Genomic DNA, 72,089 nt, shown 5'->3' with positions numbered 1-72,089 from the left:
AGAAAGAATAAAAATGTACTGACCCCAAACATTTGAATGGTAGTTTATACTATTACAAAATATTTATATTTTACATAAATGCTGTTCTTTTAACTTTGTATTTATTAAAGAATCCTGAAAAAAAGTATCACAGGTTCCAACAAAATATTAAGCTGTTTTCAACATTGATAACAAATCAGCATATCAGAATGATTTCTGAAGGATCATTGACACTGGACTAATAGCATCACAGGAATAAACTACATTTTAAAATATATTCAGATACAAAACAGTTGTTTTACTATGAAATAATATTGATTATTTTTAATTAAATAAATGTAGCCTTCATGAGCATTTTAAAAAGCATTAAAAATCATACTAAATCCAAACGTTTTGAAGAGCAGTGTTTGTTTATCATGAAATATTATTGTTATGGCTCTGTCTTTTTCCCTTTATTTGTATGTATATTTGATTTGACCTGTACTGAAAGGGGGCTTGGTTTCATCAAGAGAATGTCTTGTGTGTGCTTGCTGTCCTAAGAAAGGAACAGCCGGTACCTTTTTGTTAAAATAAGTGTTTAACTATGATGTAAGTAGTAGTGTTGGTGCCAATATTCATAAAAAGAAATTCTATCTCTAAAATCCCTTGTTAAGTGACCAACACCTTACCTGGCGACAAAGTGACTACACCCGCCAAACATTATACACCACAGTTAAAGCATATTCCATTGTGAAGTAAGTGGAAAACAAATAGTGAGGACAGTTGACTATACGAACTATAGATTTGAAAATACTTATATCTCTTATGTTTCTTTTAAGGCTGTCAAACTATGAATCACGATTAATTGCATGCAAAATAAAAGTTTGAGTTTGCCTAATGTGTACTGTGTGTAATTATTATGTATATATAAATACAAACACATTCATGTATATATTTAAAAAAATAATACTAAGTATTATTAGAATTTTTATATAATTTATATTATAAATATATAAATAAAAATATTTTGTACATAACATATTTCTCTTAAATATATACATTAATTTGTGTGTATTTATATATACATAATAATTACACACAGTACATACACATATATTAGGCAAACGCAAACTTTTATCTAGTATGCAAATAATCGCATACATCCCTAGTATCTTTATATCAAAATCTCTTCTTATTAAATTTTATACCCTTATTTAATTTGTTAAAGAGAGTTCACCCAAAAATGAAAATTTCGTCATTATTTACTATTTTTGTTGTTTCTAACCTGTATAACTTCTTTTTCTGTGGGAACACAAAAGAAGATATATTGAAAATGTTGCTTCTCAAACAGTTTTGGTTTACATGACTTGTATAGGGGAAAAAAAACATACATTTTATTAAAATAATTTCTTTTAAGTTTCACAGAAAATACTGCTTCAGATGAGGGCATACAGGGTTGGGTGGAAAAATAATGCCAGAATTGTCATTTTTGGGTGAGCTGTGTCTTAATAAAAAGCAAATAATTATGTAAATAAATGTATATTAAATTAATTAATTAATTATGATTAATTATTTTTATTATTATTTAATTAATTATTATGAATAAGATTTCTACTTTGTCAAACATTAAAACCGAAATAAATATGTATATATGCACAATGGTGTTACACATATCTATTATTAAGCTTTTGAATGATTTGAGTGAATAGAATCAATTGAAATCTTAAGACCTTAATGAGGACATAGTTCTGGCATACTTTTATTGCCTTGTACCAGTTTCAGGTGTGGTTATAGCAACTATCTGTTCAATCAACAATACTGATGACAAAATTGTTTTGTAAACTTAGTTACCAGGTCTGAATAGATATCAGTGGGAGATCGCTGGAGAGTCTCATGTTGCTCTGTCTTTTGTCACGCCCTTCTCATCTGTATAAATACAGAATCTGGAAGAATCTGCAAGAAAAGAAGGAGAAGTTACTCATCAAGACTTTGTAGATCCAAAAAGGTAACATTTCTTTTATTCTCTAAACTGATTTAGATGGCATAACAAATGTTTGCTTTTTTTCACTGATATGATAATGTTTTTATTTAATGATTTAAATATTTTTAAAAAAAGTATTTGGTGAAAGAAGTTGGTTTTGTAGTTTCTAATAGTTTGTCTTCTTTAGTTTGTCTCAGGATGATCAGAATAGTCCAGCTGTTGTGTCTTGCTGGCCTTCTTCTACAGTGTGAAGGTCAGGGTCTCCAAACATGCCTCACTCACAACACGTACAGACCGGCAGGTTAGTACACTTTCTCTAGGTATACTGCAAAAACAATTTTCTAAATCAGATTTGTCTTATTTTCCAGTAAAAATTATGCAAACATTGTTAAAAAAATGATACATGTACTTGGGAAGCAAAAATGCAGAAGATATAAGGGTGTTTTTTCATTTTATAGATATAAGGGTGTTTTTTAATTTTTTTTTAAACACTGACAAATAAAAAAAAAAGAATAAAAATTAAGAAACAAAATTAAAATGATCTTATACACTTTTGCTCCTCAAATACATGTATCTTGTTTGAATGATATTTTGATTTTTATGCTAGAAAAAAAAAGACAAAAATACTGATTAAAATGGACAGAAAACAAAATCATGCATTCATGTGATTCACATTAATGCAGGAGCAGCTTGAGTAACAGAATATTTAAATATCTTTCAGATAACTCCGATATGACAGTGGTGTGTGGAACCGATTATATGTTTTTAAGAGTTTACATTTGCCCAATGTATTTTGGGGGATACAACGAATCACTAATGGCTCTCAATGCCAAGTTTAACATCCCGGCCTGCCGTGGAGTAGCGGACTGGACCGTCAATCCTCCCGTCTTGCTTTTTAACTTCTCAATCTCTCAGGAGGCGCTCACCCTTTGTGGCAACAATATGAACGTAAGAGCTTTTAACATTAAAACAATCAACTTGTAATCTTTTAATCCTACAGATTTCCATAATGTGTGTGTGGATTGTTTGTCGGTTAGATTACAAGTCAAGTGGGATCAGGAGTATTCTCAGACTTCTCCCAAATCCAGTCGGTTAATGTCTCTGGATTAATCAATTCCTGGGACCCGAGCACCACCACTATCACTTACAGGCAACAACTGATGTACCAGTTTTCATGTCTGTATCCACTGCAGTATTTAGTCAACAACACTGAGCTGAGCGTGTGAGTATAAATGGCAAGAATCTGCTTCTCGTTTGAGGTTTCGGTACTGTAATTTTTGTGACAAAGCATCTCTTCGTGCCAACAGGTCAGGAGTGAGTCTAGCAGTAAAGGACAACAATGGCACATTCATCAGCACTCTAAGCATGGCTCTTTACAGTGTAAGGATCTTTACATTAAATCAATAAATCAGTGAATACAACTATCTTGACATCCTCTCTTTATTTTGAATGTTTTTTAGAGTGCCAACTATACTACCAAACTCCAAATACCAGGATCCGGGCTGCAGCTGAAAACTCGCATATATGTGCAGGTCAAGGCAACAAATCTCACAAACAAGTAAGAATTCAACTCTCCAATAATTTAGTATTATTCATATAATATTTTAATGCCAAGTTCTGTCATGGCACAGGCTGATGTAAGATGTCTATTAAAGATCACTTGATCTGGAAAGCATCTGCTGTGTACAAACATCTGGCAGACGTCTGTAAGATGTCAGTTTTACATGCATTCTAAATCATAAACATCTTAAAGACATCTAATAGACGTTAATTTGACATCTGATAGGAAATGTCGTATTGACGTAATGCAGATGAGCAAACAATCTAAAAATTGTCTTGCAGATGTCAAATAAACGTCTCTGTGATGTATATGTGCTATCAGGGAGAGTTAATCCCCAGATAGCACACGTACGTCTGCAAGAAGTCCGTTAAAGGTCATTTGATCTGGAACGCATCTGCTGTGTACAAACATTGAACCACACGTGTACATTAACATTGTGATATCCATTACCATGCTAAAATCTTCAGAGAGTTGAAAATATTCCAATGTTTATTTCAATAGTCTTGGTTTTAGTTAACAATACCAACACTGCAACTGCTGATTATACATCTTGTTATTGTGTATTGTAAGGTTCAATGTGTTGCTGGACCGTTGCTATGCCACAACAAGCCCATATCCAACCAGCAGCACCTCTTATGATCTTTTTGTTGGGTGAGTCATTCATAAAGAGCAGAATGAAAGCAGTTAAGACACTTTAATTCTCTTGTGAGAATCACATCTATTGTTGTTTATAGATGTATTCGTGATGCCCAGACAAAGATTGATTGGAATGGGATATCCCAGGAAGCTCACTTCTCCTTTGAGGCTTTCCGCTTTGTGGAACACAAAAACTTGACCGTCTCCACTTTCTACCTGCATTGTGCTACCCGACTCTGTGAGAACTCCACTTGCGCCTCCTTGCTTCCGGTAACTAATTGTGCTTATCTGATGAATTGTTTACCTTAGATTAGTTTTAGTTTGGCTCAACTCATGTGTTTGTGTGGATTTCATCAGACCTTTTTTTGTGTGTGTTTTCATAGAAATGCGTTAGGAAAAGAGAAGCAGAATCTCCAGAGTACAACTCTACAACTGATGTTGCCATGGTCTCCTCAGGACCAATCAGAACCAGAGTTGACAACGGTACAAAGAATCATATGATAGTTATATAAAAATAACTAAAGTTACTGATTTGTACTGATTTTGAATTCTTTTCCACTTCTTCTTCAGGTGGCCTTGTGACCACAAGACGTAAGAATTCACTAATTTTAATGAATCCTTATCTGAATAGTTCTATTAATGTTTTGTTATTATGATGTGATTTAATATTGATTTATCTTCCTATAGTTACCTCATCAGCGCCCATCCCTCAGCTGACGTATGTTGGTGTAGCCACTGGCCTGCTGAGCTTCTTTCTGTTTGACTGGTTGTCTACATTTGGACTTGCACAGTGATCTCCATCAGGATTTGGGAATTCCTCATCACTTGATTAGAAGATATCTCACCTGTTCCATAAATGTGAGAAAAAATATTGTATGTCAGTTATTAGCACCTCTATTTTCCAATTTAATGTGGTAGATAGACTATTGTTTTGCAATTTTTATTTTCTTCTGTTCAATGATCTTCTATGAGAACAAGAAAAAAGAAACATATCCAATTTGTAGTTTACATATTTTTGTTCTATAATGCATGTAACACTGCTTTGGGGGAAAATGTATGCACTATGAATGTAACAGTTTTACGTTTAAACAAATAAAAATATTAGAATCTGTCTTTGTTCCCTTGATTTTCACTCACCCAGGTTATCACTGAATATTAGGATTGCAATCATTAGCAGTTTAATGTTCATTTAGAATATTTGTTTGCATAACATCAAACACAAGTGGACAAAAATCATAATATAAACATGCATATGACTGTGTACTTGTCAGTTTCCCTTCCACTTTGCTACGGTTTCACCTCGGGTTTTCAATATCACGATATTTGCCAAAGAAATCCAGTAACAAATCTATCGTAATGTAGGTGCTTTTCAGTGAGTTCATTAAATAGTACAATTAAAGGGCAAATTATATATTAAATTGTAAATATAATCAATAACCTACAAGGAGAAAATATAGTGCTCATGAAATATATCACCATTTAAATATAAACTAAATGGCTTTTTAGCATTTTTTCTGTCAAAAAAATAGAATGGTCTGACTTTAGCTTTGTGAAACTTGAAACTATACTACATATATAACTATACTGCTTAAAACTAAATAAAAACAGTCGCAAACTGAATAAGAGTGTAAATTCACTCTCTGACAGCAGGTGGCACTTATGAAACAGCTTTGATATAGTGTTTCCTTGATCACTGCTGTAAACAAAGCAGCGCTGTGCTTATAAATACTACTTTAAAGCTCCACTGAAGTGTTATTTTGTGTGTTCGCATAAGTTTAACTGAAACAGGAAGACAGGATGGACATATCATGCAGTCCTGCCCCCTTTTTTAAACATCCAATAGCGTTTCGTTGATATCACAGCTTGGGCCAGAGCCACTGAGCTCAGTAAAGTCACATCTGACAGCATATGGCAGCCACAATCTCATCCATATCACTATAAAATATAGCATTCTGTGTAAACCGGGTCCAATATGTTTTATGGTCTATGACGACTTGCGCATATGATGCACCCCATGCTATTGTGTCTCTGGACCGGAGCAGACCGCAGTGCACGCGGGAAACCAGACTTCTTTTACCCCAACATTTACACTGTCTGAATCGTTCCATATCCCCTTATACCAGGGGTCACCAAACTTGTTCCTGGAGGTCCGGTGTCCTGCAGAGTTTACCTCCAACTTTCCTCAACACACCTGCCTGGAAGTTTCAAGTATACCTTGTAAGACCTTGATTAGCTGGTTCAGGTGTGTTTGATTAGGGTTGGAGCTAAACTCCACAGGGACACCAGCCTTCCAGGACCGGGTCTGGTGACCCCTGCCTTACAGTGCGCTACGTGCCATTCACCATACAGAAAATACTAATTCTGTGAACAAGTGACTGATTTCAGTCGCAGCTTGAGCGTCTATTTATAGTGTAGGAGCGGGACGCTTCGGATTCTAGAGAGCATTTGATTGGACAGAAAGTTGGATAACAAGCTGAAGTTCAGGGTGATTGAATGCTTGAGTGCTTTGCATCTTAAATGCACGTTTTTGTCATTGCTTTGAAACACACTAGCTTACAGATAACCTTAAGGCTAACAATTCATACTGAAAGCCAGAAAACGACAATGGTATTTTGTGTGCTAATTAGCAAAGTGGCTAAGTGTTTTTTTAGACCATTGTTTACTTTGTAAAGATGCACACCTTTATGAGACATGCCATTACGTTCTTATGGACAACACATGCTTTTCGAATTTGTGTTCCCACATCATTAGCAAGTTTGGATCGCTAAATCTTGATTAACTGTCAACTAGTGAAATGACATTTGAACCGAGACATCAGAGCTTGTGTTAAAGGGCAGATGAAGCCTCGATTCGAGGCTTGTTAACGTAAAAATCCCTTTCGTAGAAGCCTCACTGTCTGTCCAGTCATGTACGCGATTGTTTCCTAATGTTTGACCCCCAGATCTTACTTTGCGACTACATTTTCATTGGGACCTATTTAATAATTACATTTTTAAATACCCAAGTAATATGAAGAATACAAATTATTTCAGGAAAATTAAATATATGCCATATGCAATTAATATATGTGTACATTATTCTTCTACCATATTGATATTCCTACTGTCATTTAATGGCACTGTTCAATGGGTAAATTAATCAGAGTGAGAAATTCAACAAACACACACACGGTTAGGCTTTTATTTGTGCATATAACATGGACAGATCTATGTAAATTGTGGTGAATGCTCCTGTTACCAGGAGTGAATGACGAGAGGCGAGCGGATCCATATGCGAGCTTTATTAAACAAACAAGACAGATACAAGGTCGAGCAGGCAGGGTCGAGACAGGAGCAGACAGGAGTGTCACAGGCAGACGAAGAGAGCGATCCAATAAACAAGAGCGATAATCCACAAGGCAGGCAGCTAGACAGACGTAAACGAGAAAACCAGGCGCGAGATCAAAAACCAGGAACTAGGAATACACTAGGAATACGATAATAAAATCACAACAATCCATGAAGTGCACTGGGGAGGTCCGGGGCTTTTATACAGTCTCTGATTGGTCACGGGTGACACGAGTGGTGGCTGATGGGTAATGAAGTCAGGAGCAGGAGGCGCAGGAGCCCTCCGAGGTGGAACAGGAGGCGGAGCGGTCCTCCAGGGCAGAACAGGAGGCGGAGCAGCCCTTCAGGGCAAAACAGGAATCTGCGTCACGGTCTGGGACCTGGGGAAAGCAGGGACAGAGGAGGCAGACAGAATAGGGGGAGAAGGCGTAGCGGCCCTCAGGGGCGGAACAGGAGGCGGAGCAGGAGGCGCCGCAGCCCTCCGGGGCGGAACAGGAGGTGCAGCAGCCCTCCGGGTCGGAACAGGAGGCGCAGCAGCTCTCCGGGGAGGAACAGGAGGCGCCGCAGCCCTCCGGGGAGGAACAGGAGGCTGCGTCATAGACTGGGACCTGGGGAGAACAGTGACAGAGGATGCAGACAGAAAAAAGGGAGAAGCAGAGAGTTTAGCGGTTAACGCCCCCTCCATAAGAGGTTCTACGGCAGGCGCCGACACCTCTGGAGGCATTGGCGCAGCTTCTCCGATGGGGAAGGCCTCTGGAGCAGACTTGAGACCAGACGGGACCTCTGGAGCAGGCATGTGATCAAAGGGGAGCTCTGGGTCAGGCTGGAGACCAGACGAGAGCTCTGCAGCAGGCTTGAGATCAGAGAGGGACTCTGGAGCAGGCTTGAGATCAGACGGGAGCTCTGGAGCAGGTTTGAGATCAGACGGGAGCTCTGGAGCAGACTGGTGAACAGACGTAGCCTCAGGGGTTGATTTGTGAACAGACGTGACCCCAGGGGCACAGTGTGCAGCCCACACACACCAGATGGCAACCGCCATTAGGGGAAGAGCAGCAGCGGGAGGTTGTGGTGGGTCCAGTACACTGGCTATCATGATAGGCCGTGATCGTGGGATATCAGACGAGGCATGGCACGGCTCTGGAAGGTCAGACAAAACGTGACTTGGCTCTGGACAAATAGACAAGACATGACGAGGCACTGGGTGGTCTGACGAAACATGGAGAGGCTCTGGGCCGTCAGGCGGGACGTGACTTGACTCAGAGCGGTCAGGCGGGACGTGGCTTGACTCTGGGCGGTCAGACGAGGCGTGACTTGACTCTGAGCGGTCAGACGAGGCGTGACTTGACTCTGGGCGGTCAGACGAGGCGAGGCGTGATGGGGCTCTGAGCCGTCGGGCAGGATGTGACTTGGTTCTCTGGGGGGACCAACTGTGACTTGACCTCGGGCAGGATGTGACTTGGTTCGTGGAAGATCAGTAGATCAGTAGTGAATTGACTTGGCTCATGAAGATCAGCAGTAACTTGACTCGGTTTGTGACGACCAGCTGTAACTTGGCTTGGTTCATGGAGATCCGTTTGTAACGGGACTTGGCTCCTGAACAACAGGGCTTGACTCAGGAACAACAGCTGTAACGTGACTTGACTCAGGAACAACATGGCTTGACTCGTGGGGAACAGCTGTGACTTGGCTCTGGCGTGGCAGCCATCTTGTGCAGTGGCTCTGGCGTGGCTGCCATCTTGTGCAGTGGCTCAGGAAAGATGGCTGTAATTTGACTTGAGACAGAGGCAACAGCTGTAATTTGACTTGACACAGGAACAACAGTTCTGGCTTGATTTGACACAGGAAACACAGTTTTAACTTGCCTTAAGAGAAGTTCTGACTCGCCTTGACGCAGGAACAGCAGCTGTAGCTTGACTTGACTCAGGGGCGGCAGCTGTGACTTTACTCGACTCAGGAAACACAGCTGCAGCTTGACTTGACTTGGAAACTTGATTTGACTCAGGAAATGCAACTGCAACTTTAAATGGCTCTTGTAGGGCGGCTGTGACGTGACGGAGCTCTGTTCTCGCCGCCATCTTGTGAACGGGCTCCAGCGTCGCCGCCATCTTGGGGACTGGCTCCGCCCTCGCCGCCACTGTGTGGACGCGCTCTGACGCGGCCGCGATCTTGTGCGCGGGCTCTGCTGACGCCGTCATAGCTCGAGCACGCTCCGTCACGGCCGCCATTTCACGAGCGATCCAGGCGGAAAACCTGTTTGTGGCGTCGTGATCCTGCGTTACCGTCAATCTGCGGGAGGGGTGCGCGGCTGCTCTGTCTGCGTTGTCGCGCACCTCCTTCGCGACCCCCACAGTACACGGCGAGCCCACACACAACAACGCAAAGTTCAAAAAGGCAGCCAAAGATGAGCGCGGACCCTCGCGTCTGAGTCTATCCTTTAACGGCTCGTTCACGACGTCACAGAATATCTCAATCTTAGAACAGTCCGGTAGGGTGGAATAATTGGAAATAGAAATGAACTCACGGATGAAACGATCCAGTGTGTGTGATCCCTGTTTGATCCTGTAGAGTGTTCTGTCTGTGTCCATATCTGTTGACTGTCCGGGGGTGAAGCTGCTGGATCCTGTTGTGATGGATTGCTCTGTTACCAGGAGTGAATGACCAGAGGCGAGTGGATCCATATGCAAGCTTTATTAAACAAACAAGACAGATACAAGGTCGAGCAGGCAGGGTCGAGACAGGAGCAGACAGGAGTGTCACAGGCAGACGAAGAGAGCGATCCGATAAACAAGAGCGATAATCCACAAGGCAGGCGGCTAGACAGACGTAAACGAGAAAACCAGGCGGGAGATCAAAAACCAGGAACTAGGAATACGATAATACAATCGCAACAATCCATGAAGTGCACTGGGGAGGTCCGGGGCTTTTATACAGTCTCTGATTGGTCACGGGTGACACGAGTGGTGGCTGATGGGTAATGAAGTCCGGGGTGGGATGCAACAGACTGTGTGTGTGTAAGTAGAGTGAGGGTGACATCTGGTGGTGAGCGGTCCACAGAACACCGACCAGATTCGTAACAGCTCCTTAGTCTTTTGGCTGCTTTATTTTTTACTAACCACCAGATAAGCCTATGGGCGAGACTTCCGGTTCATTAGTTGCTGTATTTAAATAATGAGAAGACAACGTGCAGTTAGTGGTAAAACTATTTGCACTACAAACCAGTGTGTTTATAATTAAGATAATATATTAAAAATAATATGGTAAGACACCAATTTGCAATATCAAGCAGCAAAACAAGCTGTTTCGTACAGCTTAAAATGGTTCAAAGCAGATGAGACCAGAAGCCAGACTCAAATGGCCACGCCCACTCTTACAGTAAAAAAAATTGTGCATTGCTTAAATATTTTAATCTCCATACCAAGAACAAAAAGTGAAACTCCATGTATAAAAGAAAATCTTGAGAAAAATATCTTATGTAATGTCAACCTCACGAGAAAGCATTACAAAAAATACTAATAATGCATGGCTTCCGTAGTAAACACCTGCTCCTTGCTACAGACGATATTATACAACTTCACAATCATACTCTGTTGTGTGAAAATATAAATCTGACAAGAACACAGTTTCTGAGGCAGAGATTATTACATATAGACGATACAGGTATGCTAGTGCTTTAATTACTGTGTTGCTAATAATTACTGTTTGCATTTAATTGGAATTATGTAGGCTTACCCGTATGAGCCCTGGTGAAAAAAACAGCATATGCTGGTAGGTATGTTTTGATGCTGGTTTAAGCTGGTCCTTTGCTGGACCTTTGCTGGTTCATGCTGGTCCTTGACCAGCAACATGACCAGCAAAAACCAGCAAAGGACCAGCTTAAACCAGCATTAAAACCTACCTAACCAGCATTCCAGCATCAAAACATACCTACCAGCATATGCTGGTTTATTGTTCAGTTTATAGTTTAGGCTAAATTGTCTTATAACGTTAACTTTTGTTAATTAATGAATACACTTATACTGTGGCTTTGTAATGGAATAACAAACAAACAGTGCATTTGTCTCATTATGGGTAATGTTTGGGTACTAACACAGTAGTCAACAAAGTTGTCCTACAAGAACGGCCATTGTTTTGGTTTGATAAAAGGTTTTCATCCACTTCAAATGTTCACTACTGTATAACTATATAACAATTAGGTTAACTTTTTTAAAGATGACTAAATACCAAAATCAACCCCACTCACACTGATCTCAGAAATGCAATCCGTTTATAAAATCTGTGAATCGCTTACAAAAATCTTTCTCTCCCAAAGGAACACATGTTCTTTGTTTTTTTTTTCCTGAAAGAGTGTGTGGAACTTGATGCTGTTTATCTAGTCCTTTGAGACAGGACAGAGTATGTGGCAGCAGCACAGTGTACACATGTTCAGACAGCTCTGCTCTTCTCTTCGGTCTCACCAGAGCTTTTGTTCTGCGAGCGTGACCCGGTCTCACCTCCTCCTTCAGATCCTTGGCTTTTGCACCAGATTTCAACAGTGGTGCATTGTATTTCTATGCATTGTCAGAATTGCATTGTCATGTAATACAAAGCCGAATACAGCACTGCCTCTAGGAGGTTTAATTGGTTCAGAATGTCTTGAGTTATCTGTTCGTTTAAATGGTTGAAGATTGTGTTGTTTTTTAAAAGCAAGGTGTTTCTGAACTGTAGATGCATGAGGTGTAAACAGTGCTCTTTCCACTAGGTGGTGCTAGTGACCAGGAGTTTCATATACAGTAGTTCCTGACTGAAGTGCTCATCTCAATAGGTAATTGTAGCTATTTTAAAATAACAATTTATTGGCAAAATTATTAATATTTTTTTTTCTGTTGTGGCCGTTGATTCAGAGTGTTTGATCAAAGTAATCTATGATTTATGTGACTGGCTTAAAAACAATCCAGAACTGGGTAGCCAACACAGTAGCAGACTCTAAAGAAATTTCAATGTAGCTCTACACAATCCCAGCCGAGGAATAAGGGTTTTATCTAGTGAAACTTTCAGTCAGTTCCTTACTTTTTAACCACAAATGCTCATCTTGCACTAGTTTAACCTTACACCTTACAAAATCACGCACGCGTGACGTAGGCAGAAGTACTGACCCAGTGTTCACAAAGAGAATATGCAAAGACAGTCAAACACTCTATACAAAAAAAGGTAAAACAATGATGTTGGAGAATATTGAAGTTGGAAGAGTTTTTCACCCTAACCTACCCGTTTAAACCAGAGTGATTTTCCAAGGTGATTACCCAGTGTGTGAAGACGTCACAGAGCTAGTGCAAGACGAGCATTTGTGGTTAAAAAGTATATACATTTTTATCTTTTTAAGAAAATTACCTATCGTTTCACTAGATAAGACATTTATTCATCAGCTGGGATCGTGTAGAGCCCTTTGAAGATGCATTGAAACTGCAGTTTGGACCTTCAACCCGTTAATCCCCATTGAAGTCCACTATATGGTGAAAAATCCTGGAATGATTTCCTCAAAAACCTTAATTTCTTTGCAGCTGAAGAAAGAAAGACATGAACATCTTGGATGACATGTGGGTGAGTAAATTATCAGGAAATTTTCATTCTGGAAGTGAACTTTAAAATTGTATTCTTCTTGGAAGTATTCATTTTTATGGCTATCCAGATGTTCATTAGTGTATTCTGTACATGCAAAAGTGATTTAGTGTACTATATACTACACTAGAAAAAAAATGTCACAATATACAAATACCTTTGATATAGCAAGATTTTAAAAAAAAAAAGCACTTCAGCATGGTGAACCATCTTATAACCAGCTTAAGTTATTTTATTTTTTTGCTTGTAGTACAGTATGTCTTTGAACTTTAATGTTAGTACAGGCATATCTGACAAATAAAGCACTCACTTTGTACATTTTTGGCAACAAATCTATTCCCCCACATAGTTTGTTACAATAGACATATTCTGCATCTTCATCCTTTCCCGGTTTAATCATTTTTCGCTTTTGCCAAAGCTTTGGATTTTTGCTTTTTACCCCCAAATAGTGTCCGTAAATTTATTCAGCATTGATTTAACAACCGTCAGCAAAACTTTATTTTGAAGACTTGAACATATACTACAGTATTTAGACTCAAAAAATATATTATCTTTTCAGGGATTCTCATTAGCTACACAATTCTGTAATATCTTAAAAACAGATTACTTTAGAAAAACATCCACCTTTAGACATTGCTCATAACTTACCTTTATGGAAAGCAATTTGAAATCAGTAAATGATCTCATGTAATATGTTATTACCATTTTGTGTAAGAGTCTCATCTCTGTTCAGTCCTACTGAACATGTATAGGAGTGAAGGCAATAAATAAATCCAGCTAGAGCCCTGATAGTACACATACATCACAAAGACGTCTATTTGACGTCTGCATTTACGTCTGGAAGACGTATTTTGATGAGTGTTTGCGCATCTGCAATACGTCTATATGACATTTCCTATCAGATGTCCAACAGACGTCTATTAGATGTCTTTAAGACATTTATGACTTAGAATGTATGTAAAACTGACATCTTGCAGACGTCTGTCAGATGTTCATAGACAGCAAATGCTTTCCAAATCAAGTGATCTTTAAAGGAACACTCCACTTTTTGAAAATAGGCTAATTGTCCAACTCCCCCTAGAGTTAAACAGTTAAGTTTTAACTTTTTCGAATCCATTCAGCCGATCTCCGCGTCTGGCGGTAACACTTTTAGTATAGCTTAGCATAGATCACTGAATCCGATTAGACCGTTAGCATCTCGCTCAAAAATTACCAAACAGTTTCGATATTTTTCCTATTTAAAACTTGACTCTTCTGTTGTTACATTGTGTAAAAAGACGGACGAAAAATGAAAAGTTGCGATTTTCTAGGTCGATATGGCTACGAACTATACTTGCATTTCGGCGTAATAATCGAGGAACTTTGCTGCTGTACCATGGGTGCAGCAGGCGCAATGATATTACACAGCCGTCAACTCTGCCGGCTGAAACTCTGCATCTACACAAACTTAGTGCTGGTCACTTTCAGGCGCTGCGTAATATCATTGCGCCTACTGCACCCTTGGTACGGCAGCAAAGTTCCTTGATTTTTATGCCGGAAGGAGAGTATAGTTCCTAGCCATACCTAGTTTGTGCTCATCTGCAATACATCTATAGATGCTTTCCAGATCAAGTGAACTTTAACAGACATCTTGCAGACATACGTGTGCTATCTGGGAGAATATCTACTATCCGGAAACTAAATACATGTTAATTTCAGGTCTAATGGGAAAAAAACTATTATACTACTAAATCATAACAAATACAAGATATTATATGTGAAAAAATATTATTTGAAAGATGGGCTGGAATAAATGTCCCTGTAATCTCATTTCCATGTGTTTTTGGCTGCTGTTACCATTCTCAGTGGTAACATGGCCTCCACCCACTCATTGGGAGATTCCATCATTCTCCTCCATAAAGCCACTTCCTCTGCTGTAGAGTCCATCCAGTCTACCTGTACTCCGTAACTCTTGCCTGTACACAAAATCCACTTTTAAATGCATATAGTTATTCATGTTAATATGTATTTTATATGTGTGTATGTTTATAGATCTCAGAACATGCAACACTGGACTGCACCTGTGCCCATGCCGAGTCTCAGGCCTCCGAGAATGTGATTGGCTAGTCGGTCACGGTCCCAAACGGTAAGCTCCACACAAGCCTCTTTCAAATCCTCTGCCCTGAAGCCATCATACACCATAGTGTGGTTAAACATGGGGTTGACTGTTCTCTTCAGCACCCGAGTTTTCTGACGGCTCTTTTTGCTGGTGTCGGGGAGTACAAAGCTGTGCAAACAATTAAAAAAACAATTACTTTGATGTTTTTTTTTTTTAAGAAAAACTCTAATGCCACAATTGACAATTACAATATTATTATTACTATTCTTACCATTTTACATATGGGTCAATAGTTGGGCTTCTGATCAAAGGGAGGTTTTTGCAATCTTTGACCCAGATATGCACTTCACCAGAGCCTGGAATGTTCTTTGCTGGGTTAAAAAAAGAAACATTAGCATCGATCATTTGACACATCTTTTGACATCCTGTGACAATGTGCCGTGCTCTGAAAAGAATACTGTGTAGGAAAAAAATTTTCACTCAGAATATGCTAGTAAAACAGTTACATAGAAATACCAAGTAAACCACTGAATTAAAGGTGAATTATTGTGAGAAGTAAATGATTGTAAAGAGTGGAACCTTACAGTGGGAAATCTGAGGCAGGAAACGTATGGCCAGTCTCATCTGTCCTCTTAAGTCAGATGGCTGGAGGCTGTTTGTGGTCTGACAGAAGAGATTCTAGAATCAGAACAAAACCGCTTACAGACATGATTCAGCCAAAACTTTTGTAGCTCCACTAGATGACACTAGTAGCACAGAAACTGAATACTCCAGCATACTCCCAACTTTTGCATAGATTTTGGTCCCAATTTGAGTCTGCTAGATGCTAAAGAAAGAACCTGTCTGCAAATTTTGGTTCAGTTAGCACTGTCAGACTTCACTGAAAATTGCATAGTGTATGATGTGTACCGGCTCTTGTTTTTTTTTTCAATCAAACATGTTTGATATTTAGATTTTAGGACACAAAATGTTGTTTTCGTCTGTCAACAAGGTGGAATATTTTGAAAGTCTGCGCCAGTAAAACAAAAAATGAACTGATAAAAACAAACAAACAAAAACTTTACCTATTGTTTAGCATAAAGGCAAGGTAACATGAAAGTAAGAGAACATGTTTGTATATTTTCATGTATAAAGTATTTAAGTGGCATGGAAGAGAAATTATCAACAAATTCATACTATACCCTTGGTTTAAGAGGTAAAAGCTTCCACTCTGTGTCATTAAAATCCCAAGAGGAGAGGTCAAGCTCTATTTCACCCAGGAAGCTGTTACGACCAAATGTGTCATTGTGCCATGCTGAAAGGTTGAGAACCTGGCACATCAGGTACTCCATTCGAACTCTGTACTGTATGCATCAAATAATAAAATAAACAAATATTATTAGACATTTGGTATAATACATATATGGGAGACTGGGGCCTACATTTCCCAATAGCGGGGCATGTTGTCAAACTGGAATCTGCCATTAAATGGGACATCGGATGCAAAATGCACTTTTATATGTTGTTTAGGTATCTTAGCAGTGTGGACACAACCACCCTACAATGATCCATTCTCCATTTTTTTTTTTTAATCACCAAAAAAACTAAACAGTCTCAATTATCAAGCCGTTTTGATTTTCTGTTCAATATGACATCATACTGCTCAGGCCCGACCCATGCCCCATCCATGTCTGCTGACAGACTTCAGACAGACTGTAGCATATTTCAACCTTCAGCCAGTTGTTTGCTGTCTGACATTTTTCTTGACGCTCAAGCAGCTGTAGCGACAACGTCTTGTGAGCAATGCAGGTGCTTTGTAGATGGATGTAAAAGCGAACATAGGAGTCTTAACTTTCTCCCAACATCACAGCCACTGAGGATACAGTGGATTAGATTTGTTTTTGATAGTAACGTGCCACTGAATATGCTATGGCTTGCTATGACCAGAGCTGTTTTAACAAGGTAAAAAGAGGGTTGTTTTACATTGCCATTGAGGAATTTTAACCAAAGTATGCTGTAGGCATTTCATTAAGACCGTAAGTAATCATACCAACTTGTGGAAAACGGGCATCCGATACCACCTTTAAACAGCCTATTATCGACATTACAAATATATCAAATCGTTTGCTTGATATACAATTATTGTAATTACTAAACGCATAAAAAAAACGTGACAGCTAGCCCTGACTTACTCTATCATTGATGCTCTTACCCTAAGAATCTCATTGTATGTAGGATTCAGTGTTTTCTTCTTCACCGCAGTTTTTCTTTTTCCCAGATTGGCAGGATCAGGTATGAGGTAACTCTTAACATACCTGGAAAACAAAGAACAAGTTCTCCAGAAAGAAAAATGTTCTATTTATAGTATAAGGCTGGGTGGTACTGATATTGCAGTCTTACGGGTCAGATCGATTCCTCTTTGTGTCCACTACTGCAAGATTCTGGCACTGAACAACAAAGATGTGGAACTCCCGCAACTTGTGTACGTAGTTTAGTGAAAACTGGATGCTTCCTTGAACGTCAACACTGCTGTAGTCACTATTGTACACACTCACAACACTGCCGCTAACCTGAGGATGATGAAAATACAGTATTGAGTAATTCTCAGTACATCAATGTGCTTAACATCAATAAATTGGACCTTATTTACATTCTAAACTAATTTTTAAGGTCTTATTGTGAACAATTTATCAGCGTACACTACCAGGTAAAAGTTTTTGAACAGTAAGATTTTTAATGTTTTTAAAGAAGTATCTTATGCTTACCAAGCATTTATTTGATCCATAGTACAGCAATTTTGAAATATGTTACTATTTAAAATAACTGTTTTGTATTCGAATATGTTTTAAAATGTATTTATTCCTGTGATTTCAAAGCTAAATTTTTAGCATCATTACTCCAGTCACATGATCCTTCAGAAATCATTCTGATATTCTGATTTGCTGCTCAAAAACATTTTTTTATTATTATGTTGAAAACAGCTGAGTAGAATTTTTTTTCAGGTTTCTTTGATGAATAGAAAGTTCAGAAGAACAGAATTTATCTGAAATAGAAATCTTTTGTAACATTATAAGTGTCTTTATCATCACTTTTATTCATTTTGAAGCATCCTTGCTAAATAAAAGTATTCATTTCTATACTTGCTTTGCAAAAATGTATGGTGTATGTACGCAAAACTAACAGGTTCTGTTTCCAAAAGAGTACTGAGTAATGAGAGTATGGTAATTATGTGCACCAACTTGGTAAATAGTTTGGTATATAATATATAGAGTATGACCATACAGATGACAGGGAGGTGGATCCAGAGTAGTTGCTGAGGTCAGTGAATTGTCTGTTATCCCACTGTGGTACACCGCTGCTCTCAGAGTCACTCTCTCCTTCATCACTCTAAAAAGACAGGACAAAAACGGACACTTTGAGCACCATACATTTTTTGTGACCTGGCCTTTCATCATAGATAAAAAAACAAATGAACCAACTTCTTTTTGCAGGAATGAGGGAACTGATTTGCTGAGTTGCTTTAGCTTCTCTGGGTCTGATGTGGCGAAGGAAGTCTGGACAAGTGTGCTAGAGTCTTAAAAAAGACATCAAGAGTGAGATTCAGAGCAAATGCCAATATCATAGAAAGCAAATAAATGCGTAAATATGATGTCAACAAAATTAGTGCATATAAAACATAAACTTGCCATCATAGTTGCCCTGCATGTAGTCATTTGTTTGTTTGACTTTTTGGTCTTGTCCTTAGGGAAGAGATCACAATGACAAAACACAGGAAAAAGTGGAACAGATTCTGTTGTCACCTGTACTCTCCATTTAGAGCCAAACAATAAGGTGTGCTCCTACTGCTACTAATAGGAACTTTCAGATGAAAGTTGAATAAATAAGCTTTCCATTGATGTATGATTTGTTAGAATAGGACAATATTTGGCCGGGATACAACTGTATGAAAATATGGAATCTGAGGGTGCAAAAAAATCAAAATATTGAGAAAATTGCCTTTAAAGTTGTCCAAATTAAATTTTTAGCAATGCATATTACTAATCAAAAATTACGTTTTATATATTTACGGGAGTAAATTTACAAAATATCTTCATGGAATCATGATCCTAATGATTTTTGGCTTAAAAGAAAAATCTATAATTTTGACAGATACAATGTATTGCTGGCTATTGCTACAAATATACCCATGCTACTTACTACTCACTACTAAGGTTTTGTGGTCCAGGGTCACATATGGAAATGGTACCTTTAGCTGAAAAACTAATGATGAAGATTAAAAATTGTTTGACGTGATGGAAAAGACCGATGCTTACTAGGAAAAGTGCTGATGTCTTCCATGCTTTTATGGTACGTGGGTCTAGATGAAGCTCGTCTCAAAGCTTTCTGAATGGCACTTTCACTTTCACCTGTAAGATTTAATAATGTAAGTTTGATCCCCTTGAAATCTGAAGAATTAATTCAAGAAGCAAGAAGAATGTTGCTGGTCCTTTGTTCCTTTTCTTGTACTACTGTGTAATGTGAACACTCACTATCTGACACTTGAAAGGGAAGCTGTGAGAAATTCTAATACGACACTGATTTAATTACACATGCCTAATTTGTCAGTAGATCAAGAATGGGGTCATTTAAGAAGTGTTAATAGTTCTCTCATGACTGCGCACACATTTCATGCTTATACTTATTATGCTTTTTTCTAAATCACTAAACCTAAGTATTAAACTCCAGCATGTAGTTTGTTCCTTGAATCCTGTGATCTGATGAGGAGAGGTACAGGGGTTGGACAATGAAACTGAAACACTGGCCAATATAGTGTTGGAGGTTTCATGGCTATATTTATGCAGCCTGGTGGCCAGTCTTTACTGATCGCACATTCCACCAATAAGAGCAGAGTGTGAAGGTTGACTTTGTGCACCCAATAGCTCAAACATTGTACCCTGAAGGTGGTGCCGTGTATTAGGATGATAATGCACCAATACACACAGCAAGACTGGTGACAAGAGTGATTTGATGAACATGAAAGTAAAGTTAAACATCTCCCATGGCCTGCACAGTCACCAGATCTGAATATTATTGAGCCACTTTGGGGTGTTTTGGAGGAGCGAGTCAGGAAATGTTTTCATACACCAACATCACATAGTGACCTGGCCACTGTTCTGCGAAAGGAATGGCTCAAAATCCTTCTGGCTACTGTGCAGGACTTGTATTTGTCATTCCTAAGATGAAATAATGCTGTATTGGCTGCAAAAGGAGGCCAAACGGCATACTAATTGTGGTCTAAACCCAGGTGTTTCAGTTTCACTGTCCAACCCCTGTATATTGTTACTTTTCCAAGTAATCAGATTTACAGTTCACACCTGGCAGTTGTTAAAACTGTTTCTGTAGCTCAAACAGTAGAGCATACACCATGGGTTCAGTTCCCAATGAATGCATTTCTTTCATGACGGCTCTTTGAAAAAAAGGAGAAGTCCTTTTCCAAGAACAAATTTTACAGATAATGTACTCAACCCCTTGTCATCCAAGAAGTTCATGTCTTTTTTCTCCAGCCGTAAAGAAATTATGTTTTTTGAGTTAAACATTTCAGCTTTTTTCTCCATATAATGGACTTCTATGGTGCCCCAAGTTTGAACTTCCAAAATGCAGTTTAAATGCGGCTTCAACTATCCCAAATGCGGTTGTAACCGTTCCCAGCCGAGGAAGAAGGCTCTTATCTAGCGAAACAATCGGTTATTTTCATTAAAAAAACACAATTTAAATACTTTTTAATTTCAAACACTCCTCTTGTTTTACTCTCCCTGAACTCTGTGTATTCTGGTTCAAGACAATTAGGGTATGTCGAAAAACTCGTATTTTAATAACAATCGTATTTTAATAACAAAAATAATGTCAAAATCATCCTACATCACTGCAGAAGTACTGACACAGCCTTTGCAAAGTGAACATGCAAAGAAGATCAAACACCCTTAACAAAAAAGGTAAAACAGCGATATAAGGCGATTTTGAAGTTGAGGGAGAACATGAGATGGGAGTTTTCCGACATACCCTAACTGTCATGAACCGGAAAAAAACAGTTCAGGCAGAGTAAGACAAGACGAGCGTTTGACATTAAGTATATAAATTGTATTATTTTTATGAAAATACAGATCGTTTCGCTAGATAAGACCCTTATTCCTCGGCTGGGATCATTTATAACCGCATTTGATCGTTTTAAGCCGCATTTAAACTACATTTTGGAAGTTCAAAATCGGGGCACCATATCAGTCCATTATATGGAGAAAAATTCTAAAATGTTTCCCTCAAAAAACATAATTTCTTTATGGCTGAAGAAAGAAAGACATGAACATCTTGGATTTTCTTTGGAAATTATGAAACTTTATGTAAAAAAAAAAAAAACGTCACTACCGAAACGGTGTATGTTTTAGTCCATTGGCTGAGACTGATTTTAACTACACCCCTAAATTTATGATCAGGAAACATTTGTGTCCCTTTCTCTCATAGCTACAAGGTGTGAGTAGAAAGGCCCCATCATTTTGAGGTAAATGTGTTAAAAAGTATGAAAAATCTGTGTGTAAGTTAAGGACGTCATTACCGAACACCGTTTTTCTGCAATTAAGCACACTTTTTTGGTAGTTTTTTCATAACATTTAGTTTTTATTTGTGTACCATTGTTCAGAACTGTGCTAGCTAACCATGTGCTAATTAGCATCTTTGAGCTAGTTCAAAAGTATCTAAAATTGCTACTACCAAAACAGTCACTACCAAAACATTTGGTGGAGTTTCGGTAGTGACTGAGGTCAGTAGTTTTTTTTGGTGTTATCCCATAGAATTGCCACTACTGTAACAGTCAGGACCAAAACATGTCATCATTGTTTCGGTAGTTACAAAAGGGAACTCATATTTTTGGGAAATAAACAAAATTTTAGTACCGTTATGCACATTTTTTTTACTATGTTTTAGTAGTGTTTTAGTATGCAAGTTAAAATTTTGTATTGTGATGTGTTCACTACCAAAGCATTACTGTCATTACCAAAAATGTGCTGTCACTACCGAAACATGGGATGTTTTGTCAAAAATAAAGTATATTGAATTATCAGCTAAGATATGATATGTTATGATAGTTTCTGGTTCAATGTATATTCAAACTAATGAATCCTTAACTTTGAAATCAGTATGATCAACTTTTTGCCTTTTACAAAGAAAAATTGGATTTAAAATACAACAAATCTCATTAAGTACACTTGAAATATTGTAAAAAAAAAATGTAATTGATTTACCTCTAAAAAAAATTTAATAAAACAGCAAAAAAGTATATTTACAGTCCAGATGCAAGCAAAATCTTAATAGGTCAATATAACCCTTCCAATTACTGTGCTTTGGTAGTGACAAATTTGGAGAGAGGACAAATATTCCAAAACTTTTTTTGCAGAATTGACTGCAAAATTACTAGAAATGTGTACCTTGGATATTATACAATTTGCATACATACAGAATTTGTGGAAAAAGACACACTGTTTTCAAGACGTTTTCAACTCTGACTTTGGACCAATTCTGTACAATGGCCCATACAGGTGGAGCTGAGAAAGGTGAAGGGTTTTAGAGGAACTCTGAAAGCGTGCTGCAAAATGTTCTAGTACATGGATGCCCAATCATTGTCCTGGAGATCTACCATCCAACTACCGTTCCAACCCCGATCAAACACATCTAAACCAGCTAATTAATCTCTTAGGTAGCACTTGATCATTATAGACAGCTGTGTTGGAGCAGGGCTGGAACTGAAGTCTGCAGGTAGGTAGATCTCCAGGAACAGGATTGGGCATCCCTGCTGTAGTGAATGATAACCGACCATTTAAATGTAAAGCAGCAAGCTCATTGGCTACATATGCAGCATGAACCAATCAGCTTGTCCCATGTAGTTTACGCTGTGAATTTAATCAGTTTGCGTTAACGACCCATCGGCCTGCACCATCTAGAGTTTCATACATTGGCATGTATTTACAAAATGAACAGCTTACATGCAATGCAAGTAACTTTGGAAAAAAGCCTCTATCAAATGCATAAATGTAAGTGTGAAAAAGTCCTATAGATTTACATGTATGCACTTGACAGCCACTTATCCAAAATTGGATTCCATGTATAAATTAATGGGGTTCTTGGTTTGTGAAACCTGTACAGTATAATGAGGAAAAAAGTGGCATACTCACGGTTTGAAGTCCCCTTAGTGGCATTTCCATCAGTTTGTGTAGTTGAGTGGCGTCCCAGGCTCCCTCTCCTGGGTTGGAGATCGGGGGAACCCTGTACTGGAGTACTGGTTTTCACGGGGGAACATTTACAGCTGCGGTGTGTCTCTGGAGATGACGTAAATGAAGTGCAGATAAAATCATCAACCTGCTCTGTAACTGAAGGTGGACTGTACATACTTCTGTCCTCTGTGATTCCAAGGTAATAATGCTGGTAGTCCCGTGGAATGAAGGATCTAGCAAGAGGTTGAGAGTCAGAATCCTCTGAGGTACGTGACGGTCTTCTCTGAGTGTTTTTGTCTCTGTCTTTCCAAGAGATTTCCGGGGATGTTTTTGGCAGAGTATAGCTAGCTTCCTGTGTTTTCCTGGACTGTGTGATGCTAGCTTCTGATGGCCTTTTAACCTGTTGCAGATTGGTTCCCTGGGACTTCTTGGACTGAAGATTTAAATCCTGGCTTTGCTCCTCAACCGCAGTGTTCACAGAAAACATGCTCGCTGCACGTCGCATGGCATTTGCTTTTCCGTTTAGACTGCCTTTGCTGTTTCTTCTACCATGTTTTGATTGTGACTCTTGACCAACCTGAGGTTTAGGTACCATTGTGGCTTCTGAAGTGGTCTGAGAGCCTGAGACCATATGCGACTGATCTGTCTTTGTTCCAGATTCTTGCCTTGTCATAATCCTCTTCTTTGAGGGAGACTGGAATACTCTAGTTTTGGCTGGTAAAGATGTTTTGTTATTTTGGCTCTCATTTACAAAGTCTTTGACACCAGCTCTCTCATTTTGACTTTGTGGACTTGCGGATCTCTGATTTCCACTTTTAAGAACCGGTGACCTTTGCCCAGATTTCGTAGGTGAACCTCCCCAGAAGTCACGGAGGTTCTTAAACTGTAAAGTGCTCATACCGTCCGTCACAACTGGTTTATCCTTCTGTAGTGGATGCACCAAGAAATTGGGAGACATTCTACCTCTGGCCAAAGTACTGTCCTCAGCATCATCATCAGAATCATCATACTCAGTACCTATTGTTCTGAGATCAAACTCAGATTTTGTAAATCTTTGGTTCAGTCGAGCAGTAGTAGTCGATCTGTTTTGAGCCGCTGCTGATGTTCTAGATTCTTTCTCCCAGAAGGACTTGAGTTGCTTGATCCTTTCTGCCATGTTCTCTTGCTGGGAATTCTGTTTAACAAAAGGCACCTGATTTGTCTTTGGTACGGTACTTGATTTAGCCTCTAATTCCTTTGTATACTTGTTATCTGCCTCACTGCTGTTGATGCTAATGGTGCCTCTGCTGTCACCATTTTGACCTGCTAGCAAGGATCCACTGTCAAGTGAGGGCGAAGATGATTTTAAATGTGAAAGAGTAACATCTTTTTCTAAGGGAGAGCTTGCACGTATTTGGTCAGTCTTCTGATTGGCATATATTAATTGTGGTTTTGATTCTCCTTCTTCAATAGGTTCTTCAGCTTTATAAGTGGTGTTGGCACTTCCAACATGCTCAAGGTCTAAATCTTCTTCAACTCTCTCTCTTTTCTGGTGTCCTGGAGATGTTACTTTCAAGCTCTGTTCACTTCTCTGTTGGTCCTCTACACTTTCAGTTGTCTTTCTGCTAATATCACTAGGAATGCAGTGTTCATTTTTAGTAGGTGCACTAGATTTGCCAATCAAAATCTTTGGACCAATGTTTTCTTTCTCCCAGAATGATCTCAAATTGGCAATCTTTGGTCGCTGGTTCTCTTCAACACCAGTTCTTTCATTTGGCTGATGTTGAGTCATATCTTGCTTGATATCAGTGTTGTCCAGTTTGACTTTGTTCTCTGCTCTGTTCTCATTTTGACTAAGTTTCCCACCTACAGAAATATTCACCTCTGGGATCTCTGGAGGCACAAAGTTTGCAGTAAGAGCAGGTTCTTTATAAGAAGCAGATTCAGATCTTCTCCTTTCTTTTAGAAAATTCTGGGGAGACTCATCAACACTTTGTTCGTTTCCCCAGTCTGTTTGTTCTAGAAATATTGTATCGACTTCTGATGGAACCTCTTCACTTTGCCGTGGTATGATCAAGTACACATTATCTCTTGGTTTGGCTCTCTGATCAATATCACGTTCAAAGTCTATGTCATCGATCTTGGTGTCGTCCTCCATGTATTGGACATCGCTCTCTATATCAAGTCTATCACTGCTGTCTGAGCTTCTACTAAACCACTCAAGAACTTTGGCAATGGAATCTCCTTGTTCATCGGTAGGTGTGAGAATATGTTCATCTGTCATGACTTCCAGTTTGGCATCTTCTTGTTTTAAGTTATTAGTCTTTCGTTTTATATTGAAGACAAGGGGGCTGCTGTCAGCCTCATAGTCAGTAGAGACATCTGTCTTGTTGAGTGTATCTGTTATGCTGAGGGATCTGGGAAATTGTTGATCTGTAAGACAAACAAGGTAGCGTTGAATGGCCAGAGCAGAATCTAGACAACACTATTGTAAGGTGTAATTTAACTAAATTGAAATTAAGATGATTTCACCCAAATATGAAAATCATGTCATTATTTACTAACCTGCATGTCATTCCAAACCCATATGACTTTCTTTCTTCTGCAGAACACAGGAGTTGATGCACAAAGGAGAAAATGTAATGAATATCCAATTGTGTGAATTTTCAGTATAGGTGGCAGTACCTTGTAAGTTGGTTTGCTGAAGCAGAAGAAGGGTGAACATTTCCATCACCTACGGGACTGGAGTGTGAAGAGCTGGATGAGTGTACAATTGCTTGAATATCAGGTTGTTTCTCACCAAAACTGATTGGAGCACTTGGGAAATGGTCAGCAAGCTACATGTGTATTTTGCTGACACAGTTGGGTGCTTTAAGCATTAAAGTGAGACCCAGTGTACTGCCATTAGTGTCCAGTTCATCCAAAATTTAACCAGATGCTTGTTAAAGGGGTAGTTCATCCAAAAAATAAAATTCTGTCATTAATTACTCACCCTCATGTCGTTCTAAACCCGTGAGGCTTTTGTTTCTCTTCAGAAATGAACATATTTTTGATGAAATCCGAGAGCTTTTTGACCGTACATAGACAGCAATGCAACTACCACAATCAGGGCCCAGAAAGGTAGTAAGGACAGCCCTTGTTCACAAGCAGAGGAAGACGCACGCTGTGCATAAAACAATCTTAAACAAGTCTGAGGATTGCAACAGAGAAGTTGACTTGCAGTTTTTTGCCCAGCTTTACTTTTTCGAACCAGAACATACAGACGGTGAACTAACGTCAGAACGCCAGCTCCTGCGTCAGCACAAAAGTATTCAAAACATTACATTTAAACCACTGATGTCACATGGACTATTTTAACGATGTCCTTACTACCTTTCTGGGTCTTGAACATGCCAGTTGTGTTGCTGTCTGTGCAGGGTCAGAAAGCTCTCGGATTTCATCAAAAATATCTTAATTTGCATCCTGAAGATGAACAAAGGTCTCACGGGTTTGGAACGACACGAAGGTGAGTAATTAATGACTGAATTTTCATTTTTGGGTGAACTAACCCTTCAAATTATCTCCTTTGTGTTCGGCAGAAGTCAGTTAGTCGTACAGGTTTGAAATGACATGAGGATGCATAAAATAATTCTTATTTTTGGGTGAATTTCTCCTTAAATCTTGAACATTTCTAAAAAATGTGCATCATACCAACATCAGTTTTCTTCTTATTTTCTGCAGTTCTCATCGTTTCCAATTTTGGATCCAGACACACATGATTTTCCACATTCCCAGGTTTGTGCAGTGAAGGTTGAGGGGCAGTGATTTCATCCAGGGGCTTTTCAGAGTTATCAGTCAACGCAAACACTGCATTCTCACAAGGAAGGTCAATTTCACCAGAAATGTTTTGGCCCTCTAATTCCATACTTGGTGAGTGAGGAAGGCAACTGTTTGTTTCTCTTCTTTGTTTTAGAAGCTCTTCCACTTTTTTGCCATCATCTGCTCTTGTGATAGAGTTCAGACTTAGTCGTGGTTTTATCTTTGGCTTTTCTTGTAAGCCTTGTGGAAGGTTTATCAGTTGCGATGAAGCTCTAACTGGTAAACGTGACTTTGGCAACTTCACTGGTGAAGCAGAGCTAAATTTCTCTTTGTTTTCAGATTTGACACTTGATTCTTCTGTACTAGTGGGAGAAAGTTTAGATTCTTCAGGATCATTTTCTTGACTTCTGTTTTTTCGAACAGAACTGAGGGATACAACTGGTTGTCGCAGTTGGCTCTTGAGAGTGGGCTCGTTGGAGCTAGGTTTTGGGATATTTCTTGGTGGTGGAGACCTGATACCTGAGCCTGCTGTGTTGGACACACCCTGGCTGGATATACTCTGGATGGACAAAGAGCTGGTGCTGTCTGAGACAGAGCTCTGTGGTTTGTTGATCTTGGTCCTTTTCTTTGGCACAGGCTTTTGACCAGGAGGTTGGTTGTGTGGGGTGTTGAAGACCTCACTATTAACTTCACCATGACTTGCTTCCTGATGTTTTACTGCAAATGTGAGACTTGTAAACATGAGAGAACACAAAACTACACATTTCTGAGCACAAATGAACATTATACAGTGCATATACATATACAACAAGTTGCTACATAAACCTTGCGAATCAAAGCCTTGGTCTAATGAATTCCTGAGTCCTGGTCCTGATGTAAAGTGGATATCTGTTTCCTCAAAATCAAGCTCTGTTGGAACACTGTTGAATGGGTTGTGCCTTGGCTGGAACCAGGTAAAGAGACAAAGTTAACTATGCAGAAATACATTGATTATTGATTTCATCTGATGTATTTGTAATATAATATAGACTTTCACTCAGATTTCACACACTAGAGTAACCTGAACTTAAAAGGGGTCATATCATACATTTTTATTAAGTAATTATGTATTATTCTGCAGCGTTATACAGCGGTGTTCTGAAATGTTTTTTTTAATCAAACGTAAATTCATGTCCCAGTCACATTTTGTTGATTAAAAAACAGTACTTACACTATGAGAAAAAGAAAAAAATGTGTATATATAGCTGCAAGCAGCGATGACGGGCCCAAGCCACCAGTGCAGTCGCCACCCATGTGGCATCAAGAAAACATTTGCATTTACAGTAAGCCTCTAGCAGGTTAAAGAAATTAAAGGGTTACACTATAGCATCAAAAGTAGATAATAATCCTAAAGAAAACTACAGGGCACTTTGCCCTCAAGGGCCTCGGGTCCTAATAATAATGCTTAGAAAAACAATAGGGCCCTTCACCCCCTAGGGCTTGGGCAGTAAAAAACAATTCTATTTTATATTTTTACATTAAAGGGAACCCTGGGACTTGTATGGCTTAATATAATGTAAATGATGTCTCTTACTGAAATACGTAGTAAAAAACCCATGGAAGATTTGTGCTATTTAAAAAATCCACATTGATATATACATATTTTGGACTATGGAGGGCACCATTATTTTGATTACGTAGAACAGTTGTACTCAGTGAGCTGCTGACACTGAGCAATGCTATTTCTACTGCAACACACCTCTGAAAATAAAAAACTGATGACCACGGCTACTGGTCATCAGACTGATTCGTCGGTTTATCGCATGAACCAATCACAGCCAGTCATAACCAGTCATATCCAATCATGTTGTGATGAAGGCATTGCCTCCTCTCATGTGACTTTCCCACATTCATTTTCAATTACCCCCCACTAAACTCACTACACGCTTTAGGGAGTCTGTTAAAACTCAATGGGCTCAGGGGAGGTGAGAGAGATACAGACTCCTGCTGTAACTTTACCTCCTGGTGTCACTACTGGACAATGTTTCTTTAGGAAACCGAGTGACTTACACTTTTTAATGTTATATTTGGTAATACTGGCATGTTTTATTTTGTACTACAGATTTTTTTCTCATCAAATTTTTTGCCTCCTCGGAGGGAACATCCCTGCTGTAGTGTTACTGAAGATATGAATTTTAGATAACATTTTCCATTTTCCACCCTCTCTCTGATACATAGAAATAACTCATTTTTTATACCTCTACACCTAACACCCTGGTTGCATGTGACATGAGAAACAGCTGTGTTTACTCACATGCTGCAGATCTGCTGATGAGTCCAATATACTGTACATACTGTTTGCTCTGCCCCATCCTTCAATAACAGCCTCTTTGCAACGCCTCTATTATATTTTGGCAGTATCCTCCTTAGTACATTATACTGACCTGGTGGACCAAGTTTCTAAATACAAATAGGTGTTGTTGATGTCTAAATGTGGCCGGCCATACAGTGTTAATGTATTTCTTTGACAGTACCCATTTTCCACATATTTAGTTAAATGGTCCAAAGATATTTTTGATAGTTTTGAAATTTCGATTCCTTATGATATGACCCATTTAAGTGTTTTTCCCAAGGATATAGTATAATAGTTGATACGGCTGTGTAGTTTTATGAGCACTTACATACCTTGGACGGCGATCTCATGCCTATGTTAAGTTTTTCTTGCTGGACCTCTAACATCTCACCATTTTCCCTAATTGTAAAACAAACAGAAATTGCATTTTTATGCTTGGATTCATAAGAAACATAATAAAGCTAATTTGAACTGTTCTACAAGACACCCTGCAATGACCAGGATCAATTAAACCTTCACAGGAAGAGCACTTTAAAAGAACAGCATGCAAACTTCTCTGTTGACCCTTGTCGAGTCATAAAGATCTTGAAATCATGAGGTATCCACACCTGTAAAGCACACAAAGTGCCTGGGAGGAGTGGAGGTTGTACACGCAGTGCAAACCAAAGGGTTCTGCCCAGCGTGAATAGTTATTACTCCTGTTGTTAAACAATACAGCGCTACAAGATGAGATAAACTATGAGTGTCTTCAGTGTAGGATGCCGACTGCACCAAAACTTGATGTACATGAACATTTAGCATTACCTCTCTTTTAGCTGCTCTGAGGACTCCGTAGTTTTAGGTGACGTCAGGATGCCATCACTATTCTTTTGGCTGATGCTTCTGGATCTGCCGCCCCACGACTTGGTTAAATACTCTATATATGAGGATAGTGAGATGTTTGGTGTTTGATATGCTTGCTAACAAAGCATTTAATCAAGATTTCCATGTGTGAACTGTTTTGGTCTTACCAACAACTGAGGGTTTCCTTTGCTTCATTGATGCCATGATGATTTCAGAGCCATGAATCTTATCCTGGTGTCTTTGTGACTTCGCTTCGTAGAACCATTCTCCTGACATAAATTTGCGTTTGTCTTCCTCTGGGACGGCTTGCTGCAGCTGTCTGGGAATCAAATGAGAGGTTTAACTTTGTGTGAGAAAAATTAAAATCATCAACAGTTCCCATCTAACCTAATATAGTCTCACCTCAGCATGGTCCTTTGGACAAATACCATGCATTCCATAGGCCATAAATTAGTTTACTCCATCAGCAGTCAAAGACTGAAAGCACTTCACTTATCACATCTTCAGTTGTTTGCTCACAGAAAAATTGATTTTTTTTTAATGTACAAATATGTCAGGCAGTTCTTTGAGTACTAGGATCATAAACTGAGCTTTCCAAATGTCGGTACCTCATTGCACTTTATTACTTTATTGCGTTACACGGTTCTCCTGTATTAGGACCTCCTAAATCAATAACATTGTTTATGACCAAAGAGTCAGGACAGACTCTTCCTTCATCAACTTGTACACAGCAATGTCTTCAGTACTGACTCTGTTTTGCAAAAACTAAAACTCTCACAACGGTTGCTTCTTAGGTACTATCATTGTTCCCAGTAGCTGTATGCTGTTAAGTAATTCAGACAGCTCAAGAGGTCCAAACTAATACTTATACTATGACTTGTTTGAGAGGTGGTTAATGCTACAAATAGCTACAATTTCAAAACAACCTTAATAAAGACATTGTGAGCATTTGCAGTGATTCAAAATAGTTTGATTAAAATCATGTGTTGGAAAACAACCATTGGAACGCATCTTCGCTTTTGAAGGAGGGGAAGTATGTTGGTCATGTGAAAAGGCCAAGACAATTATTCCAGAAGGGTAGACTTAATCCTTTTATAAGGTTGAGTATGGTTGAGGCTGAACACAGGGAAATCACCCAGACATGGCCAGATTCTGCATTCTTCCTTTCATGTAGCCTTTCAGTCTCCTTTCAAAGCATTAAACATGAGAACGAATAATTTGCTAGCACAACGGCGTTCGTGTGGGTGAAGCCCTCGCCTTGTTTTTACATGTTGTATTTTAATGTATTTCATTAGATATGCGTAAAATGATTGTCGTTATGTTGATTTTGTCCAAAAAATACATTTAATTTCAATTTAAAAATAATCTAATCCTGTGAATTTCCAGCATAATTACTAGAGTCTTTAGTGTAACATGATTCTTCAGAAATCATTCTAATATGCTGATTTGATGCTCACAAAACATTTCTTCTTATTATTATCAATGTTGAAAACAGTTATGCTGCTTAGTATTTTTGTAAACACCGATAGTTTTTCAGGATTTAAAATTTTGGTAACAATTTGAATGTCTTTACTATCACTTTTGATCAATTTAATGTGACCTTTATGGATAAAAGCATTAACTACTAACCCCATACTTTTGAAGAGTAATGTATATTTTAAGTTACAATTTATGTAAACATACACTACTAGTCAAAAGTTTTTGAACAGTAAGATTTTTAAAGAAGTTTCTTTTGCTCACCAAGCCTGCGTTTATTTAATCCAAACTACAGCCAAAACAGTAAAATTTTGAAATATTTCTATTTAAAATAATTGTTTTTTATTTGAATATATGTAAAAATGTAAGTTATTCCTGTGATTTCAAAACTGAATTTTTAGCATCATTACTCCAGTCACACAATCCTTCAGAAATCATTCTAATATTCTAATTTGCTGCTAAAAATATATTATTATTATTATTATGATGTTGAAAACAGCTACGTAGAATTTTTTCAGGTTTCTTTGATGAATAGAAAGTTCAGAAAAACAGCAATTATCTTAAATACAAATCTTTTGTAACATTATAAATGTCTTTATCATCATTTTTTATCTATTTAAAAGCTTCCTTGCTAAATAAAAGTATTAATTTCTATCATTTCTTTCTTAAAAAAGATAAATAAATACCGACTCCAAGCATTTGAATGGTATAGTGTATAATGTTACAGAAGCTTTTTATTTCAGATAAATGCTGATCTTTGAAATAATAATAATAATAAAATGTTTACTGAACAGCAAATCAGCATATTAGAGTGATTTCTGAAGGATCATGTGATACTGAAGACTGGAGTAACGATGCTAAAAATTTAGCTTTGATCGGTAATAAATTATATAAATTACATTTTCAAATATATTCAAATAGAAAACAGTTATTTTAAATAGTAAAAATATTTTAGTTTTTGCTGTACTTTGAATCAAATAAATCCAGGCTTAGTGAGCAGAAGGGACTTACAAATTTACAAACTTACAAACATTACAAATCTTACTGTTTTGCTAATAATTTATTCCCCTTTTAGCTTTTTGCAGTTATTTCAAACAGATTTTTCAAAGTCAAAGTATTTTTATAATATTTTGTTTTTAAATATGAATATTTAATGTAAACTCTCAGTTGATGTGAGATCATAAAATGCCATTTATAATTATACAAGACAAAAAAAATACTACCAATATCATGACAAAGTTCTGAAGACTTTAGCATGGTAATGCATATGACAATGTTAATGTATTTTGGAATAAATCTGCTACACTGATGAATTGCTGCTGCTGTTGGTTATTGCTGTTGTTGTAGATTATTGCTGCTGTTGTTGCAAAGCAAGTACAGGAACTTGCTACTGCCAATACATACGCCCCAAGTACTGTGAATACTTAAGACATACTGCTTCTGCACAAAAAGAGTATATAAAAACCCATAGCAGATCTATACAGGTGGAGCTGGGGAGGTGGAGGGTTTCAGAGGAACTCTGAAAGCACGCTACAAACTGCTCTAGTGAACGCTGTGTATGCAACATGAACCAATCAGCTTGTGCCAACTAGTTTAACACTGTGAATATCATCAGTTTTCATTAACGACCCACCAGCTTGCACCACCTAGAGTTTCGTGACAGAACTTGGCATTTAAAATTGATTAAGAATAGCATGTTACACTATTGCCACTGCTTGAGTTTTTGATATCAGCTATGATTTACATTAAGAAAGGGGGTCATTTAGCCTACAAATAAAAGTTTATGCTGGTTAAGCAATCTTACTTGATTCGTTCCTCCTCTGCTTTCTTCAACTCGGCGTCCCTCTTTAAAACCGTCATGATCATCTCCTGCTCCTCCTCGCTCAGGTGGCTCAGGTCTATCATGATGACCACTGTATTTTTCACAGTTCAGGACTGTAGCACTGAAACTCACAGGGTCCACACTGCTATCTGTTGTTCCTCCTGAATCACCTTCATTTCATTATGGGTGATTACAGCACCTACAATGAGCACACCAAAACATCTGTGATTCTCCATTAGTCTCTTTTCAGATCAAGTTGTTTTTCTATGAAAATATAATAATTAGAGTATCATTCAGTCATTTATTTAATGGAAAGGACAGACGTAACCCAATTAGTATGCTGAATTTAATGTACTTTGGAATGAAATGTGGTTCTAAATAAGCGCACAATGAAGTTGAGTGAGAGTCTGTTTTGAAAACGCTGAGATTAGACAAAACATGTGACGGCACTGTCAGTTGACCATGAGAAGGGGCAGACTTTTAGATAAAGCAAATGATGAATTTTTCCACTGAATGTAAATTGCATAATGCTGATCCCATTTAAATGTTATATAATGGCTTTAATATGCTCTGTTCATCTTGGTTTACATCTTTGCACAGAAAAATAAGAACAAGCCTCAATCCATTTGTTAAAAAAATGTTTCCTTACACGATCATATGACCACTTTTAATGCTTAAGACACCAGGTTGTCGCGTTAACTGTGCAAATATTTGAAAATAGCTCTCTGAAACACTATTTACTCTGGGATACACCTGGAACAAAACAAGCTTCAAAGAAATGACAAAGGCAGCCTAATGCATAACATTACACAAACAACCAGCGAACAATAAAATAACATTGAAATGTAAATACTTTACATTGCTAAGGAGCTTAAGGAATAGAAATACATATTCTGTATTTCTCAAATCTGAAATTATGAATGTGTTTGGTTTAATTTAAACAAAACATCCTTGTTGATCTGCAGTATCTGATGCTGTAATGTCGCATCCTGAATCCTGTTTCTGTCCAAAGGGCTTTTGACTCATCAAATGAGGCTCTTCATTGCAAATTGCATTAGGTTGGATTAAACTGGACAAGTTCTTAAAAAACAACTGTTTATGAAATGCAATATGTTTACATATTAATTTTAAATTGCACTTTTAATAAACAGGATAAGTAATTAATTAAAATTGTTTTTTATGTGAAATAATATATGAAATAATTTATCACTTTGCACTTTGAAGCTTTAAGAGTTTATTAGGCGACCTTACAGACATGTAATTGAATTTTAAAAACAAGATAATGCGGGGTATTCCTGTCTGCAGTGATAAAATCATGTGCATTTTTCTATTCTGTTTTCTCATAAATTCATTATTTCTCCGTATTTCACTTATAAATGCATGCATTCACCAGTACAATATCTTTACAGTAGCGACCTCGCTAGTAGATAAGAACCTGTCCCATTTACTTCCTTCACATCAGAATAATTTCGATAAACAATCCAAAAAAACAACCGGAGATTAGTAATTCCGTATTATAAATACATCTTTATATGATTTATGTCAGTCTGTCGATCATAACACTTTACTTTGACGTAGTTTACTCGAGACCAAAGACAGTGACAACCTTTAAGAATATATTAAAAGTATTTCATGAAACTTTAGATGCTCGTAAATATATTCTACAGTGCTAAAACAATCTTCACAAACTTAACGACAGGTGTATGTCGATATGAAATGTTTAGCTCACCTTGTTTCCGCGGCAGAACGTCTGGAGCGCCTCACTGACGCGCAGTACAGAACACATCTTCGCTGTATGAACGACGCGTCTCGCAGGATTGGACAGAGTTTTGACGTCGGCTTCTAGTCGACCAATAAAAGACTGTGTTTGAGCGGTCGACGCGACGCGCCGAGATAGAACGCTCCAATCGGAAGGTAACGGCGGGCGTTTTTCAACGCGAGCACCTCGCGTAACATTAACACATTAAAGTTGTTTCCAAAAGAATATAAATTGACAGCATTATCATGTATGCCTTTACGCAAACATTTAAATAGTTTATATTTCACATGGTCTGCCTTTAAGTGCGTTTTAAATTGATTTATTTACGAGAATTGTAATGAATACTTGGCCAGCTGAGTCTGTTCTCATAATTTACAGTACAAACCCAATAAATGATGAACACATCTGTAACCATCTTATGTAAAACTTACCTGCATAATGATATTAATACGTTATTTAATTTGTATGTGATTAGTAAATCCGCGCCAGGCAGTGTCTGTGCAAACAACATAATTTTACAAGTCTTCCGGTTTTTCTGTACTGCTGTTATACAACGGTCCTAATTTGATTAGCGAATGCTGATATACAACAGAACCGTGACTTCTGATTCTATCACTTATAGCTTGTCTGTTTTTGTTCCAGACGGTCTGTGCATCAATGGTGGGGACATTTCAGTTCTTCTGCAGGTTACATCGATGCACCAGTAGGTGGTGACATGTCTTAATGAGTGAATCATTGAATCATTTACCAAATCAGTTCGTTTAAAACAAATTCAGACACACACATCTGTGAGTATTCATTACTTCATTTCCTGGTACGTTCCAGGAAAATAAATATAAGAATGTACTCTTTTAGATTCTCCTAACAAGTTTATATTAGAACAAGTTTAACCTGGTTTATGTTTAACAAAGAGGAGTAAGGTTTAGAAACGGCTAGGTTTCACATAGTGTAAAGAAGGCAAGGTCACTCTCAAAAATAAAGGTGATTCACGATGCCAGAAGAACCTTTTTTGTCTAAATGGTTCCATAAAGAACCTTTGAGGTCTGAAGAACCTTTCTGTTTCACAAAAGGTTCTTTTTGGCAAAAGAATGTAAAAAGGTAAGAAAGAGATGGTTCTTTTAAAGAACCTTTGACTGAATGGTTCTTTGTGGAAGCAAAAATAGTTCTTCTGTGGCATCACTGTGAGCTCAAACTCTCAAATCTATCAAACATTTACATTATCTGAATACAAATGATAATGTACAGGTTCCTACTAGTAGATCAACTATATTTGAGTGTATTTGTAAGACATGAAAAGACAAGTACATGATTAACCACCAGGTCGAGATGAAAAATCGTATGCATGACAGTCAAAGAAAGGTGCACAAGATTTGTGGAAGCTGCACTTTATTTGAAAAAGAAAGAGTTCACTAATTGTTCTTACATCTTTTAAATACATAAACAAAAAAATGATCCGTGAGGACAACACAGAAATTATTCGGTAAAACTTAGGTCAATTCCGTTTTGATTGAATTGCTTTCATATTTCAAACCATCCTTAGCCAACCCCTGGACAAACTGCCTACATGATTATATGTCTATATACATAAAAGCACCGATCAACAGTGCTCGAACCGTCTCCCAGTCAGCGTTTCTCATATTTTACACTACAAATTTACAGCGATATCGATAACCCTGTCCGTGACCGATAGCTAGAGGAGCGTCCAGCTCCCGTTCAGTGCTCCTGGACTTTTAGAGAGCAGGACGCTTTAACTTGACGAGAAGTCTGAAACATGAGGGCAACTCTTGACATTCAGATCAGGGGCAGCCATATCTAACGGTCCGTGTGAAAATGATGGCATGCCATGCATAATGCAGAACACCTCCCTTCCCAAGTGCAACACTTCACAGTCACGGAGGAAGTGCTTTTCTACTCCAACAAACACCTCATTGCAAAACCCCTAAGCACAGTATGGACTAAACAGTATAACAAACCATTCACTAATGATTACCCTCCCAATAGCCTTGGGCTGCAAACATTTCATCTACGGGAAGTTTGCTCTAGACATAAAACTTAGAGAATAGTTAGTGCTCTATCATTTAGCTTACAGGTGTATTTTTCACATAATATCTATTTTAAAAGTCTAAACCTTCATTATACAATCCAACACCCATGTATAATGTTGAATTATTATTTATATTTTTCCCCCGACGTACTTCGTAAACTCTCCCGTTTTATTTTTTAGGCATTAATCATAAATAAATACAAACGACACGCAAGAAAGGTCTACCGGTGAATACAATTAAAAGTCGAAACTAAAAGAGAAAATGTAAAACAAAGTTACTGTTACTATTTCATAACACGTACTATATCAGATGCTGAGTTATACTCCGATTTAGGTCGACGTTCGCCACAAGACCTCTGCTCCCGGTCGAAGGAGAGAAAAGAAAAAAAAAAAACAACCTAGCAGGAAAATCAAACTATAGCTTCTCAGAACACAAAATATCCAAGTCTCTCAATGCCCTTACCTACCTTAACAGATTATAAAATGTATGAGGAATCCCTTTATGGGTTGAACAGCAGCATCACTTGACATCTTAAACAAATTACGAAATGATTGCAGTATGCTCCCAGTCTTTCAACACACTTGGTTTACATCTTTGACGTCGAGTATGTCGTGGGATTGGTCCTCTGAAGAGCATCCCGGCACAGAGGACAGAGCTTAATGGTTTGACATCAGGGAGCAACTTCATTTTGTGTTACATAAACTGCATCTGGAAAAAGAAACAATTAAATGTACCTTTTAAAAGACGTTTTAAACAACAGTGTGTTAAGTTTACAAGAAACCACCCTGCATAACGTGACACTTTTATGAATGAAACCGGTTTAGACCGGGACTTGGAACTGATTGGATTGTGAATAGTCTCCGTATGACAGGCTAAAGGAAAGGGGTTGATGCCAACCGAAAAGGAAAGATGTTTTAGAGGTGTTACAGAAAGTTGCTGGGTTCATGAGTTTTCCAGTTTGTGGTTACTGGAAAAGTATTGTAAAAATCATTTTATACAGACTGCACTCACAGAAAATGAAAAAGTGATGAAATATCTTGAAATATCTGTGCACGACTAGAAAATATATATTCTATAGAGAAATCTTCATGACTTGTTTTAAAATATACTATCAGGCCCAAATACCACAATTTTAAAAGATGAACTCAGTCATTTACAGTTACTGTTATTTACATAATTAAATCAATAGTTGAAAAATAGAATTAAATGTTTAATAAATATTTAAAATTCTAAACTGTAAATATATATATTCAGGCCTGAATATCAGTTTTAAAGGTGAACTCTAATTTTCCCACAGGTGTTATTATTATTAATATTAATTAAATTAATAGTAATATGAAACTGCGTGTGACTATGAAAAAATATTTAGGAGCAGTTAATAGTTAAGAAGCAGTTAAGAAGTTAATATTAAGTGACTTATTTTGACTGTAACACTACTTTCGCTCTATTTCATCATTAAAATACCTTGAATAAAAATACCTGAGCCGCTGCGCATCTCCATTCAAACACAGCAGTGTTTAGTTTATGAATGAACGTGCGTTTTTAAATGAATCTAGTGAGTCAATGAAACAATCACCTATTCATAAAGAGTCACTTGCTGAATGAATCAGCCATTCGAACGAATCAAATGAATGAATAGTTCATTAATTAAATCAGTGATCTGCCGCCACCTCCAGATTTACTGTCATTTTAAAGTATCTTTTTAGTTATTTAAATCATTTAATATTTCTATATTCAAAATTTTGTATTTAAAACATTAATCTCAACATGAATTTATGAATTTGATTGCACTCATGCCACCTCTGAGCCTCATTAAACATGAAAATTCACCTACAAGCCACTGTTGTGTTCTTCTCTGCTACCTCTGTGGTACAAATTAATTTTGTTAATACTGATTTCATTTTATGGGTAACTTTTTTAATTCTACCTGTTCTTATTCTATTGTTTTAATTAGAAATTTTAAAAAGCTTAAAAAATATAACTTTGTTAATATAAAAGATGACATACTTTTAATAAAGTGAGAAAAATGCCATTACAAAGGTAAAAACAAAATTCCCCTGTAAATCACTTTAAGGAGTCAAATATTACCTTGTAATGGGAAGGATAATTTTTTATCAGATTTTTGAAAGATTGATTAGAAGGTGCTCCTGAAATTTTGACTGTGCTCCTAAATGTTTTAAGTTATGGATATAGATACAGATATATATATATAGAAACACACACACAACAGTTCAACAGGTCCTTAACTCTGATTGGCTGAGAGGAGAGTGATATTCTAGTGATATCAGGACTCCAACCGTTTCAACGTTATATCACCATTGTATCAGTCCACTTGTGGTATTTCTCATAGTGAGTGTCATGGCAGATGCCCAAATCCACTATAACTTTATAAATAATACTGTTTTTGTGTCACAGAATGTAGATTTTAAAAGTTTTTAAAAAGGATTAACTTGTTTAGACTTCAAATATGCAGTTTGTTAATAAAGATAACATCTATTTAATTTGCCTCGATGTTTTCAGATTTTGAGATTTGAGCTTTCAGCAGTGGGTACTGTCAAGGCCCTTTAGGCCCTCAGAGAAACAATATTTACAATTTTAAAATAAATGTTTTAATGTCCTCATGGCCCACTGATCTGCACATTTTGTATGTTTCTGAATCTGACACACTCAGTTCGGTTCATGGATCTTTCTCCAAACGAGCTGATGATCTGAATCAGGTGCGTTAAATGAGGGACACATACAAAATGTGCAGAGCAGTGGGCCCTGAGGACTGAAGTTAAGAACCACTGCACTAACCGACTAAGGACACCAAGTACTGACTTCTACCATATGTGCTATCTATTTGTACAGTCTACATCTAGCAAGAGACACGAGATGAAACTGAACATGAGTGCATGCAAGACCATCAGCACAAACACATGCGGTACCTAGACAAAAGACGAAGCTCTACAAGAAATCCTTGAGAGAGAGCTGTGCAAAGGGGTCTTGTCCTGGGGCTCTGAGAGGACTCTGACTGGAAGGGCTAGAGGCAGCGGAGGGCTAATGCAGAGAGAACAACACAGAGAGAGAAAGGAAAGAGCTTGGAGTGACAGGGAGAAGCACATGTGGAGGAGGAGAGGAATGATCTGCACTTTGGGAGGGAGATCTCTGTCTTCATGGACCATCAGAACACAATGGACCATGATTATGAAGAGTGTTAATAGAAAGCTACATTCATCACAAGAACAACCTAACGTACATGAGAGGTTAGAGAGATCGTAGAGATTTTACCTGTGCGCTGGACACTGATCCGAAAGGATTGGATGGCCTCATGACCGGCTGTGTGTACATCATTGTGGGCTGGGTCATCATGGTCATAGAGGGCAACTGTGAAGGCTACAAAAATCACAAGCATGAGGAATCAATCTGGTCACAATTTCAACATCCTCGATTCTACCAGCTGGTTTCATAGCAAGGTTATTACACTTATTTATTAAAATAAACACTGACTGAATTTAAATGAAAAAAAAAAAAAAAAAAAAAAATATATATATATATATATATATATATATACACACATATATATATATATGTATGTATGTATGTATGTATGTATGTATGTATTTCAGCTCCTTGTCAAAATAACAATCCTCGTTTTCATTTAATTTAACTTGATGCTGAAATAAATTTAAAAAATTAAAATGTAAAAAATTTATATGAACTAAAAAAGACAAAAAACGCAACAAAATTACTAAAACTGCAGCTATAATTAAATGAAAACAGAAAAAAAAACTAATTTAAAGTTAGTTAATTTAAAAACCTATAATAGTATTTCAGTGATACTAAAATATGTTTCATGGAAGTACTAACCATGCCATATCCCATCATTCCTGTAGGTGTTGTAGCAGGAAAAGCCATGATAGATGGTGGCTATAAAACAAAGAAATACTAATGAGAACACCAAGTTCATATGTAATTACTTTCATTATATTTGCTCTGTTCCAAAACCTTAAGACACTTTGTTTTAGCCAAATCCCAGAATGCACTTCAGTGAGCTGTTAAAGACGTAGTTGACTTCCAGAACAAAAATGTACAGATAATTTACCCCGTTGCCATGCCTTTCTTTCTTCAGTCGTAAAGAAATTATGTTTTTTGAAGAAAGCATTTCAGGATTTCTCTCCATATAGTGAACTTCAATGGTGTTTGGGAGTTTGAACGTCCAAAATGCAATTTAAATGCAGCTACAAAGGGCTCTAAATGATCCCAAGGGGATTTTCAAAAAAACATAAAAAGTACATACTTTTTAACCTCAAATGCGCATTTGTGTACACACACTCTGTGTCAACACAGTTAGGGTATGTCGAGAAACTCCCATCTCATTTTCTCCTCCAATTTTAAAATCGCTACATCACTGCAGAAGTACCGACCCAGTGTTTACAAAGTGAACATGCAAAGAAGGTCAAATGGCCTTTACAAAAAGGTAAAACAGTGATGTAGGACAACTCAAAGTTGGCGGAGAAAATGAGATGGGAGTTTTTCGACATACCCTTTTTTAGAAAGTAACCGATCGTTTTGCTAGATAAGACCCTCAGCAGGTATCCTTTAGAGCCCTTTGAAGCTGCATTTAAACTGCATTTTGGAAGTTCAAACTCACGGGCACCACTGAAGTCCACTATATGAAAAAAATTCCTGAAATGTTTTCCTCAAAACACATAATTTCTGCACGACTGAAGAGAGAAAGACATGAACTTCATTTCACACATTTCCAGTCAGGGGGGAGTTCACGATAATTACCAAATTACCAGTCAGAGCCATTCTGCAGATTTTGTTCAGTTAAAGTTGACAATTTCGCAGAAAATCGCATGGTGTATGATGGGTACAGACTTTTCATGTTGTTTCAAACCCGTAAGACTTTTCGTTCATCTTCGGAACACAAATTAAGATGTTTTTGATGGAATCCAAAAGCTTTCTGATCCTGTATAGACAGTAAGGCAACTGACACGTTCAAGGCCCAGAAAGGTAATAGTAATAGTTAAAATAGTCCATGTGACATCAGTGGTTCAGCTGTAATGTTATGAAGCTATGAGTATGCGTCATGGTTCTCTTGTGAAAGCGCGTCGAAGACTGACAGAGAAGAGAAGAAATTGTTGAACAAAGTTGTTACTTTTTTCTTTGCACACAAAAAGTATTCTTGTAGTTTCATAACATTATGGTTGAACCACTGATGTCACATGGACTATTTTAACAATGTCCTTACTACCTTTCTGGTCCATGAAAGTGTCAGTTGCATTGCTATCTATGCAGAGTTAGAAAGCTTTCATCAGAAATATCTTAGTTTGCGTTCTGGGGATGAATGAAGATCTTATGGGTTTGGAATGACATGAGGGTGAGTAATAAATCACAAAATCTTCATTTTGGGTGAACTATCCCTTTAAGAGGTAAGGATGCTTATGTAGGCAGCACACTGGCTTTTGGAACAGAGCAGTTTTATCAATATAAAGTACAGATGTACCATAGAGACAGGGTTCCATGTAGTAGATGGAGCAGTTTTGGGTTGCCAGTTCATTCCACCAGTTAATTTTTTCTCTCCTGGTTGGTTCCAGTGGATATCACTGTGAAAACAGTTGACTAATATTAACACCAAACCGTAATACGGAAAATGTACACACTGAGCATCATAAAGGGCAACATTCTTACTTTTTAGTAGTACCGTTTCCAATACCCAGATCTGTGAGTGAGAAAATATACATTTCATAAAGACTTTGAGTACATTTTAATTTAGCAAAGTTTGAAAATTAGGGGATATTCAAAAGAAAAGATGTTGCATTCCATTATGCAGGCACTATACAGACATCATTGATCATTATGCTTGCATTTTTACATTCAGAAATGCTAACAATGTATAATATATTTATTTTACCATCATGTTCTGACAAACATAAATTATGCAAACTTCTGAATAACTGACACTTACTTCCAACAAGGTTGGCCAAGGAAGAATCCAGATCGTCTGACACCAGTTTCTCTGGTAGCTGACTGGAGGACTGATTTGAACCGGCCACAGTGGGTTTCAAAATCCCTGCTGTGACAATCACAAACAAGACCAGTGAGTATATTTATATATCAGATTTGATACACAATGGTGGAAAAAACTAGCATATGCTGGTTAGGTATGTTTTGAAGCATAGTAGAAGGTTGGAACTGGTTTAAATTGGTCCAAGCTGGTCCTTAGTTGGTCATGAGCTGGTTTAAGCTGGTTCTGAGCAGGAGCAAGTGACCAGCTCATGAGCACCTAAGGACCAGCTTAAACCAGCGCAAACCAGCTTAATAACTTAATGCTGTCAGTTTGGAAATTTCTGAATACATGTTGATCTACTTTCAAGTTTTCATTTGATTTCACCTAAAATGTCTTACCATCTGTATCCAGGCTATTGGACGAGGCAGCTTTAGTACCGAAAACAGACTCAAAGTCAACACGCAGCTCCCCTGAGCTCTGTGGAGGAGGGATTTGTGGAGCTCCATATCCTTCAAAAGGTACAAAAAACATTTAAACCCTCTTACAACAGTCACAATATAGACTAGGACACCGTCTCAAGAATACACAATTCCAGTATCAAATGCTAAGTTCAAGTGCTGCCAACAAGTGGTCTAGTGTCCATGGTCACATGTCAGAGTTAGTGGAGGGTAAACTACAGTCATGCCAAGACATCCTGAAAAAGTACACGAACCACTACATGTTCACAAGAACCGTGTTAAAGCAATAGTTCATCAAAAATGCAAAACTCTCATAATTTGCCCACCGTCATGTCATTCTAAACTTCTCTGTCTTTTGTAAAACATTTGATTTTTTTAAAGAATATAAAGAAAATAAATATTCAGGCTGTCAAAAAGCACCATAAAAACATAACAAGGGTGAGTAAATGATGACAGAACTGTCATTTTTGGTGAGACTATCTCTTTATGGATCTGGTGTTACAGTTGAAACCAGAAGTTTACATACACTTTGCAGAATCTGCAAAATGTTAATTATTTTACCAAAATAAGACAGATCATGCAAAATGCATGCTATTTTTTTTAAAAAACTAACCTGAATAATTATTTCACATAAGACATTTACATGTAGTCCACAAGAGAAAATAATAGTTGAATTTATAAAAATGACCCCGTTCAAAAGTTTACATAGGCTTGATTCTTAATACTGTGTTGTTATCTGAATGATCCACAGCTGTGTTTTTTTGTTTAATGATAGTTTTTCATGAGTCCCTTGTTTGTCCTGAACAGTTAAACTGCCTGCTGTTCTTTAGAAAACTCCTTCAGGTCCCACAAATTCTTTGGTTATTCAGCATTTTTGTGTATTTGAACCCTTTCCAACAATGACTGTATGATTATGAGATCCATCTTTTCAAACTGAGGACAACTGAGGGACTCATATGCAACTATTACAGAAGGTTCAAACACTCACTGATGCTCCAGAAGGAAAAACAATGCATTAAGAGCCAGGGGTGTAAACTTTTTGAATTTGAAGATCAGGGTAAATTTAACTTATTTTATCTTCAGAGAAACATGTAAGCATCTCCTGTAGCTTCTGAAGGGCAGTACTTAATTAAAAAAATATATATATTTAGGCAAAATAAGAAAAATGTACACATCTTCATTCTGTTCAAAAGTTTTCACCCCCTGACTCTTAATGCATGTTTTTTTCCTTCTGAATCATCAGTGAGTGTTTGAACCTTCTGTAAAAGTTGCATGTGAGTCCCTCAGTTGTCCTCAGTGTGAAAAAATGGGTCTCATTGTTGGAAAGGGTTTAAATACACAAAAATAAATTTGTGAGACAGCAGGCAGTTTAACTGTTCAGGACAAACAAGGGACTCATGAACAACTATCACTAAACAAAAAACACAGCTGTGGATCATTCTTAACAACACAATATTAAGAATCAAGTGTACAGTATGTAAACTTTTGAACGGGGTCAACTATTTTCTCTTGTGGACTATATGTAAACATCTTTTATGTCAAATATCTTATTCAGGTCAGCACTAAATAAAAAATAACATGCATTTTGTATGATCCCTCTTATTTTGATGAAATAATTAACGTTTTGCAGATTCTGCAGGGTGTATGTAAACTTCTGGTTTCAACTGTATATCATGTTAGATCAGACAGCATTAGAGACGAAGGGAAACAAATATCACAAAGGGGCGCAGCGCCACACAACAAGGCAACCTCCAGCTACAGGCTCCCTACCTCTGAATAGGCCTGCTACAGTGGAGGGCTCAGACTGGAAGGGAGAGGGGTTTGGGAGATGCTGGGCCATAGACGGTTGACCAAATGAGTCTGACAGGCAGGCGGGGAGAAGGAGAAACAACACGGCAAGCGTTACAGACATAAAGACATTTGAGATTCAGAGTGGATTAGTAAAGAGCGTATTTTAAAGAGCAATATTAAGACAGCCATGTGCAGAAGGCAAACAGCATCCAGCAGGGATCATCACAGGTTAGTCCCTGTACACTGCTTCAGTGCTCCTATGTTTCCACACAGAGGGGAAACATAGGTGGGATGGTTTGCATCATGGTACCTGAGATTAAGTGCTCTATCCGCACAGTGCGTTTGTAATTGGTTGATACAGATGAACTTGAATCAATAAAGGGATTGTACTGATCTATAGTGGAAAAGGAAAAACAATCATTCACTTATAGCTTTAGAGTGCGACTACTAAACCTTTAACAAAGCAAAGGTAGACTGAGGTGAAAACTGGAATGAAATGCGTGGTGTCTGACAAAATTTTGTTGCAGAACAAAATAATCTATATTACGATTAGTTCTGTTAAATTAATAAAATATATATATTTTTTAATTATTTTAGTAATCGCATATATAAACACATCACCTTTGATAGCCCTACTTTTAAATATATATGGCCCTATGATTTCCACGATGTGGAAAACGCGGACGGAATCATGGAATCATAAAAATGAAATTCGCTGTATAACACGAAATGTCATGGAATTTGCCAAATTTTGAAGGAATAAATCAAAAGTAGGTCAGCATACTTAAATCAAAATGCAATATGGACTAGTCTCTGTGAATATTAAACTGCAGAAATACTATTTAAATATAAATCTGTCATTTCTGTGTGAATGAATGGCACAGATGCACGGTTTCGTTTACTACACACATATTGAAGCGCACGTGACTGCTTTGAGAGTCGCTTCATGAGCATTTGGGAGAACTATTGTCACATCATATACAAACAGAAATGTAAAGGTCTTAACAGCAAGCTGTCACAATTAAAATGCGGCTTAACTTGAAGAAATTGTGACAGAAATATATTACTTAATGTAACGATAGTACTACTACTAAATTTTTTTATTAAAATATTTGGAATGTTTATCAGAAAAAAATATTTAACAGATTTTATTTACCAGAAAAATGTAAATAAACAGTATTCCTGAAAAAAACAAATTTATAAAATAAATAATAAATAATATTTTTATCAAATCAATTAATTAGACAAGATTTGATTATTAAAATTTAAAGAAACCATTAAAATGGAATCCAGAAAATGAACGAAAAACAGAATTTGATAAAAATAAAACTGAATTTTAGAAAAAAAGATTTCATAGGGCCTTGAAAACACATTTTTTCTTAAACGTTTCATAAATTGCTGTTAAATTGTGTAAGTTTCATGATTTCAATTAATTACACATGCTTTTTAATTAATATATTTTTTTAATTTAACCATCAAAACAGTCTAGAAAAATTAAAATGGAAAAAATGAATTTGGGGGAAAAAACAGATTTTATAGGGCCCTATATTACCCTTCAAAAGTCTGGGTTCAGTTTTATTTTTCTGAAAGAAATTAATACTTTTATTCAGCAAGGATATATTAAATTGATCAAATGTGACAATTAATATATTTATAATAAAATACATTTTAAAAAAATTTAGAAAATGCTGTTCTTTTGTACATCCTATTTAACAAATATAATGAAAAAAATTTTCTTAAGCATCAAATCAGCATATTAGAATAATTTTGTGAAGGATTATGAAGAATACTGAAAATCGCAGGAATGAATTACATTTTAAAATATTTTTAAATAGAAAACACACTGTAAAAAACAATTTGTTGAGTCAACTTAAAATAATTTGTAACCTGGCTGCCTTAAAACTTTAAGTTCAGTCAACTCAAAAAATGTTTATTCAACTTGAAATGTTAAATTATACTAAATGACAACTTAGATATTTGAGTTGAATCAACTTAAAAATTTTAAGGCAGCTGGGTTACTTACCCATCTGTTAAGTTTAGCAAACACAAATATCTAAGTTGTTAGTACAACTTAACATTTCAAGTTGAATAAACTTATTTTAGTTGACTGAACTTAAAATTTTAAGGCAGCAGGGTAACAAATTATTTTAAGCTGACTCAACAAATTGTGTTTTTTTATTTTTTACAGTGCAGTTGTTAAATTCTAATAATATTTCACAATATTACTGTATTTTCTGATTAAATAACAGCAATCTTGATGAGCAAGAGACTTTCAAAACATTAAAATATTCTGACAGACCCCAAACTTTTGAATGCTGGTGTATATAACCTATTCTTTGTTCTTTCAATTTGGATATTATCATATATTTGTTGGAAGTTGGGCAAAGTAATCTATTCAGAATGTAGTTACATCATCTTGTTTATTTGTCTATCTATACACCCGTGCATTTATTCAGTTGTTTTGGTCTTACACTACGCTTTAATTTTAGCTTTAACTCGAGATAAAAACTGTAATTAATGAAACTGCCCCACCAGAACAAAGCCAAAACAAAGCTCTGTGTGTACAAACGTTATTTGAGGGTTATCTATAGTACTGCCAGCTAACCACCACTTAGTCTTCAATTACAGACTGCATTCTTACTCAGACGTCAAGCTCAACTGGAAGAACGGTGTGGCCCAACTTAATCAGAGGATTCCTGATTTGACACAACGGGATACTGTGCATGCGAAACAACGAGGGACTTTCAGCAACCAAAAAACTCAAACTAATAAAACACTTTGGATGGATGGATGGGTGGGTTGGAAGAAAGAAACTAAAGCGTGTTTACCACCAAAAATCTCATGACCTGACGTCCTAGAGGAGAAACTAACACCATCTGATGACATAACGGGTAGATGAGCACCATCAACAACAAGTTTGGTTAGGAAAGGATTTAGGTTTGGAATGGAGTCATCTACAGCTTCAGAAGAAGAGAAAGGATCTGAGCAGGCAAAAGGAGAGAGAGAGAAAGAGTCGAACAGGAGGACATTACAACGAGACTCAAGTTAACACAGAGAAGCCTACAGCATGCTGAATCTCTGAGACGGTCGCACGCGAAGGGTCTCACCTCCCCATGCCGTGGCCACAGAGGCTCCGGGCTGCATGCTTGACTGAAAGTTAGTCGGCAAGTCAAAGAGGTCGCTTTCCATCTTCAGGGCACTGAAGATCACAAAACAACCAACAGAGTTTCATGTAGATGTTATATAAGATGCAGGTTTTTGCATGTCTAGAGACAATTTGATTGGCTAACCCATTGGAGCAGCTAGGAGTGGAGAACAGGTCGATGGCAGGCGCTGTGCTGATGCATGCTGCTGTGGTGGAGACCGGAGAAGTGTCAGTCGTGGCGAACGAAGGCCTCTTGGAGAGCTCCTTCAGCCTCTGTTCCTGTTTACAAGAAGCCAAGAAACCTTTTAGACAGGAAGGAGCCATCTGATTGGCATGGGGAATATCCTACCAAGCACTTTTCATTCATTAGTGTGATGTTTAGAGGATACATTTGAAATATGATACACCAAGCTCATTCAGGTTCATATTAAAGATTCTGTTAAATATTATTCAGCACTGTATATAAGCACAGTATAATATGTGACCCTGAACCACAAAACCAGTCTTAAGTAGCACGGATATATTTGTAGCAGTAGCCAAAAATACCTTGTATGGGTCAAAATGATCGATTTTTCTTTTATACCAAAAATCATTAGGATATTAAGGAAAGATCATGTTCCATGACCATAAATATATGAAAACTTAAGTTTTGATTAGTAATATGCGTTGCTAAGAAGTTCATTTAAACAACTTTAAAGGTGATTTTCTCAAAATTTGGATTTTTTTGCACCCTCAGATTCCAACAAATAGTTGTATCTTGGTCAAATATTGTCCTATCCTAACAAACCATACATCAATAAGCTTATTTATTCAGCTTTCAGATCATGTATAAATCTCAATTTCAAAAAAAATTGCAAAATTTGCATATTTGCAAATTTTGGCAGTCTGCAACCATTCATCCTAGAACTAGAAGTGTAAACTGTAGTAGTAGCAGCATGGAAAGTTGTACACAAAGCTTTGTTTTCTTGGCAGATTAGAAAACCTGTGCACTCAGACTTATGGAAGTAGCCAGCCAATCAGAGAGGAACTCTTGGCATTATAGAAGAATATGCATTATATAGTCAGTTAGCGGAAATTAGAGATTACAGTTTATAAAGTGTTAAACAGAGATATTTTTCTTACACATATGCATCGATTCACTTCAGAAGGCCTTTATTAACCTCCCGGAGCTGTGTGGAGCACTTTTTATGATGGATAGATGCACTTTATTTTGCTTCAAAATCTCAACAGCCATTATAGAAGAGCCAGGACATTTTAATTTAACTCCGATTGTATTCGTCTAAAGGAAGAAAGTCATATACACCCATGATTGTTTGAAGGTCAGTAAATCATGGGGCAGTTTTCATTTTTTGGGTGAAGTGTCCCTTTTTGCTCATTTTTTCTTTGGTTTATTATAGATTCCTGTTTTCTAGTTATATGTGCACATATTTGGACATCACAGTAAATACAAACAACAAGGCCAAAGACACTTAAAGGAGAACTTCACTTCCAAAACAAAGATTCACATATAATGTACTCACACCCTAGTCATCCAAGATGTTCATGTCTTTCTTTCTTCAGTTGTAAAGAAATTATGTTTTTTGAGGAAAACATTTTTGCATTTTTCTCCATATAATGGACTGATACGGTGCCCAGATTTTGAACTTCTGAAAGGCAGTTTAAATGCGGCTTTAAACGATCCCAAATGCGGTTGTAAACGATCCCAGATGAGGAAGAAGGGTCTTATCTAGCGAAAAGATTGGTTATTTTCATTTAAAAAAAAATACAATTTAAATACTTCTTAATCTCAAGCACTCATCTTGCCTTTCTCTCTTTGTATTCTGACTCAAGACAGTTTGGGTATGTCAAAAAACAATCATATTTTCTCCATCAAATTCAAAAATCATTTCAAAATCATCCTACATCACTGCAGAATTACCAACCCAGTCTTTGCAAAGTGAACATGCAAAGAAGATCAAACACCCTTAACAAAAAAGGTAAAACAGCGATATAGGATGATTTTGAAGTTGAGGGAGAACATGAGATGGGAGTTTTTCGACATACCATAACTGTCATGAACCGAAACAAAAACAGCCCAGGCAGATTAAGACAAGAGAGCATTTGGCATTAAAAAGTATATAAATTGTATTATTTTCATTAAAATAACTGATTGTTAAGTTAAGACCTTTCTTTCTCGGCTGGGATTGTTTACAGCTGCATTTGGGATCATTTGAAGCCAAATTTAAACTACATTTTGGAAGTTCAAAATCGGGGCACCACAGCAGTCCATTATATGGAGAAAAATGCTGAAAAGTTTTCTTCAAAAAACATAATTTCTTTACGACTGAAGAAAGAAAGACATGAACATCTTGGATGACAAGGGGGTGAGTAAATTATCTGTAAACTGATGTTCTGGAAGCGAAGTTCTCCTTTAAATGTCTTTGGCCTTGTTGTTCATATTTACTGTGATGTCCAAACATGTGCACATATAACTAGAAAACAGGAATCTATAATAAACCAAAGAAAAATAAACAGAAAATACTGGAAATCCTTTCCCCTGGCTGGTAAAATTATTTTAAATATGTGTCCTGTTATGTACCTTTAGAGCTTTCAATCGCGCCTGCTCCTCCTCCAGAGCTGCCTGCTTTTCCCTTTCATCCACTTTGGTGAAAGACATGCCAGTGTTGGCCAGAGATGACACAGCATTGGAGAGTGTGCTTGCCCTACAAAAGTCGGGGAGAGATAAATTGGGCGTCTGTGAGTATGAAAGAGAAATTTACACCTAGAGTATACAGAACTCCTGCATTTGTCAAGCACACAAGCTTTTATAAGTAAGAATCCATCAAGTTCAGACAACATAATGCATCTGTTAGAACTCATTAATTTGTATTCAGCTCTGAATGTGACATATGAATGGCCCACCTGCTGGCAGCGGTGGAATCCTTCACCTTCTTCCCTTCTAATGAAGCCAAGTGTTGCTCCAGGGCATCCAGAAGACTGCTGGGGGCCTGGGGGAATGCACAAACATTTACTCAGGGATACAGCGCTGACTGCACCAACAAAAAGACTGTAAATAGCTTATTGGCAATAAGAATTAATCAGTGCAGAAGAGTGCAGAAAAGAGTCAGAAAAGTACTTACACACACGGTAAACTGAAGGTGGACAGAAGGTGGAAAGATAAAGGGAAATACAGAATATAAAGGTGGTCTTGGTCAGACATATAATGCATGAGTTCAAATCTGCTTTTATTTAAGACTATGATGGCATTTGCATCGGATAATCATCTGTCATTTTCATGTGTCCATGTTTACCATCTGCCATTATGAATTAGATGGTGCATGCCAATGGTGCATGAATAATCATGAAAATATACTTTCAAGAATATGCTCATCATTGTGCTGACTGACAAGGTTTCTATAGTTTTCAGTTTACTTTTAAATTTACACCTGGCTCAAACAGCTGTATTTGAGTATGAACCTGTTGCATATTCAGCGTCAACATACTTGTCATAACTGTGAAAGTCATGATTCTATTATCTCTATTATAATTATCATTCTGAAATCTCCACTGAGCCCATAACACCTTTATTTGCTGTAAACAGGGAAAAGTTAAGACAGAAAAGGTGAGAAATCTTTAGTGACGTGCGCTTCCTAATGACCCGCATGCATTTTTAAGTCAGAAATGCATTTGTGCAAAGTAACGTAAGAGAGAAAGCAGAACAGTTTCAAAAAATACTCAGGATAGTTAATAATGCAGAAAGAGTGCAGGTGTTAAAGTCAGAATAGAAGTGTAGTCTTACCTGAGACAGGTCAGGTATGTCCCCACGGTCTATTCCCACCTGCTGTGTGATGAGTAGAGCAAATATGTTACATAGCTTTCTTTTAATGAAGTCCGTTGCTAACCAGAACAACACATGAGAATCTCACCTCTGCCACTTTGAGGAACTCCGAGATGCGAGTCATTCGAGTTAAGAATTTCTTGTAAATGTCCAAACCCTCTTTGCACTGGACTTTTTTCATATCAAAATACTTTTCTGTAAGAGGTAGATGAATAAGTACCTGTTACTAATCAGCACTATGCTGTTATGTACATTCATATAAATTAAAATAGGTTACACCTGTTGTTTTTTTGTAATATATATATTAATTAAATCTGCAACTAGGATGAAAAAACAGCTACTGAATTTAACATGTTCAGAGAAATATGCAAGCCCATTTCTGCCACTGAATAAAAAATAAAAAAGCGAATTGCTACTTTTTCTCTCAAAATTCTGACTTTTATAATAGTCAAAACTGAAATATAAACTCAAAATTTGATTTTTTGTATCTCGCAATTGAATTTTTTTCTTTATATATTGCAATTCTGACTTTTCTCAGAATTATGTTAATATTGCAAGTTATAAAGTCAGAATTACACAATATAAACTCACAACTCTTAAGTCAAAATTGCAAAATATAAAGAGGCAATTTGACACTTTTTCTCAAAATCATGTGATATAAACTAACAATTGCAAGTTATAAAGTCAAAACTGCAAGATCAAAATATACTTTTTTTATATCTCATAATTCCTAAGACCTGTGTGTTTTAATTCTGACTTTTTTCTCAGAATGTGATATAAACTATTGCGAGTAATAAAATCAAACATTAACATCTTGTCGCTACCGTCGGAGTGCAACCGGTACAGCCAGTTATTCCTTGCACCAGGTTGTGGACCCAGGGCTAATCACCCGGGTCCATGTAAAAACAATAAAGGATTTCGAAATCAACAAATGAAGCACCCATTCCGGGCAATAAAAACTTGTTTTCTTTTGATTGCGGCAATGGGTCTCGCCAAGGATTCCAGCTTATGACGGGGCGTTCGAATGCCCTCGATGACGCGGCGGTCAGTCGAAAACAAAACCAACAACAACTACATCAGGTAGATCTAAACATCAAGGCCCCATTTTCAAAGAAATTGGCCACAATCATATCAACATATAACGTTCGAACACTTAGGAATCCTGGCAAACTTCACCAGCTAATCCATGGTTGTATCGAACAAGGAATTGAAATCGTCGCCATACAAGAACATCGGTGGCAAACAAATCAACAAGTTGACATCTATCTTGAAATACTCGACGAGAGAAACATCTGGCGGTTTGACTTTTGTTCTGCAACTCCAAAAGGTCAGGGTGGAGTCGGAATCTTAATGAACAGTAGACTGTCAAAGAGTCTCATATCAACAGAGAAGATCTCTGAGCGAATAATGGTGGCGCATTTTGCAGGCAACCCAGTCACAACATTGATTATAGCCTATGCACCAACTGAGGATAAAAGCGACTCAGAGAAAGACAAGTTCTACGAAGATCTTCAAAAGTGTACCAAAGACATCCCCATTCACAACGTCCTCATCATTCTGGGGGATTTCAATGCTCGTATTGGCAAAGACAACCATTTGTCCAATCCCAAAACGATCGGGCCTCATGTCTTCCACGAAGAAAGCAATGAGAACGGTAAGAGGCTAGTTGACTTTTGTGAAATGGCCAACATGAGACCAGTGCAAGCAAGATTTCCGCATCCGAAGTCAAGAACTTGGACCTGGCAACATCCAAGCAATAGGGACAAAGATGACGGAAATAGGGCTCAGCTTGATCACATCCTTATCAACGGAAAGTGGATCATGTCGGTAGAAAATATAAGAGCCTACAACACGGTCGAGTGTGGGTCAGACCACAGAATTGTCAGCGCCCGAATCAAGATCAAGTTACGAGTGGAGCAACAAAACAAATGTACCAGAACGAAATTCGACTGGGCAAAGCTCAAAGCGAGTGAACAACTTCAGGCTCAGTTCAACGTAGCCGTGAGGAATCGTTTCCTTGCGCTCCAAGAAGAATGTGGAGACAGTGGTTTGCAAGCAAAATACAACAGCTTTGAGAGGTCAGTTGAAGAAACAGCTAACGAGCTGCTCGGCAAGCTCAAGAAACCAAAAACAAAGCATTGGGTTTCCAAGTCAACAACAGACCTTCTTATGCAGAGAAATCAAGCAAAGATAACTTTTAAAAGCAGTTGTAATCCGAGAGATAAACAAGTCTGGCAAGAGCTTAACAAACAGCTTGAATCATCCTATGTAAATGACCAAATGGAACATCTAGAAGGCAAGCTAAAACAGCTCAAATCAGCAGCAGCCTCTGGTCGACTAAGAACTACATGGGAGATTGTCAATGAACTTGGCGGTAAAAACATGTCTAAACAACAGCATAAGATGAAAAGAGCAGACGGAGGTCGAATAAATAACAAAAATGACCTGCGTGAGGAATGGAAAAATCATTTCTGCAAATTGCTTAACAACGTCTCCAGTTCAATAGAAACTGGTACAATACAACCAGCGTTAGAAGACCTGGACATAAATGTAGGTCCCATTACATATCAAGAGACATATGATGCTGTTCAAGAGCTGAAAAACGGCAAAGCACCAGGCTGTGACTATTCAATAACACCTGAAGCGCTCAAATACGGTGGACCGGCAATAATTGAAATCCTTCATCAAATCTGCAATGAGGTGTACAATCAAGAAACCGCGCCAAGACAACTGACAACGAATATCATAGTTCCTCTTGCTAAGAAAGGTGATCTCACTCTAATGACAAACTACAGAGGAATCAGTCTTACGTCTATGGCAACGAAAGTGTACAACAAAATCCTCTTCAATAGAATACGAGAGCCCATAGACAAGACTTTAAGACCCAATCAGGCTGGCTTTCGACGAGGGAGAAGTTGCACTGAGCAAGTACACATCATACGCAGACTCATTGAAAGTGCCGACGACAAAAATCTGCCACTCTATATCACCTTTGTAGATTTTAAGAAGGCATTCGACTCAATTGATAGAGGGAAAATGTTTGAGATCCTACGTCATTATGGAATCCCAGATAAGTTGGTCAGAGCAATCAAGACCATATACAACAACTCTAAAAGCGCAGTCTTAGTCGAAGGAGGACTCACAGAGGAATTTGAAATAACAACTGGAGTCCTTCAAGGCGACACTCTAGCACCTTTTCTCTTCATCATTGTCATCGATTATGTCCTTAAGAACGCAGAACTCAATCATGCGACAATTCACGGCATCAACGAGGGAGAAAACGGCTTTGTCACTCAACCAAGGCAATGTCGACGACAACCAGTAACAGCAATCTTCGACCTTGATTTTGCCGATGATCTGGCACTTTTAGAAGGCAATCTAGAAAGAGCTCAATCCCAACTCAATGAAATTGCCAAACAAGCCGAGCAAGTCGGACTCGTGGTGAACGTAAAGAAAACCGAAGCATTCACCAACCAAGATAAAAGCAAGAACTTGGAGCTAGGAAATCAAAAGATTGAGTGGGTTAACAACTTTAAGTATTTGGGATCAATGGTTAAATCGAGCGAAACCGACATCAGTGTAAGAAAAGCCCTAGCATGGGCAGCCTTCTGGAAAATGAAGGACATATTTCGCTCAAACACCCTTCCAATTCGTCTCAAAACAAACATTTTCCAAGCAGCTTGTCTATCTATACTTCTGTATGGCTGCGAAAGCTGGATATTAACAGAAAAGCTCAAGCAATGCCTCAACAGTTTTGCCACTAACTGCTACAGAGTAATGCTCAACATCAAACGATTGGACAGAGTCTCAAACGTAGGAATCTATCAGAAGATTGGAATTGACCCTCTGGACCTCCAGATACAGCGGAGGCAGTTAAGATACGTCGGTCATTGTCTGCGCAAACAAGAGCACGAGCTGATTAACAAGTACATTCTTTATCAACCGATTGAAAGACATGGATGTAGAAAGCGTGGTAGGCCAAAACTTCTCTACCCGCAGTACATAGGCACGCTGATCAACAGTGAGGCACCGCCAACAGTCGATGAAATGAGAACTGCAGCAAGAGACAGAACGGAATGGTGCAAGCTTGTTGACGCCTGCAAACCCATAATATTTGCAGCCGACTGATGATGATGATGATGAAAATCAAAATTGCAAAATATAAACAGGCAATTTGACACTTTTTCTCAAAATCATGTGATATAAACTAACAATTGCAAGTTATAAAGTCAAAACTGCGAGATCAAAATTTACTTTTTTATATCTCACAATTCCTAAGACCTGTGTGTTTTAATTCTGACTTTTTTCTCAGAATCATGTCATATAAACTATTGCGAGTAATAAAATCAAAATTGCAAAATATAAACAGGCAATTCTGACTTTTGTTTCTCAAAATCGTGTAATATAAGCTCGCAATTGCGAGTTATAAAGTCAGAATTGCTGGATAGAAACTCACAATTGCTAGAAATGAAGTCAGAACTGAGAGATGTAAACTCAAAATTCTGACTTTTTTCTCTCACAATTCTGACATTTTTTTCAGAACTGCTTGATACAAACTTGCAATTTTTACTTTTTTCTCAAAATTATGAGATATAAACTAGCAATTGTGAGTAATAAAGTCAGAATTACGAGATATAAACTCAACTCTAAGGACTGCAACAACTCTGAACTGCAACAACTCTGAGGAACGAAGTCAAAATTGCGAAGAAATGAAATGAAGTCAGAACTGAGAAATGTAAACTCAAAATTCTGACTTTTTAATCTCACAATTCTGTCTTTTTTCTCAGAACTGCGTGATACAAACTTGCAATTCTGACTTTTTTCTCAGAATTGTGAGATATAAAATCACAATTGTGAGTTATATGCAGAGAATTACACACTGATTTTTGTTTTACAAGACATTAACTGATGGTCTGGAGCAGGGGTCACCACACTCGGTCCTGGAGGGTCGGTGTCCTACAGAGTTTAACTCCCACCATAATCAAACACACCTGAACCAACTAATCAAGGTCTTAATAGGTATACTTGAAACTTTCAGGGAGGTGTGTTAAGGCAAGTTGGAGCTAAACTCTGCAAGCACACCGACCCTCCAGGGTTAAGTTTGGTGACTCCTGGTCTGGAGTAATGTGGATTACTGTGATGTTTTAATCAGCTGTGGTTTTCAATCCTGGTCCTGGGGACGCACTGCTCTGCACATTTTGTGCATCTCCCTTATTTAATACACCTGATTCAGGTAATCAGCTCATTAGAAGAGAGATTCCATGTACTGAACTGAGTGTGTCAGATAAGGGAAAGACACAAAATGTGCAGAGCAGTGGGTCCCCAGGACCAAGATTGAAAACCACTGGTTTAGACTCTCATTCTGACGGCACCCATACACTGCAGAGAATGCATTGGTGAGCAAGTGATGTGGTGATAATTTTCTCCAAGTTTTGATTTGGCCTAAGGGTGAGATTTTTAGGTAAACTATTCCTTTAAACAAATATTTACCTCAAATCTCTAATGTGCATCTTTCATATAAAAGTGAACAGAGTGTATTTATACAATATTTTGGTTATTTTTGTAGACGAAAACAACCTGATAGACCTACCCAATAAGTTTATTATCCCTTCATTATAAGCTGCAAAAAGTCGGATGGAGTCTTTGAAGAGAAGCATGAAGGCTGCATTGATAACCCCATTGGTGAGTTCATTGGCATTGACCTGGACAAACACAAAAGAGCATAGTTTTAAATATATGCAACACAAATGCTTTGCTTCTACAGAGTATATATTCATTGCATATATTCATAAATCATCTTTTAGCAGTGAACATGCATGTATATAGATCAGCCATTAGCTCTCTAGCTTACATTAAAGTCAAGAAGGGCATCCATCTGGTTCTGTATAATGGGGATGGTTTTAAGAAGCTTCTCTGTGTTCATGGTTCTCATCACTCCGTCCACCCTTAAGGAAAAGATTTTAAAATATAGGTCAAATGACATTAGGGGGATCAGTGCATGGAGGTTTAGTGGATGATCCAGCGCAATGACTTCAAGCACTTAATGCAAGCACTTCAAACCCAGTGCTGCACAAATCCCCCTCAAATGATTTAGAACAAAAACCACAGCTAAAGCTTAAAAAAAAAATACTTTTTTTTTACTTTATATCGAACTATTTGCTGGTCAAATGAATCACTGTTTTGAGTTACATAATGCACTTAATGTAAAATTGAGCACACTCGAGAAAGCAGAACCTAGATGCTACCTTTAGATTCAAAGTCATTTTAGAAAACGTATAAAAAAATCTCCTACCCACGCTTTACTTTCGTGAAGTCAAATGCCACCTGTCGATATGAAACCGCTTTCTCATTCAGATATCGACTATACCTCCGAATGAATGTTGACATATCGTAACCTAGGGAGACATCAATAAATATCACAGTTAAGAAATAAATTATTTTATTTATAACAAATGTTTAAGGATTAGTTCACCCAAAAAATGACAATTCTGTCTGTAATTGCTTACCCAGAAATGTTGTTCCAAACCCGTAAGACCTTTGTTTATCTTCTGAACACAAATTAAGATGTTTTTGATGAAATGCGAGAGCTTTCTGACCCTGCATAGACAGAAACGCAACTACCACGTTCAAGACTCAGAAAGGTAGTAATTGATAAAATAGTCAATGTGACATCAGTGGTTCAACTGTAATTTTATGAAGCTATGAGAATATTTTCTGTGCAAAGAAAGAAAAATAACGACTTTATTCAATTTCTTCTCTTCTGTGTCAGTCGTCGATGCACGTTCACAGCATATGTGGGGTTAGAAAGCTGTCGGATTTCATCAAAAATATTTAAATTTGTGTTCTGATGAGGAACGAAGGTCTTACGGGTTTGGAACGACATGAGGGTGAGTAATTAATGACAGAATTTTCACTTTTGGGTGAACTATCCCTTTAAGGATTAGCTGCTAAGGATCACATAGGAAAAGTGCTACAATCAGGAAAAAGGAATTTGAAATGTAATTAAAACTGTGAATGTTATAAATATTATTATAAAACAAATAAATAGAAATTAATGTTATTATAACATGTTATAGCATGTTATTATGTTGTAAAATAAATACTTAATTTACAACAACTTAAGTAATGCACCCAAAGATGAGCATGAAAGAAAAATGAAACCTCTGTACAATCTAAAAATACATGTGTATAGTTCAATACTGTACCTTGTAGGCCGCTTTTGTCCAGGAAATTACTTAGGTTGAATAATGTGTTCCTGGAAGCCAAGTACTGAATAAATCGCTGTAACCAAAATAATAAAAAATGATGTTTATTGCATAGAATTATTTGCAGGTCTTTATTAGCACATAATAAAAAGTGGACAGGTCTCCCACAGTCACGCACCTCGTTCCCGTATACCATGAGGTGATGTGTTGTGATTAGAGACTTAAAGACCACCACCCAGCTGGTGTTGGTGGTCCTCTCGAACAAAGAGTCCGCCAGCTGAGGAATGTTGACATTCATCTCATTGGTACAGTGTATCAGGTCTACAACAGAAACAGAGATTTCCATTAACTACTGACATTAATAACCGGGCGAACAGAGTCAAGGAACTGCACTGGTATAGAGCTTAAAATGTAATAAATCAAAGGATTACCATGCATTTATAACATAGAAAACTAATACTCCGTAGAGAGAGCCCACATATATAAGCTTTTCTACATATAAAAATGCTTTATTCTGGATTATGTAACAGGTACACTCTTAAAAATAAAGGTTCCAAAATGGTGTTTTTGCAGTGATGCCATAGAAGAACCATTTTTGATTCCCCAAAGAACCTTTCAGTGAACAGTTCTTAAAAAACCATTTTAAAAATCTAAAGAACCTTTTCTGCATTTGAAAGGTTCCGTGGATGTTCAAGGTTCTTTATGGAACCATTGATGCCAATAAAGAACTTTTATTTTTAAGAGTGTATTGCACAGCCCACTACTAACTCTGCCGGTGGACTTTCGCTAACATTTAATATTAAATATTTAAAGGTGTAGTTCACGCAAAAATGTAAATTCTGACGTTAATTACTCACCCTCATGTCGTTACAAATCCGGTAATCTTCAGAGCCCAAATTAAGATATTTCTGATGAAATCCCAGAGGTTTCTGACCCTGCACAGACAGCATCGCAACTAACACGTTCAAGGCCCAGAAAGATGGTAAGAACATTCTTAAAATAGTCCATGTGCCATCAGTGGTTCAACCTTAATGTTATGAATTTACGAGAATATTTTTGTGTGCAAAGAAAACAAAAATAACAGTTGAACCACTGATGTCACATGGACTATTTTATCAGCGTCCTTACTACCTTTCTGGGCCTTGAATGTATTGTGTTGCTGTCTATGCAAGATCAGAAAGCTCTCGGATTTCATCAAAAATATCTTAATTTGTGTATGGAAGATGAACGAAGGTCTTACGTGTTTGGAACGACATGAGGGCAAGTAATTAATGACAGAATTTTCATTTTTGAGTGAACTGTACCATTAATGCACTTCTGCAAATATGCTTTAGAGGAGTGAAACTGTTGTGGTTTAGTCATCACATAGACAGTGATGTAGTGCAGTTTCTTATGAGCTGCCACTTTCTGAATGAATGAGGTTGACTTTAGTCGTGTGGTTGGTCGGTTGGTTTAGTGTAAGGCAGCTGCCTCCAGAACACTGCCAACTTTGATTCATCCAGTTATGTCACTCCTACTCCTGAGAAACAAAACCCTCACCACAAAAGATGTCAACGGAAATGTTCAGAATCACATCTTATGTTTTCTACACCAGGCAAAAGCAGTTACATATTTTTCATGAAAAGAATTGCAATTAACCGTAATTAATGTGATATACTATTTACAAAATCTGTAAAAGCTGTATGACTTTTCTTTTTTCTGTGGAAAGTAAAAGAAGACATTTTGAGAAATGTCAGTGTGCTTTTTTTTTTTTGGTCCAATGGAGGACAATAGGCACCAAAAGCAGGTTTTAAGTATCACTGAGGTGCTATTAAAGTTTTTATTAATATTTTAAATTAATTTAAATTTTTTACATTTTCTGTTGTCATTTAAATTTTATTTACATTTTTAGTAATTTTGTTGTGTTTGTCATTTTCTTAGTTTTCTTTTTTTTGTAATTAGTTTTCTTTTTTTTTTCTTTTATTTCTTAGTTTTCTTAGTTTTTTCTTTTATTTCTTAATTTTATTTAAAGTTGCAGTAAATTAAGCTGTCATTTTATATATATATATATATATATATATATATATGTGTGTGTGTGTGTGTGTGTGTGTATATATATATATATATATATATAAAATTTTACATATACTTTTATACATGTACATTTTTATATTTTTATACACATATATATATATATATATATATATGTGTGTGTGTGTGTGTGTGTGTGTGTGTATATATATATATATATATATATATAATTTTACATATAATTTTATACATGTACATTTTTATATTTTTATAGATATATGTTTTTTATTTATTTTTATTTCAGTTTTAGTTTTTTAGTGCACCAAGTTTGCCTTTATGCACTCAGTTTTAGTTAACCATAATAACCTTTCTTCAAAATATATTGTTTTATGTTCCACAGAAGAAAAACGGTATTAAAGGTTTGGAACAACATGAGGTTTTTGGCTAACCTATGCCTTTCAGACTTCAAATTGTTACGTCTACTTGCATTCACACAGACTGCTGATTAAAATGACCAAAAGCATCTGTAGTTATCACAAAGTTTCAGATGAAGACAAAATACTGGCATAAAAAAAACTTGAGTTCCTCACTGAACTAAGAGGACAAAGCTGTGAAAGGAGCTTATATATTAGGGAGCCAACAGTTTCCACGTTTTATTTTCCTTTATAAAAATCCTAACTCTACAGTCCTTCAAGCATGTCATAGCTTGTCTTATAATGCCGTAAGAACTTAATGAAAGAGTAGTCAGGCCTGGCTGAGACAGACGTAAATAGAGATCTATTCTCAAGAACAGACTTACTAGACTGGCACTAGACCAGCACTTCTTAAAGAAGGCACAAAGTCTTTTCACTGACATCACCTGCCAGCGTGTCGCCAAAAAAAACATGTGAATCAAACAGAAATGAACTTCTAACATTTCAATTACACCCGAAACCTTACAATATCCCATGCACAACAGCCTGGGAAAAACAACAGCACTGATTTATTTCTGACCAATAAGGAATAAACATTTAACCAGAATTTACTGGTATGCCAATGCTAAAGAGGTTTACATGAGGTCATAAACTATATTAAAATAGATTTGGGCTGTGTAAAAGCATTGTGGGACCAAACCTAATGACAATCCATTCATTCCTGCTTATATAAAAAATAGCACTAATGCACATGTACAACTTCAAAACGGTTGAAAGTAACGCATGTCAGTTTGTCATAAATGACCTGTTTTTTCAATATTATTACACAGGAGCCTGTCTAAGCATATTAGCTTAGCACAACCAGGGCCTGCCCATTGTACAATAGCCTCAAATCGTAGCCCTAACAATCAAAGCAACAGCTGTACACACGTTCATCACCGCAAATTCATATCAAACACTCAGCTGATGATACTTACAGTCCAAATGTTTCTTTTTAGGACCCATTATTTCGTGCGTTGTTGCCTTGCACACTGTTTTGGATACGGCTGATCCAGTAACGCTATGCTGAGCAGCAGTTATCCTGTCTGTAATGCTCTGCCCAGACATCTTCTTCAAAGCTTTCCACCGACCGACAAGCAAATAATATGTATGAATATTGAAATTCACGCTGCTACTAAATAGTGTTCACAGTTCCTGGTCGACCTCCTGCCGTACGATGCGAGTATACGGGGAGACAAAGATTGGTCGGACAAGAGGAGGCAGATGGGAAGCCTTGCACACAGTTATCCGCTGCGCGACACGATGATGAATCCACAAATGATGTTAGCGAATGTCTCGGGCGGAATTGTTACATTGTTACGGGTTCCAATCGCGCGTTCTAAAGGCTCGTCACTCATCTCTCGTGTCCCGACACTAATCCCGCCGTTCGACCGCCGCCTGTCTTATTTCTGTAAACCCGCAGGATTGAAGAGCAGCGAAGGCATTCAGTGAAATGGCGGGCCTGTGCTGTTCCATGAGAGCTGGAGGAATATAGGACACTGGCCGCTGATGCTGCTGATCCTAGATCAGGCAGACGCCTTCACCATTATACATGCGCTGGGAATAAAGAGACAATGTGGAATATATTCGGATATTTTTCCGCGTGTTGGAATTGTTTCATTTTTAAGTAGACAGATTTATATTTTATGTCAACATTTAAAAATGATCAATCTCAGTGATTGAATGCTTAGATAAATAGCAATTAGGTAGCAGTTAAACGCAACAGTTTCCTGATTTTTCAAGTGACAATTATTTATCAGCATGTTATAATACAGGATGCTCTTAAAGGGGTCATCGGATGCTAAGTTCACTTTTTCATGTTGTTTGCACATTAATGTGTGTTGGCAGTGTATGTACAAATCTACCCTATAATGATAAAAATCCATGCAGTGGTTTTTAATTCATTTGTAAAAATAATATCCCCTTTTTCAAATCGAGCCGTTCTCAGATGCCTGTCGGTGTGTCGTCACACCCACATAGGCCCCTCCCACAATAGTTGATTGACATGAGCGTCTTACCTCAGACCAGCTGTCACAGTCCAGTAACTTTCCTTGTTTTGATGCCGGAGCAGGGATGTAAGTTAGACAAGAATATCTCCGATTGAGCGATTGAGGTGTTGTGTTGCTGGGTGTAATAATGAACATAGTGGTCGTCATTTACTCCCGACATCTGAGCCGCTGAACATGCAGTATATTATATTTGTTTGTGAAGGGAATGCGCCTCCCGATCTACATATATCCGTCTATGTTCGCGCAAATCATTCATGATCCAGCTTCACTTACAGCAGAAATGTGTATAAGCGTTTTTTATGAATCTTTGCGATCGCCTTTCCTTATAACGTGGTAGTTAGAAAGTTTAGCGGCTAAATGCGGCTAATGTAAACAAGACCGTCTTTCCACCGAGAGAAGAGAGGGGCGGGGTGAGCAGAGCTCATTTGCATTTAAAGGAACAACCCCTTAGAATGAGATGATTTTTGCAGAGCTGATTTTGGCAAGGTAAAAAGGGTGTTGTTTTACAAAACCATTGAGAATTTTTAATCAAAGTATATTAGAGACTTTTCATTAAGACCCTAAAGAATCATATCAGCTTGTGGAAAATGGGCATCTGATGACCCCTTTAAATGTCGTCTTGGTGTATGTAAATGGGTCAGTACCATCAAATCAAAAATGTGTCAAATACATTTATTGACAAATCTATACGCATGGCGTAACTCAGGATGTGAACAGTGTACAGGTTTATAAGTACACAAATGTGTGTAATGACCAGTGTTGGGGAAAGTTACTTTTAAAAGTAATGCATTACAATTTTGCGTTACTCCCTGAAAAAGTAACTAATGTGTTACTTAGTTACTTTTTATGGAAAGTAATGTGTTACGTTTTGCGTTACATTTTAAATCGGGGCTTGCTTCTTTGTTTTTAACGTCAAACAATTCTAATTTAAAAGATCTTTTACACCAAAAGTGAAATGAATTCACCTCAGGCTGAAAGAAAAGTATAGGAGATCACTCTTTAGCTATAAAAAAATGAAGCACAAATGTTCAGTGTCGGGAGTAACACAAGTTGCGTAATATTATTACTTTTTCCAAGTAACTAGTAAAGTTTTAATTGACAAGAAAATATCTGAGTTACTTTTTTCAAATAAGTAACGGCAGTTACTTTTCCCCCAATTTATTGATTAAAAGCTCTCCTGTCCCCATGTTGAGAGAAATCGGGAGTAAGATGTTAGTTCTAGAATAAATATGAACATGCATGAATTCATCTCACTCACAAAAAACAGATTCGGTATTCCTCAAAATGAATAAAAACAGTGAAATTCAACTCAGAATATGACGCAAACCTGCAATAATTAAATATGTTAAATAATACAAATATCCTTTACGCATTTAATACTATTTTATTAACCGATGTCTTTGCTGCCAACCTTTAATGATCCAATTCAACCATACTAATAAGCAAAAATTACTCAAGATAATCTAACATTTGTTTTCCTTTTTTTATATTGCTGAAGAGTTTTTTTTTTTTTTTCTTCTGTGCTCTGCTGTACAGATGTGAATTTACTTTTACATTTGCCAAAAATAGTACTTTTTATATTAAAAACAAAGAAGCAAGCCCTGCCCAGATTTAAAAAGTAACGCAAAAGTGCAAATGTTAGTTTATCTAAAGTAATTTTTGCTTATTAGTATGGTTGCATTGCATCATTGATGATCAAAAGCAAAGGCACTGGTTAATAAAGAGGGATTAAATACATAAAGGATATTTGTCTTATTTAACATATTTAATTACTGCAGGGTTGCATCATATTCTGAGTTTGCATTTCACTGTTTTTATTCAGTTTGAGGAAAGCTGAATCTGTTTTTTGTGAGTGAGATGAATTAATGCATGTTCACATTTAATCATGTTTACTCCCAATTTCCCAACAGGAGACTTGTCAATCAATAAATGGGGAAAAAAGTAACTGGCGTTACTTATTTGAAAAAGTAACTCAGTATTTTCTTAGAAATTCAAAGTAACGCGTTACTTTACTAGTTACTTAAAAAAATAATAATATTATTATGTAACTTGCGTTACTTGTAATGCGTTACCCCAACACTGGTAATGACATAGGTATTACAACTTGAACATGGCTTTAAAACCTACTAAAACTTTTTTTTTTTTTTTTTTTTTGGAAAATCTAAAAATTTGGTTACACTTTATTTTAATGTGTCTTTGTTACAATGTAATTACACAGGTACGTACTGAGTAATATTAATAAACTAGTAGTCTACATGTACTTTCTATATGGTTAGGGTTAGGATTAGGTTTTGGCTTAGGTTTACTTGCATGTAATTATGCATAATTAATTGTTATTATAATAGTAAGTACATGTAAAATGTGTAAAAAGGTCACCTTAAAATAAAGTGTTACCAAAGTTTTCTGTGATGGGTATGGGGATAGAAAATACAGTTTGTACAGTATTAAAACAATACACCTATGGAGAGTAGCTGTAAACCCCATGTGTGTCTGATTTTCCTTTAAAGATACACTACCAGTCAAGTTTTTGAACAGTAAGATTTTTAATGTTTTTTTAAAGAAGTCTCTTCTGCTCACCAAGCCTGCGTTTATTTGATTCAAAATACACCAAAAGCAGTTATATTGTGAAATATTTTTACTATTTAAAATAACTGCTTTCTATTTGAATGTATTTTAAATTGTAATTTATTCCTGTGATCAAAGCTGAACTTTCAGCTTCATTATTCCAGTCTTCAGTGTCACATGACCCTTCAGAAATCACCTTCAGAAATCATTCTAATATGCTGATTTGCTGTTCAAGAAACATTTTTTATTATCAATATTTAAAACAGTTAAGTATATTTTATTAGGATTCTTTGAGTAGAAAGATCCAAAGATCAGCATTTATCTGAAATACAAAGCTTTTGTAACATTATACACCATACCATTCAAAAGCCTGGAGTCAGTGTAGTTTTTTTATTTAGCAAGGATGCTTTAAATTGATCAGAAGTGATGACAAAACATTTATAACGTTACAAAAAATTTTTATTTCAGATAAATGCTGTTCTTCTGAACTTTCTATTAGTCAAAGAAACCTGAAAAAATTCTACTCAGCTGTTTTCAGCATAAAAGTTAGCTTTGAAATCATGGGAATAAATTACATTTTAAAATAAAATCAAGTAGAAAATTTAAAAATATTCCAAAATTTTACTGTCATTGCTGTAATTTGGATCAAGTAATTGCAGGCTTGGTGAGCAGGAGAGACTTCTTTAAAAACATTAAAAATCAAGTTCAAATACTTTTGACTGGTACTGTATTTACTGACAAATCTATATTCATGACTTAACTCATAGGATTGAAATATGAAGCCATGTGTATGTGGACACAAATGTGCATACATGTTATATTATAAGGAAATTAATACTTTCTTTCTGCAAGGATGCATTAAGTTGACCAAAAGTGAAAGTTACAGACATTTATAACATTACAAAAATGTCTGTTTCAAATAAATGCTGTTCTTTTATACTTTCTGTTCATCAAAGTATCCTGAAAAGAAACATGTATCAAGGTTTCCACAAAAACAGCACAACTGTTTTCATCACTGATAGTAATAAGAAATGTTTTTTTAAGCAGCAAATCAGCATATTAGAAACGATTTCTGAAGAATCATGTGACACTGAAAACTGGAGTAATGATGCTGAAAATTCAGCTTTGCATCACAGGAATAAATTACTTTTTAACAGTGTTGGGAAGGTTACTTTGGAAATGTAATAGGTTACAGATTACAAGTTACTCTATTTAAAATGTAATAAGTAGTGTAACTTTTCAATTACTTTATTAAAGTAATGTAACTTATTACATTTGATTACTTTTTGTAAATAAGTAAATTAATTAGACATGAAACGCTGATCTGACATGAAATATTTGAACACAAAGCTTCCATGAAGAAATCAGTTGCTAGTAAGCAGCAAGTTCAAACTAGACAGACATTTAAGGGATACAGTACAGTCATATCAGTTTTATTACACAACATTTTACAACATAAATAATTAAGTGCTAGTACTTACACTACTAGTTTGTTAGTTACCTTATAATCCATTACAGTGTACAAAACAAAATCACAGCATGTGTTTGTATGAAACAATAGAGCAAGTCCATGATACTAGCATAAATTAAGAAATTGTACACATAATATTGAATTGAGTTTTAATATTTTATTAGCTAACCAAACACAAAGCTCCCACCAAGAAAAACTATCAGGCGTATAGCACCTTAAGCAACTTAAGTTGCCTGGATGTGTTATTAGCTTTGTTATTAACCAGTTGTTATCGGGGAATAACATACCTTGGAATGTAATGACTGACCAATCAGAATCATATGCAGTCAATTAAATCTGTATGTGGGTGTGGGTGTGTGTGTGTGTGTGTACTTGTTTTTGCTACATTGTGGGGACCAAATGTCCCCACAAGGCGAGTAAAACCTGAAATTTTTGACATTGTGGGGCCTGCAGGCCCACAATGTTAAAAAATTATTAAAAATAGTAAATGACGCTTATCTGAAAGTGTAACGATGCAAACGTGTTTTCTGTAAGGGGTAGGTTTAGGGTTAGAGTTGGGTTAGGGGATAGACAATATAATTTAGTCAGTATAAAAACTATAGAAGTCTATGGAAAGTCCCCACAATTCACAAAAACAAACGTGTGTGTGTGTGTGTGTGTGTGTGTGTGTGTGTGTGTGAAAACTCAGATGTAACCCCCTTTGTAATCATTAACATTTTCAAAATTACACATTTTTTCTCAGTAACTAATTACAATTACATTTATTTTGTATTTAAATTACGTAATTCCGTTACATGTAATTAGTTACTCCCCAACACTGCATTTTAAAATATATTAAAGCACAAAAAAGCTATTTTAAATTGGAATAATACTTCACAATATTACTGTTTTTACTGAAATGCAGCCTCTGTGAGCCTATATAAGAGCCTTCTTTCAATAACATTAAAAAATCATGTTAAGTAGTTCAGAATTTATTTTTAAACAAATGTTGTGGTGGCTTGCATGTACGGCCTATATGTAACCACCAGTATCACCGTGAAAGTCATCACGCCTTTGCCCCACCTGATATGAACACTAGAGGGCGCAGTCGAAGCATTATGCCGATGGCACCGGAGATGCGCCTGTGATGCTGCAGTTGAACATCATTTTCTCTCCCTTTTATGTGGGAGATAAAACACTCTTATGTTTAATGAATAATTAGTTTAAAATAAATCGATCTAATGACTAACCCAATGCGTTTTAACCATATAGCCCAAGGAACAACAAAACAGTTATTTTCTTCCAATCGAAGCTGGTGAGAGCATCTAATGAATTAATTTGTGAATTAATGCAATTAAATAAATTCACATTTAATTTTAATATAATCACATTCTGATTTATCATTAGTGAAAATGTTTAACAGCTTAAATTTACACCCACACGCTTTTCCCCTCTTATTAACAAATATGTGATTTCTTTATAAAAGCAGCTTAACAAAAGAAAATTCTTTTGCTTTAGAAAATAAAACATAATAACACCAGGGGGAAAATACAGGTAGGAGGGTTCAAAATCAGTGAGTTGATGAATAACATGGTGTACCCTGAAATGTTAGCTGACATCTGTTGTCCTCCTTTGAAACTGTAGTCAAATTTCAAAGGTTTTATTATTCACAAGCAAAACATGTATGCCGAAAGTCCCTTACTATCATTTGTTTCGGATAGTTTTCAGTCAGAGTGGGTGGGCAAAGTACGTGTACATAGCTTACATATTCACTATATAATAAGTTACAATATTAAATATTATCTATTTTCTTGATTTGATTTGCTAGACCTTAAGGCCCCTGTGTGGAAAATTAATGAGGGCAATAATAAGCATTGGTTTTCCATGCTGATTCTACTCAGAAGAAATGAGTAGCCATGCCATTCCTTGCAATGAATCAAATTAGATTGTTTATTTCTGTATGGGGTTGATCGAACTGTGATATAAACACATTTGAGGAAAATCTTAACTATATATGGGAGTGTGCTATATGCTTACATAATTTAACTGTTCCTCAAATTAATCCTAGAAAACTCTGAATGACTGTATGAGAATATACTGTCCTCACAGCTGTGACCTCAGCAGCTGTTCTCAGTACAGTGATCACTAAAAACAAATGAATGTCATGTAATCCGTAAGGATGAATCAAAGCACCACCTGACAGTACATCTGGGTCGTTTCATGGGTGGGTGTTGTGAAGTACAGTAGATGGTTGTGGTTTCAGGATTTATTTTGTATTCATTTCAGGAGATGGGAGCCATTTGATCCCATTTAGTCTGAATAGTAGCCCTGTCAAAAGTTCAACATATTTGATTTCAACAGCCTAAAAAGTGCAAGATTCTTCAAAAGCAACAGTAGTCCCTCCCCTAATAAATCATTTGATACTTTTGTGACCATTAGCATCCCAACAAATTCAATATTATGACTCATAATAAGAGTAATAATACATTTTACTAACCTGCCGAATGCGATCGTTCAAAAATGTCAGTCAGTTAATTTCTGAAAGAAATTAATACTTTTATTCAGCATGAACACATTAAAGCCACAATATGTACGATTAAAATATCCAAAAAACACTAGAACAGTGTTATATATTTTGCTGACTTGCGTACTTACATTATCCCAGATGTTTCCAAGAATGCTTAAATCCAGAGACCCTGTTAGTATACTTCTTTTAAACTAAAAATAGGCAAGTATAACTTTAGTCTACTTTTTATGTACTTCTCAGAAATATACTTAAAATGATAACATTTAAGTATACTTGACTTATACTTAGAAGAAGTCGAAATATATTCGAGCAGTATTGTTCACAGAGAATCCATGTTTTCATTGTTATATGGTAGGGGGTGCTATATTTATCTTCTGTATAGAATTTCCAAAACACAAGCCAAGAAGAAACCAAAACAACAAATGGGCCCTGTCCCAAATGGAACACTTCACAGCCATTATGCACCCTCGATACGCGCTTCTGCCGAGCCCGCACTGGTGCGAGCTTCTCAGCAGACTTCTACCCGACAGTCAAAGCTGCATTATGTCACGAAAGTGCAGACTCAGAGGAAGACCACAAGGGTTTAGGGTGCCATCTGGGACAGGGCCATGCTTCCACACATTTTTAAAGGGGTCATCGGATGCAAAATTCACTTTGACATGTTGTTTGAACATAAATATGTGTTGGCAGTGTGTGTACACAACCACTCTAAAATCCGCCCAGTGGTTTTTATTTAATGTGTAAGAATAATATCGCCTTTTTCAAAGCAAGTCAGTCTTAGCTTCTTGTCAGTGTGACGTCACGATTGTTGATTGACACTGCTGTCTTACCTTGGACCCGCCCTGATGAGCTGAGTGAGCTGAGAAAAGACTCCGGTGCAGGGGAAGACAAGAATGTCTCAGATTGAGCGATTGAGGTGTTGTGTTGTTGGATGTAATAATGAACATAACAGTCGTCATTTACTCCCGACATCTGCAACAGAATAAGATGGTTTTTGCAGAGCTGATTTTGGCAAGGTAAAAAGGGTGTTGTTTTACACTACCACTGAGAAATTTTAAGTATATGTTATAGACTTTTCATTAAGACCCTAAAGAATCATATCAACTTAAAATGGAAAATGGGCATCCGATAAACCCCTTTAACACGATCATCATAAAACAGCATCAAAACTGTAACCCATGAAGAGGTAATAATGACTGTCAAGCTTTGGGGTGTTGATCGACTCCATCTACATTTTGAT

The 72,089-nt window shown here is 37.0% G+C and overlaps 3 protein-coding genes across 15 annotated transcripts; 1 reads left to right on the top strand and 2 right to left on the bottom strand.

The window, feature by feature from the left end:
* Positions 1 to 1,928: 1,928 nt before the first annotated feature.
* Positions 1,929 to 5,228, top strand: si:dkey-4p15.5 (zona pellucida-like domain-containing protein 1). The gene is made up of 11 exons (XM_051129863.1): positions 1,929 to 1,963; positions 2,127 to 2,240; positions 2,661 to 2,887; positions 2,977 to 3,161; positions 3,247 to 3,319; positions 3,400 to 3,497; positions 4,071 to 4,151; positions 4,235 to 4,406; positions 4,520 to 4,619; positions 4,707 to 4,727; positions 4,824 to 5,228. The coding sequence occupies exons 2-11, from the start codon at positions 2,138 to 2,140 to the stop codon at positions 4,928 to 4,930; spliced, it is 1,167 nt and encodes a 388-aa protein (XP_050985820.1). The 5' UTR covers positions 1,929 to 1,963; positions 2,127 to 2,137; the 3' UTR covers positions 4,931 to 5,228.
* Positions 5,229 to 14,571: 9,343 nt separating this feature from the next.
* Positions 14,572 to 35,444, bottom strand: sytl2b (synaptotagmin-like 2b). Of its 4 annotated transcripts, XM_051129889.1 has the most exons (19): positions 35,351 to 35,444; positions 33,604 to 33,820; positions 30,491 to 30,642; positions 30,285 to 30,396; positions 29,813 to 29,879; positions 27,974 to 28,091; positions 27,041 to 27,865; positions 23,333 to 25,783; positions 19,448 to 19,540; positions 18,821 to 18,874; positions 18,614 to 18,708; positions 18,417 to 18,521; positions 17,535 to 17,704; positions 17,347 to 17,449; positions 16,337 to 16,498; positions 15,740 to 15,833; positions 15,427 to 15,526; positions 15,118 to 15,323; positions 14,572 to 15,012 (listed from the first exon to the last, which is right to left on the bottom strand). In XM_051129889.1, the coding sequence occupies exons 2-19, from the start codon at positions 33,702 to 33,704 to the stop codon at positions 14,864 to 14,866; spliced, it is 5,157 nt and encodes a 1,718-aa protein (XP_050985846.1). In that variant the 5' UTR covers positions 33,705 to 33,820; positions 35,351 to 35,444; the 3' UTR covers positions 14,572 to 14,863. The 4 variants fall into 4 exon arrangements, with proteins under 4 accessions (XP_050985846.1, XP_050985844.1, XP_050985845.1 ...); XM_051129887.1 differs by having other exon boundaries at positions 27,041 to 28,091; XM_051129888.1 differs by having other exon boundaries at positions 15,740 to 15,818; positions 27,041 to 28,091.
* A 2,362-nt stretch (positions 35,445 to 37,806) lies between these two features.
* picalmb (phosphatidylinositol binding clathrin assembly protein b) lies at positions 37,807 to 63,815 on the bottom strand. 10 transcript variants are annotated; one of them, XM_051129314.1, is made up of 24 exons: positions 63,237 to 63,815; positions 60,015 to 60,157; positions 59,837 to 59,912; positions 58,924 to 59,026; positions 58,483 to 58,576; positions 58,222 to 58,333; positions 52,720 to 52,826; positions 52,593 to 52,634; positions 51,934 to 51,945; positions 51,716 to 51,801; positions 51,393 to 51,516; positions 48,960 to 49,093; positions 48,777 to 48,868; positions 48,498 to 48,650; positions 45,980 to 46,063; positions 45,649 to 45,738; positions 43,819 to 43,929; positions 43,379 to 43,486; positions 43,102 to 43,132; positions 42,917 to 43,016; positions 41,275 to 41,334; positions 40,696 to 40,800; positions 40,353 to 40,464; positions 37,807 to 38,133 (listed from the first exon to the last, which is right to left on the bottom strand). In XM_051129314.1, the coding sequence occupies exons 1-23, from the start codon at positions 63,364 to 63,366 to the stop codon at positions 40,372 to 40,374; spliced, it is 2,190 nt and encodes a 729-aa protein (XP_050985271.1). In that variant the 5' UTR covers positions 63,367 to 63,815; the 3' UTR covers positions 37,807 to 38,133; positions 40,353 to 40,371. The 10 variants fall into 10 exon arrangements, with proteins under 10 accessions (XP_050985271.1, XP_050985273.1, XP_050985275.1 ...); XM_051129316.1 differs by lacking the exon at positions 40,353 to 40,464; XM_051129318.1 differs by lacking the exon at positions 45,649 to 45,738.
* Positions 63,816 to 72,089: the final 8,274 nt, after the last annotated feature.

The sequence above is a fragment of the Labeo rohita genome, chromosome 15 (assembly GCF_022985175.1).
Source record: "Labeo rohita strain BAU-BD-2019 chromosome 15, IGBB_LRoh.1.0, whole genome shotgun sequence".
NCBI classification, from domain to species: Eukaryota; Metazoa; Chordata; class Actinopteri; order Cypriniformes; family Cyprinidae; genus Labeo; species Labeo rohita.
Note: the sequence above shows the minus strand (reverse complement) of the source record. Positions and strands in the feature narration are given on the sequence as shown.

Coding starts and splice junctions, on each gene's coding strand:
- si:dkey-4p15.5 (XM_051129863.1), top strand. CDS start 2,138: ATGATCAGAATAGTCCAGCTGTTGTGTCTTGCTGGCCTTCTTCTACAG. Junction 3,162..3,246: donor AACAACACTGAGCTGAGCGT/GTGAGTATAAAT, acceptor TCGTGCCAACAG/GTCAGGAGTGAGTCTAGCAG. Junction 3,320..3,399: donor TAAGCATGGCTCTTTACAGT/GTAAGGATCTTT, acceptor AATGTTTTTTAG/AGTGCCAACTATACTACCAA.
- sytl2b (XM_051129887.1), bottom strand. CDS start 33,704: ATGATAGACCTGAGCCACCTGAGCGAGGAGGAGCAGGAGATGATCATG. Junction 30,397..30,490: donor AAGGAAACCCTCAGTTGTTG/GTAAGACCAAAA, acceptor CCTCATATATAG/AGTATTTAACCAAGTCGTGG. Junction 29,880..30,284: donor TCAGAGCAGCTAAAAGAGAG/GTAATGCTAAAT, acceptor TTTTACAATTAG/GGAAAATGGTGAGATGTTAG.
- picalmb (XM_051129314.1), bottom strand. CDS start 63,366: ATGTCTGGGCAGAGCATTACAGACAGGATAACTGCTGCTCAGCATAGC. Junction 43,930..45,648: donor TGTAGCAGGCCTATTCAGAG/GTAGGGAGCCTG, acceptor TACCTTTTGAAG/GATATGGAGCTCCACAAATC. Junction 40,465..40,695: donor GATCAGTGTCCAGCGCACAG/GTAAAATCTCTA, acceptor TCTCTGCATTAG/CCCTCCGCTGCCTCTAGCCC.